The 66,216-nt window shown below is 34.9% G+C and overlaps 5 protein-coding genes across 8 annotated transcripts; 2 read left to right on the top strand and 3 right to left on the bottom strand.

Annotated features, from left to right (window-relative positions):
- Nucleotides 1-20,110: 20,110 nt before the first annotated feature.
- On the top strand, nucleotides 20,111-24,294 carry LOC132625087 (mannose-6-phosphate isomerase 1-like). Its single transcript, XM_060339860.1, has 5 exons — nucleotides 20,111-20,778; nucleotides 21,130-21,297; nucleotides 21,973-22,185; nucleotides 23,211-23,477; nucleotides 23,657-24,294. The coding sequence occupies exons 1-5, from the start codon at nucleotides 20,407-20,409 to the stop codon at nucleotides 23,963-23,965; spliced, it is 1,329 nt and encodes a 442-aa protein (XP_060195843.1). The 5' UTR covers nucleotides 20,111-20,406; the 3' UTR covers nucleotides 23,966-24,294.
- A 339-nt stretch (nucleotides 24,295-24,633) lies between these two features.
- LOC132625088 (uncharacterized) lies at nucleotides 24,634-30,423 on the bottom strand. Of its 2 annotated transcripts, none has more exons than XM_060339861.1 (8): nucleotides 29,729-30,423; nucleotides 28,649-28,693; nucleotides 28,347-28,476; nucleotides 26,772-26,853; nucleotides 26,640-26,688; nucleotides 26,249-26,346; nucleotides 25,157-25,295; nucleotides 24,634-25,025 (listed from the first exon to the last, which is right to left on the bottom strand). In XM_060339861.1, the coding sequence occupies exons 1-8, from the start codon at nucleotides 30,065-30,067 to the stop codon at nucleotides 24,864-24,866; spliced, it is 1,044 nt and encodes a 347-aa protein (XP_060195844.1). In that variant the 5' UTR covers nucleotides 30,068-30,423; the 3' UTR covers nucleotides 24,634-24,863. The 2 variants fall into 2 exon arrangements, with proteins under 2 accessions (XP_060195844.1, XP_060195845.1); XM_060339862.1 differs by lacking the exon at nucleotides 29,729-30,423 and adding an exon at nucleotides 29,522-29,722.
- A 14,666-nt stretch (nucleotides 30,424-45,089) lies between these two features.
- On the top strand, nucleotides 45,090-52,581 carry LOC132621256 (uncharacterized). Of its 3 annotated transcripts, XR_009575473.1 has the most exons (12): nucleotides 45,090-45,320; nucleotides 46,747-46,939; nucleotides 47,046-47,131; nucleotides 47,396-47,480; nucleotides 47,799-47,877; nucleotides 48,005-48,141; nucleotides 48,250-48,336; nucleotides 48,548-48,651; nucleotides 49,238-49,368; nucleotides 51,808-51,918; nucleotides 52,083-52,157; nucleotides 52,242-52,581. XR_009575473.1 is itself a non-coding variant. In XM_060335446.1 (11 exons), exons 1-10 carry the CDS (start codon nucleotides 45,262-45,264, stop codon nucleotides 51,915-51,917), a joined length of 1,071 nt encoding a protein of 356 aa, XP_060191429.1. In that variant the 5' UTR covers nucleotides 45,090-45,261; the 3' UTR covers nucleotide 51,918; nucleotides 52,083-52,581. The 3 variants fall into 3 exon arrangements, 2 of the variants coding, with proteins under 2 accessions (XP_060191429.1, XP_060191428.1); XM_060335446.1 differs by having other exon boundaries at nucleotides 52,083-52,581; XM_060335445.1 differs by lacking the exon at nucleotides 52,083-52,157 and having other exon boundaries at nucleotides 45,092-45,320.
- Nucleotides 52,582-53,419: 838 nt separating this feature from the next.
- Nucleotides 53,420-56,759, bottom strand: LOC132621257 (protein ABA DEFICIENT 4, chloroplastic-like). Its single transcript, XM_060335447.1, has 6 exons — nucleotides 56,359-56,759; nucleotides 55,216-55,447; nucleotides 54,651-54,751; nucleotides 54,243-54,371; nucleotides 54,071-54,159; nucleotides 53,420-53,687 (listed from the first exon to the last, which is right to left on the bottom strand). Exons 1-6 carry the CDS (start codon nucleotides 56,407-56,409, stop codon nucleotides 53,537-53,539), a joined length of 753 nt encoding a protein of 250 aa, XP_060191430.1. The 5' UTR covers nucleotides 56,410-56,759; the 3' UTR covers nucleotides 53,420-53,536.
- A 758-nt stretch (nucleotides 56,760-57,517) lies between these two features.
- LOC132623382 (caffeoylshikimate esterase-like) lies at nucleotides 57,518-63,437 on the bottom strand. The gene is made up of 8 exons (XM_060338129.1): nucleotides 63,004-63,437; nucleotides 60,956-60,985; nucleotides 60,038-60,161; nucleotides 59,797-59,943; nucleotides 59,342-59,472; nucleotides 59,120-59,257; nucleotides 58,744-58,842; nucleotides 57,518-57,952 (listed from the first exon to the last, which is right to left on the bottom strand). The coding sequence occupies exons 1-8, from the start codon at nucleotides 63,145-63,147 to the stop codon at nucleotides 57,737-57,739; spliced, it is 1,029 nt and encodes a 342-aa protein (XP_060194112.1). The 5' UTR covers nucleotides 63,148-63,437; the 3' UTR covers nucleotides 57,518-57,736.
- Between the last annotated feature and the right edge of the window lie 2,779 nt (nucleotides 63,438-66,216).

Below are 66,216 nucleotides of genomic sequence, written 5' to 3'. Positions count from 1 at the left end.
GTTCTTAACTAAAGTGCTGAGGAAAATGGGTTTTGGAGAATTTCTAATAGACATGGTCTATAGAATCATCTCCAACAATTGGTATTCGGTTCTTATTAATGGTCAGCCTTGTGGCTTTTTCAAATCAACAAGGGGTGTTAAGCAGGGAGACCCTCTATCTCCTACCTTATTCATACTTGCTTCGGAATGTTTATCTAGGGCGCTGAATGCGTTGCACTATAACTCAAGGTTTTCGGGATTTGGAATGCCTAAGTAGAGCCCCTATATAAATCACCTAGCATATGCAGATGACACCATCATCTTTACTTCTGCTGAGGAACAATCTCTACAAGTGGTAATGGAAACTTTAGCAGCATATGAGAAAGTGAGTGGGCAGAAGATCAATAAAGGAAAAAGTGCAGTATTTCTCCATCATAATGTTACCCAGGGGGTGGAAAGCTTGGTAAATAACACTACCAGAATTCCTAGAAAGGAGTTTCCTTTCACCTACTTGGGAGTACCAATATATTATGGAAGAAGAATGATAGCACATTACAAGGAAATTACTGATAAGATCTTTAATAGGCTTAAATCTTGGACAGGAAAATTGTTATCGATTGGCGGAAGGGTTACACTTATAAAACATGTACTACAGAGTATGCCTATACATTTGCTATCAGCTTGTGATCCTCCTTCTGGGGTATTGGCACAAATCCATAGAATGTTCGCTAATTTTTTTTGGAGTAATTCAGTTGGGAATTCTAGCAAGCATTGAGTTTCCTGGACTACTTTGTGTCATCCTCAAGAGGAAGGGGGGTTGGGTTTTAGAAGCTTACAAGATGTTTCCAAGGCACTCTTTTCAAAGTTATGGTGGAATTTCAGAACCAAACAATCATTGTGGAGGATGTACATGAGTAATAAGTATCTAAAAAAAGATCATGCAGTCACTGTCCACTGGAAGAGATGAACATACATATGGAAGAAAATGTTGCAATGTAGAGATGAGATAGAATCAGAAATCTGGTGGCAAACTAAGCAAGGAAATTCTTACTTTTGGCTTGATAACTGGACAGGATGGGGAGCACTATACAAACTTATTCCTGAAAACTTCAGAAGGGACAATACTGTGGTACTAATTAAAGAAGTGGTGACTGAAGGAAGATGGGAAGAAGACATGATAAGGGAGTTGCTACCAGAGAATCTAGCTGATCACATTATCCAGAAACTACAGCCACCTGGTCAAGAGGAGGAACTGGACAAACCTTACTGGAAACCTGATTCTAGAGGCAAATTCACTGTTGGGACAACTTTTAATTTAATTAGACAAAGGGTGGAACCTAATATACTATACAAGAAGATGTGGGTAAAAGGTTTGCCTATCAAAATCTCTTTCTTCTTGTGGAGATTATGGGGAGCAAAGGTACCACTGGATGATGTAGTGAAGAGATGGGGCTTTCAATTTCCTTCTAGGTGTTATTGTTGTGAGGAACCAGAAATAGAAACCATATCTCATGTGTTTCTTCAGTCACCAGTAGCACAATACACCTGGAAGTACTTCTGCAGACCTATAGGCATCAATATTCAAAACCTACATCTAAGTCAGGTTTTTAACTTATGGTGGGACACTCATGTTAATTATCATGTGAAGTACATCTTTCAGGTTGTTCCAGCTATTATTGTGTGGGAACTATGGAAGAGGAGAAATGCCATAAGACATGGAGGGAAAATGTCCAAGGTAAAGTTAATATATCAAATTATGCACAACATTATAATGTTCATGAAGGTAAGAAGAAGCAATTTCAAACAGGCAGCCTACAACTGGAATACACTGGTGCAGACTTTGCAATCTTATACCCCAAGAACTAAGGTGATTAGAGTTCTCTGGAAGCCCCCTGATACTGGTTGGGTGAAATGCAATACCGATGGGGCGTCTAGAGGAAATCCTGGAAGAGGATCATGGGAATTTTGTGTGAGAAATGAGACTGGAGACTTGATAGTTGCTAAGGCAAAGGAGATGGAAGAACCAACTTGTACTAATACTCAGGCAGAAGCTATGGCTATAGTACAAGCTCTGAGATATATGAAGGAAAGGCAGTATCAGCAGATTATAATTGAAACATACTCTCTTTTATTAAAGAATATCATACTCAAAGTTTGGGAAATTCCCTGGCACATAATTGAAATGGTGGAGGAAATCTGGAGATTAATGAATAATAAAACAGTTAGGGTGATACATATAATGAGAGAGGGTAATATGCTAGCAGATCACCTGGCTAATTTGGCACTAGATCATGGAGAAGTGGATTCAGAATCTTTCCAGGAGTTGGGAATTCAAGGGAGGAGATGTGTTGACACCCAATTTTGTCCCGCCTCTCCTCCGAAATACCTATTTACGCTTCTAATATTTTTGAAAAATTAAAATATATATATATATATATATATATATATTATATCTTACTATAATTACTAGCCTCTTATCAATACCCACGTTTTATTATTCTATTACAGTTACCTATTATTATTATTATTATTCACAATTTTATCATTTCGGCATTTTTGCCACCTTACGCACACGCATCGCATTTATATTTGCATAATTAAAAAATAGTGTTTATTTACTGTGGATTTTCAAAATATTATTTAACGGCTATTACAACGCCATTTTTTATCTGAGTACCAATAATTGCATATTTTATATTAAGTAATATCTTAACACAAGTTATTTAAATAGGTCTTTTATTTAAATGTAGTAGCCCAATCAACTCATATTATTTTCGGACCAATTCACAAAACCAGTCCACATTTTAATTTACCTGGTATCATTTTAATTTACCAGCCCAACTTAATTCACCCCAGCCCAAATAATTAACCAACATTTTCGGACCAGCCCATTCTTTTAATTTTGCCCAGTCCATTACCCACGTTACCTGACCCAGCCCACAAATTTTCGGATCCGGCCCATTCCCTTCCTAAATCCCTCCCCCCACTTTTTATTTTCTTTTTTCCTCGTCACCTACCCGCCGCACCCCCTTCCCTTTCTCCTTCACTTCCTCCTTTACCCTAAAACCTAGCCGCCGCACACCCCTCCCACTGATTCTCTCTCCCACACCTCCACCATGCACTGTCCCCTACCTCCATCACGCCTCCACGTTACCTCTGTCCTCCACTTCACCTTGTCGTTCCCCACTTCTCTCTTTCATCGTCATCGTCTCCCCCACGTTGCCTCTGCCGCTTCTGCCCCTTCCACCTTCCTTTGTTTCCCATGCCTCTGCGCTCCACTCCTTTTTGTCCCCACTCCTCTCAAACTCAAACCGAAAATCAGTCTATAAGTATTGGTTTCATCATCCATTAGGAGGAGGATTTTTTGGGATTCACAAAGTTTCCTAAGAACAAATTTTGTTTAGCTGCAGAAATCCCCTAAAGTTTTGAGCTTCTTTTAATCGCTTCAAATTCCCGTCTAAAATTATCAAATCTTCATCAGTTTTTTTTTTATATCGTTGGGATATTCATTCGAAAACAAAAGATTATTCTGATTCCTTTTTATTTCCCGCAACTGATTTGAGTCCGAGTAAATTTGAAACCAGAGTCTCAAGTGTTTCGAGGTGAATCGAAGACCCCTGTACCCACTTCGTTGCACCCGAAGAAGGTAATACACCTTTTATTTAGTTAATTTTTAGTTCTTTTTTATCTTTGCCTGTTGTCCTGCTAAGGTTTAGTTGGCTAGTTAATATTAGTAGTGCGAGTAGGATTAGGGTGCATTTAGGAATCGTTTGGTAGTTAAATTAAGTCAGTATGATCACACTTATGCTGTTTAGTTAAAATTACTGCTGAATGTCTATCCAAGATAAGTTTTTGTCTATTAGTAGTGGCTTAAATGTGATAAATAAGCATTTAGTTGCCTTTACTAGTTAATTTCCGAATTGATAATTGCTTAAGCCTGCTCAAATGTGCATCATTTTGTTTAGTTATGATTACTCAGGCCATGTTTAATTAGGATTAAGTATGTTGGGTGCTTTGCTAATTGAAATCTGATTCTTAATAACTTAGTATGTGAGTAAGTTTCACTAGTTATCTTATTGAATTAAAAGTAAATTATTGGAGTTTGAAATCAACTTGCTGATCTGATACAATGTTGACTTAATTTGATAACAATATGTGTCTTATTTGCTGACTCAGTCATGTCATTAGTAGCATGTTGAGTAGTTAGTTGTGTGTCCTGTTGACCATGTCAAAAGAGACATTGAATCACCTGTTTGTATTATTTGAGGCTGTTGTTTGGTACTTGGACAATGATAAAAGCCTATCTTGCATCCTAATGTGTCATCTGTCTTGATCAGTGTTTCTCCTGAGAATGTATATTTCTTGAGTGTATTTTCTCCTTTTGTTCCCTAATGCCCAGTTAAACCTCTTTTCTTTCCAGTTTCAGTTCTGTCCGCGAGAAAAAGATAGAAATGAGGTCAATTTAAAATTGTAAACATAGGCTAGCTAGTCAACTTAACTTGTGCACTAATTACTTGGTTGAATGGGTTCATGTCAAAGGTGTATGTTGAAGTTTGTCTGATATAATCCACCTGAATATCAGTCATGATTAATCACTGTTGACCTTGAGAATTCTGTGCATCTACTCCTCTGTACATGGTATGACCTCATTTTCATCATGATTTGGGGTACTTGGTTAATATATATGTCTTCCTTTTGCTTCACTGCATATATGCATTAAATGCTTTCGTATCTGTTTTGTATCCCCATGCCATGCCTTGACTTCACTAGCCTATTGAGCCCTCATGGTACCTGAAATGTTGTGCCTACTTCTTTGCTATTGTCTGTTGCATTGTATGAATTTCCATGCTATCCTGGGCTCCTATTTTTTTGATTTAGATTCCTTTCATATGCTCATTGGCCTAAGTATAATAATAATGTTGGTTTGTTTCAGTATGTTTATCTTCTCCTCTAATTCTTTATTTAAACATCAGTCTCATCTAGTCTCCAATCCCTCTATTGTTGACACTCAGCTAGGACTAGATTATCGCTTGCATGGTTTTGCCTCACTGCTACTGTTGTGGTTGCTGAATCTGAAGATTCTGTCTGCGTTTTAATTACTATCTCAACATAATCATTTATAATCTGGAAAGATTCAACTAGTTTACCATACATTATGGCTGTTTGTCGTTTATTCTGTTATTATTTTGACAAGAAAAACACTACACTTTAAAGAGAATTAGTTGCCTACTGGTTGGTTCCTTAAAGAATAGATATTACACCTGAGAGGCCTGCATTACTTATGGATAAAATGGCTGTTATGTTTGGTATGTGCCTGCTGCCCCTATATAATCTGAACAAAACATTCGACACCCTTAAGCTGCTTATATCTGGTTTCCTTGAGCGTGCTATATATCGGCATCTATTCATCTTCATGTGCTAAGTGTACTTGTATCGATTGTATATATGCGTGTACATAACTGGTATACTTTAGCCTATGCGTCTTTATAAATGTATACACCTGGGATACACCAAAATATACATAGTATATACATAATCCTCTGAACTGCTTTAAATCTACATTGTACATGTTCAGTCGTAGTTGTTTGATTTAATACTAATCCTTTTTTTTTGTTTTATGCATGATCATCGTATACGAGTCCGAGGGACTCGTTTTCCTCCACATTTGGTTGGGCTAAAAGCCCAACACAACTCAGCTCTCGAGTCAACTCTCTGCCCAACCCAATCTACAGCAAAAGAAAAAAAAAATAGAAAACACAAATGCTGGGCCAAAGGCCCAACAAGCAGGAACAGTGCGCAACAGTGTACAAATGGGCTGAGCCCAACTGCAGCTGTGGATCACAGTGGCCCAAAACGGGCAGGCCCATTTGATATTAGTTGGCCTTTTTTTTATATATTTTTATGCCTTTAACTTGTATTATGTGACTAACTTTATATTTTATTTTATTTTCTTAATTTAGGTGAACCTTAGCAAGTTTAGTGGATTAGTCTTAGTTATGGGTAGTTAACTTAAGAGAGAACTAACAATTAATTTCATAAATTATTCTCTTCTCTCCAAGCTTTTATTTGACATAATCAATTTGCAAAAATGACGTGACTATATATTTTAAGTAAAAGGAGTCACATTTTATCATAAAACGTTTCAAAACGCCACTAATACGCAATTATAAGTATAATTTATAGATAACCCTCCAAGTTCGAATCAATCATGCATTTAATTAAACATAGTCAACAAAAATAATTAAAAGAAAACTCACTGTCCTTTTGCTTTCTATTTAAAGAATAGTCTAGATTTTTCTACATAGTCATATTCATATCACACTATTTTATTCAAAGGTCCAATTTGCGAAATCTTCTCATATGTAAATTATCTTTTACAAGTTTTATTTTAAAATAGTATTAGTATTTAAAATTATATCAACATATTTTTAAGTATTACTCAGCATTTCAAACCTTCTTTGCTGAACGACATTTAAAATTTTCTTTCTATAAAAATTATCATATTTTCTATTCGTCTTATGCTAGCTAATATTTCTCATTTAAAACTTTAGTAATATCTATAAGCATTATTTTAAATAGCATTATTATATTTGTATCATTTTAAAACCTTAGTAATAATTTACAAGATTATTTCCATAAATATTATTTTCGCATTTAATCTAAATTAATTAACCTAAGTTTGGTCGGATAACCGTAAGTTAACGGATTCTAAAGGATGCCTAACCCCTTCCCTTTAGGATAATATAGAGCCCTTATCTAGAATCACACTGGTTAAGCAGACTATTAATTGAGGTTTAGTTTTAACTTTACCTTAGTTAACATTTAGGTGTCCTAATTCACCGTTAAATCAATTAGGTGGCGACTCCTTAAAACAAAATGAACAGGAATCACCAATATGTCATACTCCTAAATCAACCCGCAGGTTAAAATGGGGTGTGACAAGATGGATTAACAATGACAAGTTACAATGACCATACTTAAGGATCAGACCATGCAAGAGATGAATGGACACATTGAAGGAAGCAGGACAAGTCATTTGTCCCATGTTCAAATCCTGTTGTGGGAGGAGAAAATGGGAAACAATTTTTATCTAACATGGTTTCCTTTTTTTTTTTTTTTTTTTTTTTTTTTTTTTTGCAGCTACCTCATACATAAGCATTGAACAAGCAGGACCACAACATGGACAATCCAAAAAGCAGGAAACAAACAGATTCAAGGATACATGGAAAGTCAGCAATGGAAAAAATAGAGACTTCAATGAGATACCAACAGGAGTGAATCGCATTGAAACCAGCGAAAAACAACATGAAAAGAAGATGGAAATTCAACTGGAACAGGAGAATGCATTCCTCAGATCAAAGATAGCAGAAAATGAGAGGCTTCAGGAATTAAGCATGATGCCAGCTGGAGTTCTCGGCTGAAACAACAAGCTTTCGAGTGGATTCGGAGACTCGACAACGACAAATAGCCTCAGTTCGCTGTCACGGAGAAGTTGGCTGCTCCATTTTCCTGATTTATTTGGGCTAGGAGCTGCTATACTCTTTGGCCATTATTTGGGCCACGGACTGCTGTGCTCGCTGGCCATTTTCCTGCTACATCGAGACATATTTGCTGCTGCTTTCTTGCCATTTACCACTGCCCTTCAAGGGCAGAGCATTTTGAGACTGAAAGATGCCATCTTTGAGTCCAAATTGCTGCACTCTTGAGCTGCTACTTGGTTGTTACGTTCGCTATAAACAGCTGCTGAAGCTTCTGAAATATTGCAGCTGGAATTGTTTATACAAAGTAGGCTCAGAAACATGCAACAGAGAAGGAGGCAGTGCACTGCTGCTGCTGATGCTTTACATATAGGAAATGAGCTTGGCTTTGAATGAACTGGTTTTTTGACTTGCAGGTCTTTACATGATAGCACACACATGATCCACTTGATGACTCTACCTCATTGGGTGGTATTAGCATCTAGTGCTCATTCCCTAGAGGGAGGGTCAACATATGGAAAATGTTGTGCTATATTACCATGTTGGATCTGCTGGATGTGCTATATACATGCTGCAAAGGCAATCATGACCTATGACAATCATGACCTATGTATTGACTAGGTTCCAGTATGCTCACTTCACAAGACATTGGAGCACTTATAGTTGCTTTATTATTTGATTATTGGTTAGTTATCTGTAATATCAACTTAGGATATCTATAAATCCTAAGTTGATCATTAGGTTAATTCTTCATTTCATATTAGCCTTTGGCTACATTTGTAGACTTTTGGGATTTGTTTTTGAAAAAAAAAAAAAAGTTACCTGAAAAAAAAAATGCATTCACTATTTCACTTAAAAAAAAAAAAGAGTAATTCTTTTAAAGTAATCTCTACATATACATTACTGATAATTTCATAAAAAAGTTTTGTTGTACTCATTTACTATATCTATAATAGAAAGAAGTTTTGGTTTTCACATTGTTTGTCTTGAGTGTGGGATTTATATTAAGATAAAAAGAGTTAAAAAAGAAAAAGAACGAGTATAGGTTTGCATTTGGTATTTGCGGCATGTAACTAATGCGACTCTTCGGCTTGTATAATCTCGACATAGATAATAGGAGAAGTCATTTTGGTCTCTCCCCTCATAAAAAGAGTGGCCATGTTGTTCACAATTTCATTAGACTCTATATTGTTGTGGCATTTAAGAATTGCCCTTTGATTCAATCCATGTGATGATGCACATAGCTTTATCTACAACAAGTTTTTGCAGTTCTTACAAGTGAACAAAAAAGATGTACTTGGATTGCCTATACAAAAGTTTTTTTTTTCAATTGTAAAAGCGTTTCAGATTCATATACCAATTCCAGGACACCAAAGAGATAACAATAAAATACAATCAGATCTAATTTGAAGTAAGAAACCTGTTTGACCCTTAAGCATCTACGATATCTTTCTTACCAAATAGACCACCATATCATACAAGGTGGAATGTTGTTCCTTATCTTCTTTAAGTGCTTAAATTAGCAGTTGTTGGCGGTACCGATTTAATGCATATCTTATGTCAATATTGTATACACAAACAATATATAAACTGATCAATTCAGTGAAAATAACACTATCTCCCTATAAGCAAGTGAAGGCGGGGAAAGACCTGGACGACATGTAGGCCACTTCATCGTCTTCACAACTTCGTAGAGTCGAAATCTTGATAATATGAAAGATTGTGAAGGAATTCTCCCACCAACGTTATGGCTCAAGGGTTGTGGATTTCATCGGAGTTCTCAAAATATCATTCACTGCAGTCAAACACGTTTTTTTTACCTGTTATGGTGAAAGTGCACTTATTAGTGTTCAATATAACATGATTTTTCAGTTTCCCTTATGTTTTTACTTGCAAGTAACCTTTAGACTGAAAGTACACTTACTAATGTTCAATATAACATTTCAGTTTCCCTTTTGCTTTTACTTGCCAGTAACGTTGAGATATAAAATACACTTACTAATGTTCAATATAACATGATTATTCAGTTTTCCTTGTGTTTTTATTTGCCAGTATTGTTGCGGTATTCATATTGTGAGAATAAAGCTGCTGCCATTATTTTTGGGTGTGCATATTGAAAGTTATAGTTATCTATCAACTCATTTTATTGAATTTTTTTCTAATCAGTACACTGCCAAGTAATTTTTCCTCCTTTACTTTTAGAGGTGAAATTTTCATGATCTTTTCTTAATTTATGGAACCGGTTCAGAATTGAATTGGTAGCAAACTGTGATCCAGTTGTCCTCATTGCCTACGACTTCAGGAAATGGTGTTACTTACTCAACAGATGCAGGTCGGTAATTCTTTGAAAGTAGATCTTAACCCCATTTACTTTCTTTTGATATATTTGCAACATGTAACATCTTCCCCTCTCAGTTCAACAACTAATGTTTTTGTTCAATATAGGACAAGGGCCCGTTTATGTGGCACAGAAATCAGAAAATTAATCTATTTATATTTCCTGTAATTCTAGGTTCCGTTCCCACTTTTCGTTTACCTCTACGCCCGTTGCTTCGACTTATGCGTCCCTTCGGCTATGGCGACATAACAATTGATCAATACCATGACAATTTTCATGTTAGGTATTTATCGTTCAATGATCTGTAAAGTTTAATTAATTGTTTCTTTTTCCCTCCCCCTCTCCCTTTCCCTCTTCTTTCTCCCACTATCCTCAGTTATTCAACTTCATGCGGAGTCCATATTTTGTATTAATATCGGAGAGTGCTCAGACGGCCAACAACGATGATAAAAGTCCATGCTCAATTACAAGAAGGTCAGGTATGTGATGATTTTTTCCCTTTTCATTCTTTCGATTTTTTCCTGCAGTATACCTCTGTTTTGGCCGTGTAAACTGTTCCTACAATTTTACCCATGTAGTAAATCACGTGATGCATCCTTTTTGGAGTTTGTTGCTTGAGAAACTTTTTTTTTTTTTTGTCTGGTGATTTAGAAAGATTAAAAGTTGTGACAATTTAATTAAAGTAAGTGGAAGAAACCAATTTTCAAAAAAACCGCATGGCAAAATTGGGAGGACATGAAACGGAGATCTGCAAAGTAGTGGTGTTTTATTGCCATCGTCAGTTTTTTTTTTTTTTTTGCCTTCTTCTCAGTTTTTAATGTTTTTGCTTTATACTTTCTCTTTGGTCATCCTTGTGTTCTTTACTTTTTTTTTTTTTTTTTTTTTTTAACTTCACTGTAATTTCTATTTAGCTTTCGTTGAGTTTGCAATGTCGTGAACGAAACTTATGATATTTTAGTTGAGGGCCCCTTCACTTGAGATGAGATCGGATTAGGAGTGACTCTACTAAGGTTGTGCGATAGAAATAGTCAATAATGCGTGTATATCATCAACCATTTACTTCAACTGGGTTTATAGTGTTTTGGAAGATCCAATCTTAATACTTCTATATAATTGTGCATATAGTTGGCTTGCTTCCTGTTAGGTGTTTCGTCTGCAAGCATTTAGTTGATATAGATATTTGCATATTGTGTCAAGAAGTATCTGATTTAGGAGATTACTCGGTATTAATAATATATTGCCATGCTTTGATTTGGGAGTTCAAAGTGCACTTTATCAACCTGTTCAATTCTTATTTTCTTTTGACTATACAAATTTCATGGTATGATAGCATTGTTATATTTGTCCTGCTCCGTTTTTATTTCCCATTCTGCCCTTTTGTATTCTGATTCAAGGGCGACTTATGCATTTAGCTAAGTTTTCTTTTAACAACCAAGTGTGTTTCATGTCCCCTCTTAGGTCATTATAGATCATGCATATAAAATATTTTAACGTTCTTTTTTCTTCTTTTTTCCTCTCTTAAATCTTCATAATACTTTTTTTTTCTATAGGATTTCTATAATGGATAAAAATATTATAGATCATGCATATCAAATTTCTTCGAATAATTATCAAGGTAAACTTTGTATTAATAATTTGTTGTTATTGTTTAATTAGCCAATCTTACGAGCTTTCCAGGTTCTACAATTATTGCATTTTTTATCATTACTATTTCTCTAGCTTTCTTTCTTTTTATTTGATGTCCTCTCATGTTCGTTTTCCCTTTACATAAGGTGTAAGATACAGTTGATTGTCATGTTTGTGAACCAGAAAATCAATCTGGACTTTGCATCTCGCTAATCTCCATTTTCAATTTGAAATTCTAGGCCTATGTTCATTTGATTTGAGTTGGTATATTTCATCTTCCATTGTTAAAGTTAATGGCCATTTCAGAAGTGCTAGGTAGTAACCTGTTGTGAGGGCAACTCTTCAAAGAAGGCACTTTTCTACTATTGGATGGGCATAATTTCTTAAGAATTGAATTTGACTCTTACATCACATGTCTGACAAAATTTTCTCAGGCATGCTCCATTTCTTTAACCCTTAACTCATTGGAATAGTTCATTGTTGTAGCCAGATCAAGTCAATGACCATGAGGAGAACTCAAAAACAACCGAGAAGCCTAAAATTATAGTGGTCGCTAACATAAGGTAACGACGCAAGAAAGCTAAGTTGCAGCAATATTCCTTCTAAACTCTAGCTAATTAAGAGTACGAGTAGCTAATTATCTTTCTCATGAGAGATTTATTATGACATACTTACCGGTGCTTATGGACAATGACATGGAAGAGCAAGGGAAACTTGCTGCTAGAGGCTTCGGAATGAGTATAGTGCACGCCACAAAATTAAATATCTTATACTTCTCATGTACACAAAAATAGAAAAAGTGATGATTGATTATTTCATGAAATATCGAGAAGCCAATAATATCTAAGGAACAAATATTACAATCGGAAAATATGTAGAAGGTACAATTGATCAAAAAGTTAGAATTTTGCAATCATTAAGGTTTTTGATATATGTGACAATACCAAACTCCTAATTTATATTGAAAAATATTCTAATTATCTTTAGTTTCAAGAAGAATCTATCTTTTCATTATTTTTTACATTCGGGTATTAGAGAATGATCATTCATAAGCTTAATGAAGTCATTTTCGCGCGGGTAAATTACTTAGTTTACTTATAAACTCACACTTTCTGATCCTATGCATCTTAAAGCATGATTAAAAAAGAAATTCAGCTTATGATGATGTGTACGTAGTATCAATATCCAATTTCTACATTCTAGATGTACTCAGAAATATAGTAAATGTTAATAAAATTTAACAATTTGATAAAATATTCTCAATTTGCACCTTTTGTTATTGCGATGGTGAGAATAATATTTAGGCTGAGTCATATAACATATAAACAACATAAATCAATAATGGAGATATCTTCGAGTCTGGCAGTAATATGTCATTTTGAAGGTTAAGTTGAATGGAGCAGTTAGATTTAGAATGTCGAAAGTCAAGAACTCCGGTTGGTAAAATGCACTTGTCAACTTCTTTATTCTCTGTGAAACCTCACCAAACAAATTACTTAATTAGCAAAGCGAAAACAAAGTAACAAATTTTCAAAATTAGATGCTCTATCTATTTGCTCACGATATTGTTGGTCCAATGAAGACCATCAACTACTTTGACCCTTATGGTTTGTGGGATAGGGATAAAATATGGATTATTTTTCTCTATGTTTGTTTGAATTTATAGTTCCAAATTAGCAATTTTTGAATTATTTATTCCATAATTGTGACAGTATTTTTATACCACACTTAATATAAATAGGATAATAATTAGGATTACCGATTCCAGGATAAAACACTAAAATGGCAAAAGTGTCATTTTCCAAAAGAACTTCTCCCAATGTCCATTAAAAAAGCCAAATTAAAATTGAAAATAAAAGTTTACCCAATTTATTTAATGTAAAAACAAACACATGTTTTATATTATTTATTTTGTTTTTGGTTCAGCAAATCAAACATCTACTTATATATATATATATATATATATATATATATATATAATGTGTCATTCTTTAATTTCACGTGTCATAATCTTGATAGAACTTATTCACCAACCAAACAAGTACGTCAATAGTAGCACGTCATGTTTGCCTTCTTAATAGTAAGTAAGGCTGCTTGAATGCATTTAATTAGATGCATACTGTTTATTTCATTTACTTTGTACTACTAATATCATTAGACGGATATAAAAGAATGAAAAAACTATTACTCTACAAGAAATTAAAATATGTTAAACTACAATCACTTTAAATTCAGCGTTTATAACATAGGAATTCGTGAGTAAGATTATCAGTCCGATGGGATTAGAATTATTTCATGTTTGGTTGATGGGATAACTGCTTTGGTATCCCACCCAATTCCATTTACATGAGGATAAAAGGTGGGATAAGTTACCCATGTAGAGGGTGAGATAAGTTATCCCATCTTATCCTACTCAATTCCATCAAAATGGGATAACTTAAACGTCCTGCCAAATGACCCCTGAGGTAGCAATGGTTGGTGGTGATCGGGTAAGGAAAGATAAATGTAAATCAATACGTAGGCCCGAAACGTTTTTCATATGGATATACGTCGTATAATTTTAATTTGAATAAAGAAAATATCCAATTGATATAGAATACTTTTAATTTGAATAAAGACAATATCCAGCATGAAGCTTCTTAACTTATAGTGAATTTGTTATCTTTACGAAATCTTTTCACGGATGTCCACATCCCCAAAAAATGTACATCTATAGGCTTTATTTGGCCTAAGGGTAAATAATCAACGTAATTACAGAGAAAGAATAAGTTGTTGCAACCTAACTCTTATATTTATACCGCAATTCACAAATATTATAAGCATGGTACGTGATAAACATGCCTTAGATAGGATTAATTTTATACTAAAAAGTAGTTAGAAAAAAGGCGTTGTAATAGCTTAACTCATCCTCGTACGTGTAATATTAATTTAATACTTGATGGAATTCTTAAGAATCAAATCGGTAATGCTCCTTTAGAATGAATATTTTTGAGCAATCAAGAAGAATATGTTGCTAAAATAAAGATCGAATCCATTTAGACTGGCCAGAATCTCTTAGGAAAAAAAAAATGGATGAAGCAGATAAAAATGAAAAAAAATATGATCCTTTTCACATAGACCCAAAAGGAGATAATCATTTGAAAGAAAATGACAAGGGGAGAAAAGGAAACAAAAGTGATAAAGATAATTGTCAAGAATTTATTCTATACTTCATGTTCACACATTACATAATTTCCTAAGTGAATATATAGAGAGAATTAACACACATACCAAATCGTCCAGTCCACATTCCAGTTCTCCACGTTGGAATAAAATACAGTCTTATTCATGATCATGATTTGTGCAATTTTGCAGTACATATTGGTCGCACGAAAAAGAGACGGTCGAAATTAATCCACGTCATAACTCATAAGTTGTTTTGAATTTTAAAATATAATAAAATCGTTACTCAAAATTCATCTTGTGCATGTATGCCCAACGATGAGCGTGGGGAAACTCACATTATCTTCAATTCGAGTTGTTTATATAGCTCAATGTTTTAAAATTTTTATACTTACACTGGTTTCATATACTTTGCATCACATTTAAACAGTGACGATGCCACAAATTCTAACAAGGAAATCCGAAAAATACTATAATGTAACATTTATCACTTCTCAAGGGAAATAATAACGTATGAATAGTATTTTGCTCTATTAAGCAACATATGTTTTTCAATAAAGGGAAATCAATTGAACCCATCCAAATATATAGTTCTATCACTACATTATTTGTCTCTAACTAAATCACATATTTTTGATACATTTCATACCAACAACAAAGTACTAGAGATTGCAAATTTACAATAATATAAGATGCTCAATAGCAAATATCTAGTGAAATCAGTCGAAATCAACACAAGATATATTAAATACCACTGTTATAAAAAATAAAGCCAAACGTTACATTCTGAAAATCAATTAACATGGGTTCAATTTAATACATATAGTCTATTAAAGGGAAAAAGAGAAATTCAATCTTTCCAATTCAACTGTTGGTCTGGGAAACATCACATGGTATTTCGTAACGTCACTTTCAAGCCAATTCCATCAAAACGCCCACTTGAAACCAAAATCGTACTGCTCCTGCCGATACAATTTATGTGAACCTTTTATTTTTTGAAAGTTAATTTGACTAAAATTTAAAGTTAAATTGGATTATATTAATAAATTTAACTATATTAATTCAATATTTTAATATTAAAATTTATATATTTGAAAACTAAATGAAAAGTATCATAAGTTTCAACTTTTCTCATATTAATTCGCTGAAAAAATACTATGTTAAAATGTTAATTAAAATTCATGCAGTTTGAATCTCGAAAAACGAAAAGTGTCACATAAATTGGGTGAAGAAATACTATCCATCGACCAGCATTTGATGCAAACTTCTAACTGACGTTTTCTTTGGCATTTGTCCACTGCTTAAATGCCAGTAATTTGCCAACCATATTTTCTTATCGTTTTCTCTAGTTTAGCAAATTTAGCTTCTCAGATCTCAAGAGGCACATTCTTCTATGTCAACACAAGAAACATTTGACGTCACGTGATATCCTGTGACCATTTCTGTTTCCAGCCTGAAATTGAATTGTATCACCCAAGTCAAATGATAGAAAAAGTAAAGAAAAATTATCTGCACTCAAAATGTGCCTCTTTCCGTATAAATTTACCACTTGATAATGATTAAATCATATATGCTCTAACTTTAAATTTTAATTGCTAAAATCAAATTTCTTGATTTGAAATAAACATCAACTACGGTTGTGCGTCAAATAATTACCTAGAGTCCGTTGGTGAAAAACAATTTAAGTGTTGAAATTGATATAATCAATAGTTACGTGTTTTAATAGAAGTGTTGAAACGAATAATAAACTGCTGGAATTACAAGTACTCATAAGCACTTTTTAAAATGTCCGATATATCCTCAAATCTATTTTAAAAAATATAAATTTATTTATAAATATCATAAAAAGAATGAATTACAAAATAAAGTAAAGAAATAATTAAAAGTTATGTTTTAAGGAGAGTAGTTTGGAGAATACAAAAGATATTAGGGATAAAATTGTAAAAGCTTTGGTCAAATAAAAAATGCTTATAAGTCGGTTATGATCAACTTATAACTGATTTTGACTTATAAGCACTTTTAGTATTGACCAAACGCATAGATAAGGCAGAAAATACTTCTAAGCTAGTCTGATGAGCTTATAAATTTAGTCAAACGCCCGCCTAATCTAGCAGGCAAGTAAGAAGTTGGAATTTCATGAACTTGTAGTTGATGTTGTCCAATTAGTCATTCTTATTCCCTTGTTAATGGAGCGGTAATAAATTGAGAGTCCGTTAGATTAAAAGTGTCTGATAAGCATAATATGCTGAAAATCATATTTAACCGATTTTATAATAATACATAAATTGTTATATATAAGTTGCCTGCTATAAAAGCACTTTTATCTTTAATTACTTTTTCTTATGTGTATGACTAATACACATATTTTGTCGTGCACCTGCTTTAGAGCCCGTTTGAATTGGCTTATAAGTTGCCTATAAGCTGTTTTCAGCTTTTTTGAGTGTTTGACTGGCCAGCCTAAAGTCATTATGTACTTAAAATAAGCCCAAAAAATTAATTGGGCCCGTTTGACTTAGCTTATCTAAAGCAGCTTATAAGCTGTATAAGCTGAAAACAGCTTATAAGCTGCTTTTTTTAAGCCCATCCAAACAGGCTCTTAATGTCATATTATATCTAACATATAGAATGCATAAATCCTAGGAGAAAACGATAAGTTATTATATATATATATATATATATATATATATATATATATATATATATATATATATAGCAATGTTTTAAAAGATGGAGGCGCGAGGCGAGGTATTTTACGCAGTACGGGACGAGGTGTAAGCCTCGAGACACGGAACGTATGTTTCATGTATCTTCAATTTTATAATTTTATTACTAAAAAAAAAAAAGCAAAAGTAAAGTTTTCATTAAAATTACGCAAATAAATCACCAATAATATAAAAAAAAATTATTATAAATATTATTTGAGAAAGGTAACAACACAAAAAATGATAATAGCCTAGATAACTTTAAATTGAAATCTTCATTTACTTCATAATCAATCACCAGATCTATTAGTCCTTCCCGAGTTCAACTAATATTTGCACTGACTTTTATTTATATATTCAAATAAGGAGAAGGGAAAAAAGTGTAAGAGCAATGACAAAAAATGGATAAAGTTGCTTCAAGAAAATAATGTTATGAAATCTCTATCATATCAATTCAGGCAAAATCATCTATAAAAATATATTTATGACACTGTTATTTTCTATGAGAGTTGCTTTATTTAATTATATATTTTAGAAAAAATCACTGCAACATGAAAACATGATAACATAAAGTATAAATATCATTATACCAATAATAAAAATCATAATTTATAGCAAATATACTTTTAAAATAATAAAAATCAAATTTAACGTCCGGGGCTTACGCTTTTGCGCCCGGGACTTATGCCCCAAATTCTAGAGCGTACAACCTATGGATCTACGCCTTTCATTTACGTCCCAAAACGTTTTTGATATGCCCCGCTCAGGAAATCGCCCCGACGCCTCTAAAAACACTAATATATAGTAGTGATAATACAAAGGTTAACCTCCATTATTTAACTTTGCATAAATTGCTGATAATGTAAAGTTTTGTTTTCAGTATTCATAGTTTAATACTTTAATCGCTTCATTAATTATACAGTAAAAGTAAATTTATTTATAGTACCCCCTCCGTCCTAAATACTTGTCCCGCTTAATTTTACGAGGGTTAAATTATATGAATTTGACTTATAATTTAGAATGTAGTTTTTTATTATATGATATGAAAATAATTATACTAATAGTTTTTTATTATCTAAATTTTAATTTTAAAAATATTAATTAATCTAGTTTAATTTAGATTCGACAATTAGTCAAATTGAAATAAAAAAATTTGATAATTATTTTGGAACGGATGGTACTATAAAGTACAGTATTAAAAAATCAACTATCGCATGAATAATAAGTATGCCAAAGGATGTGGTGCAGTGGATGAGACTGTTCCTCCCTTGACCAGAAGTCTCGAGTTCGATACTTGTTATGAAAAGAGCCTTAATAGAGAGTGCTTATCTAAAAAATGAGCCCTATTGTGCGGATTCCGAACACTGGGGAGGAAAAAAAATCATTTTTTTTGCATGGATTTCCCTTCTTTTGGGGTGGTCTTTAAATTTTACCCCTCATATTTGTGGTCTTTAAGTTTTGCCCTTCTTTTGGATACCTGAGGTTCTGGGTTCAAACTCCCGCTCAGGCATAAAATAAAAAAATAATTTCGCAAGGCAGGGTTGGGGGAGTGTATACCGGATCCGGCATACAATCCTTAAGGAAAAACTAAAGTTATGCCGGAGGGGGTAGACTTTGCCTTGAGGCATATATTTTTATTTTTTTTACTTTTCAAGGTAAACTTTTAGTTATGTCTTAAGGAAAAGTTCCGCCTTATGGGGCATATTTTTAGAGCCCGTTTGGATTGGCTTATAAGTTGCTTATAAGCTGTTTTTAGCTTTTTTGAGTGTTTGGCTGGCCAGCTTAAAGTCATTTTGTGCTTAAAATAAGCTCAAAAAAATAATTGGGCCCATTTGACTTAGCTTATCTAAAGCAGCTTATAAGCTGAAAACAGCTTATAAGCCAAAAAAAAAAAAAAGTTAGACCACCCCCACTTATTTTTTTTAGCTTATAAGCTGTTTGCAGCTTATAGGCATAAGCCCATCCAAACAGGCTCTTAGTTATGCTTTAACTAAAAGTGTGCCGTATAAGACATAACTAAAAGGATGCCCCATAAAGCGAAATTTTTCCTTAGCATAACTAAAAGTTTGACTTACAAGATAAAGTTTATGCCTTTAAGGAAAAGTTATGCCTTATGGGACATACTTTTAGTTATGCCTTAATTAAAAGTCGGCCCCATAAGGCATAATTTCTTAAGGAAAAGTTTTGCCCCATAAGACATAACTAAACTATGCCTTGAAGAAAAGTTATGCCCCCTCCGGCAAAACTTTAGTTTTTCCTTAAGTACTTTATGCCGGATCCGACATACACTCCTCCCAGCCCTGCCTTGCGAATATTTTATTTTATTTTATGCCTGAGCAGGATTCGAACCCAGAACTTCAAGTATCTAAACGAAAGATAAAATTTAAAGACTACAAATATAAGAGGCAAAATTTAAAAACTATAAATATGAGGGGCAAAATTTAAAGACAATCCCAAAAGCAGAATTGCCCAAAAAAAATAGTAGTACAAAATTAATCAATGACTATATCCGCTATTCTGATATTTAAATTCGATAGAGATGAAATTAAAGCAGTTGATTTTTTTTTTTAATTACATTTTTTTATTTTGGACTCCACAAGAATTTATCGATATTTCCGATTAAATCTTCTTGTTACTAGATTTTCTATAGGAAAAATGATAGCAATAAATTGTTATTCCTTTCCTAGGCAGAATGTCAAACGAAATCGGGGAGCGCGTGTAAGGGTTGCTGAGTATTTGGAGCCGTACCCAAGAAAAGAAATAAAAAAACGAAAGGGCATCACCTGCTGCTGACCACATGCGACGATCCCCAACCGACCCCACCGTGCGTGACTCTTCAGCAATCGAAATTTCTCTTTTTCTGGATTCTACTCCTTATGAACAAACAGTACACAAGAAGACTGACCCAATTCTACGATAATAATCCCAATGCATTTTACTCACTAGCGTCGTCACTATTTTTGTCCAATCACTTTCCCTCCTCCCCACAACTCTTTCCCTTCAAAAACCAACCCTCGAATGGAAAGTAGAATCAACATTCAATTCCATACATTCTTTCCTTCTTCTTCAACTTCAACTTCCTCTTTTCTTTATATACTTCTACTTCTCTCTCTCTCTTTCCATGGAGGCTGAGCCTGTGCCAACAACAATGGAAGAGAGTTTTAAGGAGTTAGTCAGGTTAACCGGTTCTGTCAAGAACTACGATTGGGGCCGTCCCGCAAAGGAATCTTGTGTTGCACGACTATATAAACTCAATTCTGGTGCCAAAATTGATGAAAACCAGCCTTACGCAGAGTTTTGGATGGGAACTCACGATTCTGGCCCGTCATACGTTGTAGAAGAAAAAGGAAGAACAACTGAGAATAATGGATACTCTAATGGTGGTGGAATTAAAGACAAGTGTACTTTGAAAGATTGGATTGAAAAGTACCCTAGTGTTCTTGGTGAAACTGTTCTTACCAAGTGGGGTACCCAACTCCCCTTTCTCTTCAAGGTGGGTTGCTTTTATTTTGCTCATAGTTTTGATTTTTATTATGATGTCAATACAATAGTGCAAAAATAAATACTGGGTTGTCGGCAAATTATGATTCTTGATATTCTACTCAAGGTGATTAATTTGCTCAAAGTTTTGATTTTTATTATGCAGTAATGTAAAGTAACTACTGGGTTGTCGGCAGATTATGATTCTTGTGGTTAATTTGCTCAAAGTTTTGATTTTTATGATGCAGTTATGTAAAATAACAATTGGGTTGTCGGCGATTTATTAATTTTGATATTTGGACTAGATAAGGAACCGGTTTCTTGTTTTTTCTGCTATTGATGAATTCAAGGTTTTTTGTTTTAGGTACTCTCTGTTGCGAAAGCTTTGTCTATACAAGCCCATCCAGACAAGGATCTGGCAATTCTTCTGCATAAGGAGCAGCCACTTGTTTACAAGGATGACAATCATAAACCTGAGATGGCTTTGGCTTTGACTGAATTTGAGGCCTTGTGTGGCTTCATAAGTCTTGAGGTACTAGTTTGTGTTAGTTTTTTTTTTTTTTTTTTTTTGGGGGGGGGGGGGGGGGGGTGATTTACTGGATATATGTAGTCATTATTGGTCACTTGGCTGAGACTAGCTTCTTATGTGTGAATCTGATTATTTATCAGGCTCCAGCTTGTTGGGAAAATATTCATTCTAAGAGTGGTGGGGACTCTAAGCTGACTGTAGGGGGCTGTCTCACTTTATTAAAAAAATGATGTGAAATTTTTAAATATTGAAAGTTTGTTTTGTTTGCCTTTCCCGTTTGATTAATAATTAACTGGACCTTTTTTCTCCAACTACTGGAATAAAGTAATGAAAAAGAGTCCCGATTAGCTTCTTGTGTCCATCAATAAAAGACTAATTACTGGTTGCTCGAGTTAGAGCATGTGTATAATAGTAACATGTATATGTTTCATTATTCTCTTCCTGTTATATTATCTGTACTGCAACTTTTGGTGGGAGCGAGTGTATAAAGACCTAGAAGTGGGGGCTGGCCACTGGTGTATTAATGCTTCATCATGTGGCCGATTCTTTAACAAGCAAAACGTAGTTTTTTGCTTGTGATGATGGATTGGGCTTACACTTCCATGATTGTTTGATTTTTTTTTTTTTTTTTTTTTTTTTTTTTAAACGTTGGTTCTGAATTTGCTGACTTTTTTCCAGGATCTTAAAGTGATTGTTCAGACTGTGCCTGAGATTGTTGAAGTGGTTGGTAATGCGCCTGCAGAGCGAGTATTGGACTTGAACGAGGATGACGAAGAGGAGAAAGTTAAGTTAGTACTCAGAAATTTATTTACGGAGATGATGTTAGCTAGCAAGGATGTGATCACGGAAGTGATTGCTAAGCTGATTAGTCGTCTGAACATTAAAAATAAGGTAAAACTTAAGTGCTCCATTATAGAGCAAGTTGTCTAACACTAAATTCTTCTATTTTTAGGATAACTTACCTATCCTCAGAGTCAAAACATTTTTTTGTTTTTATCCCCAAAAAAGAATCTCATGCTTATTTTCTCTCATGACACTTATATGCTTAGATGATCCTTGAGAAAAGTTGGCTATCAAGTAGTATGTAATTGAGAGCATCTGCATCTCAAATGGTGCTTTTGAAAAGTTAAATGTGGGATATGTCTATTTCTTATTAACTGAACAGGTAGGAAGAGAAATGAAAAGATTAGCTTCAAAGAATGGAGGTTGAATAAAGTATTAATGGCTCACTCCTGGCCCCTCCATCATTTTTAATAATGGAGGTGTCTGAGCTAGCTTGTCCACCTCGACTATTCCTGCGAGTACCTGCTATCTTCCATCAGTATAAGTACCATACAACTTTCCCGATGTTTAGGCAAATGGGAAGAAATTAAGTACCGGTTTTTGTCTCCACTAGGATTTGAACTCTGGACTCTAATATCTTTCACCCATTTCATTAATCGTTAGGCCACATCCTTAGGTAAGGCACTTCTCCCGTTCCTTATTAAATCTAGGGGAAAGGGCCAAAAATGCCCATCAATTATGGAAAATAGAATAAATTTGCCACCCGTTTGAAGATGGTTCAAAATATGTCCTTACAGTTAGTGGACTGGCTCCGATTTGCCCCTCAACTATGGGAAATAGAATAAGAAGAAAAAAAAAACAGAAGTATATGCTTTAGGTGAACATATATCTATGTCTGCTGACAGAGCACGAAGAGTAATTGATCAAATTCGCGGACGTTCCTATGAGGAAACACTTATGATACTAGAACTCATTCCCTATCGAGCATGTTATCCCATTTTGAAATTGGTTTATTCTGCAGCAGTAAAATGCCTTCCGTTTGAATTTGGTCTCATGTAGTCCGTTGTCATTTTGTATGAAGTTGCTAGTTTCAATTTTTTTTTAATGAAGTTGCTGATACTGTGATGTTTTAGGCAAGACAGCTGACTGACAAAGAACAACTGGTCCTAAGACTTGATAAGCAGTATCCAGCTGATATTGGTGTTTTAGCTGCATTCTTGTTTAATTATGTGAAGCTCAAACCTGGTGAAGCTTTATATTTAGGGGCAAATGAACCCCATGCATATGTCTATGGTGAGTGTATTGAATGCATGGCGACCTCAGACAATGTGGTACGCGCTGGCCTAACCCCCAAACACCGGGATGTTAGAACTCTCTGTTCAATGCTCACCTACAGACAGGTACCATCAGCGTCAATATTGAAGGCAATCTTTCATTCTCCATGTTTTATTAACCTTTGTGATATAGTTGAGACTGAAATTCATTTAGAGGTGAATATCACCTGTCTCTTTGATTGAGACAAAGAAGTTCCTAAATAACAACACCCGGAAATGATCTGAATCAGTGTTTTCTGTTACAGGGTAACCCGGAAATTCTGCATGGTACGACAATAAATCCGTACACAGTGAGATACCTCCCTCCTTTTGATGAATTTGAGGTGGATCGTTGCATTCTTCCCCCACATTCAACTGTTGCCTTCCCTTCTGCTCCTGGTCCGTCCATGTTTGTGGTCATGGGAGGAGAGGGGACAATGACCACATCAGCGGAAGAGATTGTTGCTGAAGGTGATGTCCTATTTGCACCTGCAAATAGCAGGATTACCATTGCAACTTCCTCTGGTTTGCACTTGTATAGAGCAGGCGTAAACAGTAGATTTTTCGAGGAATGATAGTTGGAGCCCCTTATGCTTGCTACTAATAAAACAGTGTTTCCGTGTCACAATGGCTGTTCCACCTTGTATTATTAGCATGTGCAGGTATATAACCGAGTCAGTTAATGTAGTTTTGTAAGTAAATAACATCATTGAGAGGGTGGAAATTTTGTTGTACTTTTGTCTGATTTGTCTAATATCAACTTCAAGTAACAGAGATGGTGAGGATGAGAATAAGTGCAATCACATAAAAAAGAATTGTACTCAAGTATGTAAACTGGGCTAGGGCGTTAGTAACGACTTGTTGCCAAATTCCATCGTATTTCTTACATTCATTTTAACCTTAATTTTTGGTTGTGCAAAAATCCTTGCTGATATATTTTTGATGCGATTGTCTGATGGATTCTGCCCCCTCCTCTTTTTGGCATTTTCATTCATCTCTTCTGGATACAGAACAATAGTTGCACCGCAGTTGAATCACACTCGTAGCGAATGGCAACATTTTCATGAAAGTGAAAGCTCAAAAGAACCCCTAAATGGAATTCCCAAGCCATGTAAGCGAGTCTTTTTCATGGTGGGACATTTTGGAACCAAACCTTATATGAGGTGCAGGATATACAAGATTTAACAGCTGATGAATATCAGAGCCAAATCAAAAATCAAAAAAGTTGCTGGGTTCGATCATATTCTAATAAAAAATCTCATGTTACTAAACGTCTGAATCTTACTGTTTCTGTTTTCTTAATCCTTAGTTTGTTGACATGCATCTATATCCAACACATCTCCAAAAGCGATATAAATTACAAATTCAATCCTATTCTAAACCTCTCAATTCTCCATGTCTTCATTGAAGGCCAAAGCAGTGGTTCTCGACTGGTCAACAATATTCTGACATTAACACGGAGGAAATTTTCCTTCATAGTTGTGTCCCAGCTTTATTTAAGCCGTTTAACCATGATAGGATCGATTGTGCACCCTTTGTCCATGAGCAATCTATCATCATATCATGAGCAACCCCTTCAATACAGACTGTTGGGACGCCATAGAACCTTCCTGTTTCATTGAGTCCTTGCATGTCCTGAGAGAATCACATTCATATGTTACTTCTGGGAACACCAGGACTATTTAGCTCTCACAGAAAGTTTTTAAAATGCCTCAAAATTCAAAGCAATTCTTAACAAATACTTCCCATAATTGTCCAAAACTTACCACAATGAAATCATCCTTTGCACCCACTACGAGTACTTTAAATGCAGGATCCTCGAGTTGAGGGACTGGAAGAGATGCATTGAGCTTTCTTAGATCAAACAATGGCATCCTTGAGCTTTCAGTCATTAGCTGTTGGTAACTAAAAAGGAGAAAAGAAAAGAAAAGGCAAATGTTGCCATAAGATGATGTTGTATACATAGTTGCTTTAATCAAGGTATTATTTCAACACATAATGCTTGGAGCAAGATGCATAGGGAGATCACTTATTCTGTTTAATATAAAACTAAACTATCAAGATTGATATTCAAACAAGCATACTAACTTAATCTACGAACTCCATAGACCAAACGTTCACATAAAAAGTCAAACACTACTATTAACTCAGGAAATTCCCAGCAATGGATTGTTGAAAGGAGGAATCCTCAAGCTGACAAGGGAATAGTATATGTGTCCGTTACCAGGGCTTTAGAATTCGACCAGGAAAAGATTTAGTTCAAGCTAGAGATATTTGGTAAAGTGGCAGGAATAACTCAAATGGGTAGCATGTTCAAAAGCTAGCTTCTTTTGGTCATCTTTGATTGTCCAATAGTACACATATATTCTAAATCGTCCACACTAACAATCCATCCTTCCCCTTCAAAAGGGGATTTTACTAAATAACCAACTATGATACTCGGGCTAAGGGTCAAGTGGCAGGAATAACTCAAACGGGTAGCATGTTCAAAAGCTAGCTTCTTTTGGTCATCTTTGATTGTCCAATAGTACACATATATTCTAAATCGTCCACACTAACAATCCATCCTTCCCCTTCAAAAGGGGATTTTACTAAATAACCAAATATGATACTCGGGCTAAGGGTCAAGTGGCAGGAATAACTCAAACGGGTAGCATGTTCAAAAGCTAGCTTCTTTTGGTCATCTTTGATTGTCCAATAGTACACATAGACATCTTCAAAATCCTCAAAGAACTGGTAGGCAAACATAGAAATGTGTTTTTATACAAAATGCTTTCTTCTACTGTTAACTCATTTTCTTCTTTTATTTGATATCCAAATTAATAATGTAATAATCATCTAAGTTCTCATTGACTGACCGCATAACCAGCTGATCCTCCATTGCTGCTGAGAAAAATGTTTCTTTACAAAGAGGTAAAGATGTTTGAAAAGCTTTGGCTGCCAGGCTCCGAGTTACCTGCTCAAAATATAAAATTCACCAATTTGAAAATCACAAGAATGCAGACATTAACAAACCAAAAAATAAGAAAGAAGAAGAATGCAGACAATTTGTGTACTTAATGAGGACATATCCACATCCTGATATTACCCTTGACAGTATAGAGAGAAAATTTGAAGCAGGAAATAAGAAAGAGACGAAGTGGCTTCAAACGTACATTTGTAGGCCTATGTAAATCAAAGGCAATTACTGTGATATTTCATAGCTGAGATAAGTGTGTTAAAGTGTTTATTTAAACTAAACAGACAAACCTTGAAAGCAGCAATAGGCTTGGAGAAGAGATATCGCCAAACTAAACCACTGAATAAAATTAAAAGAAAACAAGTCATTGGGTGGAAAAAAAGTCGTATAGAAAACAAGTTTTATACAGTACAGGAAGTCACCTATTACCCGACGGGGGTACTGAGCAAACAAGCACAGCTCCAGCAAGACTGGGGAATAAGCTTTTCGTTTCTGAATTAGATCCTGTAGCACCAAAAAAGAGAAAAAACCCTTTAGAGGAAAAATAACCACTTTAAGGAACAACTGGATTTGTTCTCATTTATATGAGATGTCTGAGAAACAGCTTAAACGGTCAGTGAGCTTTATGATACAAGTTGAGTAAGCACCTAAAATGATATTTCATTGACCAGAAACCTCAGCCTAGAATCAGGGGCGGATCTAGGGCCCGCCGAGGGTGTTCACGGCAAAAAATTATACCATATATAAAAGGAATTTTTATTTTATTTATGTACATATATAGACTTTGAATCCCCTGAACACAAGAGAAGAGGTTGGTTCAGTGGTTTAGGGGGTTCAAAATTCACCTTGAGGTTCCAAGTTCAAATCCCAATCACTACATTTTTATTTTTCGAACCCCTCAGTGAAAATCCTAGATCCGCCACTACCTACAATGTCACACATTAACGAACCCACAAATTCTATCTCTTTTCCCATAGGTAAGTATAATGAGGTAAATTTATGTGGGGAGCCTTGGCGTAACTGGTAAAGTTGTTGCCATGTGACCAGGAGGTCACGGGTTCAAACCGCGGAAGCAGTCTCTTGCAGAAATGCAGGGTAAGGCTGCGTACAATAGACCCTTGTGGTTCGGCCCTTCCCTGGACCCCACACATAGCGGGAGCTTAGTGCATGGGGATGCCCTTTTTTAAAATTATGTGGGCACCAAGAAGGTGGCAGCACAAGACAGAGCTATGCAGCCCAATGTCTAACGAGAGTAAACCATAAAGCTAAAAGATATATGATGTCTTAATACAATGAGTGTCGCTCTACTAATCAACTACACCTCAACAACAAACAAGTTGGGCCAACTTTATGAATTCTCTGTTACCTTTCCACTCAACATAGGCCCAAGTGCTGCTTACAGAATGGACTAATGAACTGCATTACCCTAACATCATGCTTTCCTGAAGAAGTGGAATTCATACGACAAACTTGAAGCCGTTCAACTTTATGTGGTTCGGAAAATCTCTTCTGACTGAATTTAGTATGACGTCATTCAGTCTTAAATTACAAGTCAAACGAATTTCCACGGAGGGGTTACCTGGATTGCACTTAAACCAATCTCCTGATTAAAAGACATAAATAGCACCAGATCTGGTCCTTTTTTTTTTTTGTCAGATAGGTTAAGAAAGTGGGGGATCTGTATATGGATCGGGGTATCCAGACTGCTCCTGTTTTCATCTTATGTTTGCAAAAATTAAGAGTCTGCTAAAGACAAATAACATTCCGAGTAAGAAGTAGTTCACTTTGACCAAACAAGGCCTAACCACCAAATGTCTCAAACCACAGCTCCAAAGTAAACAAAGACTTATATTAGAACCAGACCCCCATTCTTAAGATCCTGCGTGGACCTTGTTGCTTTTGAAGAACTAGAATGTATAACAGATCTTTGAGCTAACAGGTAATCGTATAAATGTAGTATACCTCAATTTGGAAAACAATAAAGAAAACATGACCACCTTTTACTGCTTCACTTCTAATATTTGCAATGTAATACTGAACAATAAGCCCGCCAAATGAATGTCCAAGCAACACTGGTGGCAACTTGATCTCTTTGTGGATGAAGTCAGCAATATCTCCTGCATGTGTCTACTGAAAGCACCAAACCACAAAATTAGAAGGCACTGAAAACCATTTCAGTAATGCATTCAGAGAAACATCATTATGAATGTCAGTTTAGCTCAAGGTCATTAATCTAGTAATTTCCTACCTTCCAATTAACACTCAACTAGAATGTCTGAACTAAGAGAATGTAAAATACCTGGAGGGTACCAGCAACCGCGGCAGCAGGTGAATCACTTTCTCCCTGGCGATGTCATAAAGGTAGAAATATATTTAACTTTTGAATAATATCAGAAGAATAAAGTATATTTGCTATTTCACCATTTCGATAATAATGAAATATCAATGCCAAATAACTAGTGGAATCTATTTAAATCATAGCTCCAAAGTACTTTAAAGCCAGCAAGAATTTATATACGCAGTTATGAACTGGTTGAATCAAATATAGCCTTTCCCTTATCTTTTACTGAGATTAAACTTCTTTCAAACTTGTCAGAATGTTTTTTCTAAGATAAACATTATATGGATCAATAAATCAGAATCACAAATTGGTAGGGTCAACTAATTGATCATCAGTATCGAATTAAACCTTATATCAAAAATAAATTAAGCCTCTTGGTTAAACCTACAGTCTAAAAAGAAAGTTTAAGATATAATATTCACCATATTCTGGCTTTCACATGATGAAACTATTCTCTAACAGACCTAGTGCTGGCCAAAAAAAATAAATGAAAATCTTATCTTTCTTGAGCGAAAAATATCAAATTTAAAGTTTGAGACCTTTCTTTGATTCCCTTTGTCTTAATTTAGAAACTCAAGTCACACATTTTAGAAATTATCAATAGCTACCACCATGGTGCAGCGAATGGCCTGCTCCTCTCTTAACCAGAAGTCTCGAAAGCCCTGGATATAGAAAAATCCTTGGCAGGAAGCAGTGGCGGAGCCACACTATGCCGAGGGTGTTCATCCGAACCCCCTCGGCGGAAAAAAATACTGTGTTTTTATAAGGTTAAAATTATATTTTATGTATATATAGTAGATGTTGAACCCTTAGGTTTCTTCGTATGTTTACTTTTTTATATTTTGAACCCCTCGGCGGAAATCCTGACTGCGCCACTGGCAGGGAGCTTGAATAGGGCCTTAAGACGGAGCGAATCCGGATATAGTCGGACTCCAATGCGGGTACCGAACCATGGGTGGGAAACCAAAAAAAAAAAAAAGAAATTATGAATAGCTCAATTACCATGAGACTCAAGTATCAAGATTTAACATAGAGTACCTGGCCCAGCAAGCTGAGGGCGTAACAATCATATCCGTTTTGGGAAAAGAAAGGCAGCCAGTGTTCAGCCCAACACCAAGCTGCATGAAAGCTTCCATGAACAAATACTAATGGTGGGTTCTTAGTAAATTCATCATCTGGGTCACTGCATTGTAGTCCTTTTTGGAAGAGAACTTCCATGTTTAGACCAGAGGGAAGCTTGTGAAAAAGACGAGATTGTCCCTGCTTCAGTTCATAAGGAACCTTCATTTTGTAATCCCTCGTTAGGACAGCACGAGTTGTTGTTGTTCCTCTGGATTGAGGAACTTTGGGAAGAATCAACGTACAGAGCGCAGCCATTGTTTCTCACTAGAATCTTTAATCTGTTACCCCTTTTCCTCTGTCTCACTTTATCACTTGGAATTTTTTTGTTTCTTTTGTTTTATCTGTTTATCCCACCTTTTTTTTTTTTTCCCCCCCACAATTACACAAGAGCGTGCATCTCTCTCAAGTTACGATTTTGATTGATTATGTAATAATTCGTTAAAAGTTGATAACAAAAGTACTTTCGATCTTAAAATGATTGTCTGCAGAAGATTAGTTAATTACAGAGGTGATAATAATTCACAATAATTGCATAAGATAGCTGTAAGTTCTGCGTGGCCTCGAAACGGGTGAACATTGCACGCGATAGCCGTTTTTATCTGATTCTTTTAGGAGTATTTAATTTGTATTCAGCGTTAACAAACTTCAGGCGAAAACTTGCTCCCTCCTCCTCTTCTTCTTTTTTTAACGAGAAAAGGTGTAAATATACCCCTAAACTTTGCGATTTAGAGCAGATATGCCCTCGTTACAAAAGTGGTGCATATATACTCTTGCCGTTACAAAATTGGTGCAAATATAGCCCTGCAGTTATAAAATGGTGCAAATATACCCTTTTCACTAACGGAATTTTTTTAAAAAATCATTTAATTTATTTTTTAATTAAAAAAAAAGTCTACCTATATTTTCTTTAGTAGACATAATTTTCTAAAGCCGCATGGTAATTTTTTTTCTGATGTGTCGGGTCTGGTAAGTTTCAAAAAATATCTCCGTGACTTTAAAAAAATAAGTCTACCCATTTTATGGAAGGGTACAAAAACTTGCCCCATCTAGTCCATTTAAAGAGGTAATATCTCAGGATGAATAAATTTAGGCCAACTACTTAAAAACCAATAGAGCAACTTTGAGATTCTTGAATCAGTAGTCGATGTTTTTTTAGGTACAGAAATTTTAGGACATCTACATCAACATTTTCCAAGGGTAAAAGGCAGAGAGGAGATAGCCGAAAATTTGGGAGCAACACCTCCACTAGGGCTGCATATCGGTCGGTTCGGTTCGGTTCGGTTCGGGTTTCAAAATTATCGGTTTAACTTATTGGTTATCGGTTTGTAAATATATTAAACCGTTAAAGAACCGTTAAAATATCGGTTAATCGGTTTTTGTATGTTATCGGTTATCGGTTTAACCGTTAAGATTTCACACAACAAAAAAATGGCTTGACCACAATATGAACGGTGACTGGTTAAAATTGAGGTAATTGGCAGGTTTATCCCGCTTAATCATGATTTATAATTGACAATGGGTTTCAACCCACAAAAAGATCAAGAAATGGATGTAGTTCCATATATGACTTTTCTTCATTTGAAAACTAATACTGTTAAAAGAAGGTTATTTTGCCACCATCTTTCAAAAGGTTATATTAAAATCACTCCTAACCCATAAACAGAACATAAACAAGCAACAGTTGAGTTTAAATCTTAACATACATCATATGCAAACACAACCTGAGACTTCTATATATACAGAACATAAACAAGGCAGCAGAGCATCTTAAGTGTATAACCAACAAAACACAATACTATGTTTCAGCCTTAATACTATCAAGAAGGCAGGTTGTTAATCATCTTTACATTTCTCCATCATTCTACGGTCTGCATCTTTACGGGGGTTAGTAAACTACCTATGAACGCCAACCCTATTGACAGGACCATAATTAAGCTATAGATTAGAACTTAGAAAATAACCCATAGAACAGCTTCTAGTGGGCACTGGGCAGCAGCGACAAAGGCAAAACAGTGCACAACAACTTAGTTAAAGGGTAGAAGTGTAATTAATTAAATTGTTATCGGGTTATCGGGTAACCCGTTAACAAAAATGGTCAATCCGCGACCCGACCCAATAAGCCAATAACTCAAAAACACCACCCGGAACCCGAACCGGTAATCCATTAACCCAATAACCCAATAATCGGTTCGGGTTATTGATTTAACCGTTAACATGCACAGCCCTACTATATAGCGAAACATGTCCCCTGAAAATGAAATAGGAGAATTGTACACTTAATTGTACAAAATTTACAAAATTTTAACCTAGGACCCCAAACCCATTCTTCACCAATCTATACTTAATTGTACAAAATTTACCCAACCCACACCTATTTCATCAAAAGTTCAATCTCTAAAATGCAATTCTGCAATTTCTAAGAAAACATAGAAGCGTCAACCCATTTTCCTCAAATTTATCAAATACCCCTTTACTTCGAGGTGCATCAATCACATTGACTCAGTGCAACTTTGATGACTCGGCCAGTTTGATTCAGTGAAGTTTTAGTGCGAAATAGGGAAGGTGAAGAACTTGAACGGAAGAAAAACGTTCAAAATAGTCTCTTAATTATGCACTTAACAGTTTTGATCCTTTAAGTTTGGCACAATTTAATAAAAAATGGTTCCTTAACTATTAGGGTAGGTTAGAAATATTGCCTGAAGTATGCACTTAACAGTTTTGGTCCTTTAAGTTTGCCAAAAGTTAATACTTTTAGTCTCCGACAAAATATTCATCGAATTCTGTTTGTTAGATTTGACAAAAAACTATATGAAAAAAAAGGGAAATTAACGGGAACTCACATTTAGAGGTACTCAAAATTAAACTTATGCTTAAAAATGGCATAAGTTCTTTAATAGCGCGTGCATAACTTATGAATATATATGATACGTAACTTATATCCTCGGGACATTAGTTTGACTAAGAAGTCAAAAATTAAAAGCCAACCCATAGGAAGGCCAAAAATTAAAGACCAGCACAAAGTAGGGACAGAAGTGCAAATGAACCAACAAAATCAACTAGGAAGCAGTACTCTTTGGAGCAGGTAGAAAGGAAGGCCAGTTGATTAAAAAGCGACACCACATATATACAAGGACGTGTTACATGGCTTAATAGTTGCCTAGTATTTGCTCACACTAGGAAGTCAGAATTGATCCACCTACTTGATTGACCATATATACTGGGTTGACTCTAAAAATGTCCTCCATTTATCTATTGGACCAAAAATATCTTCAGTAGTATTCAAGACGGAGCTAAGTCAGCTGAGGAGGTTTATCTAAACGCTCTTTAGCGAAAAATTACATTGTATATATAAAGTTAATTTTTTTTTTATGTATATATAGTAGTTGTCGAACTCCTTTGACTTCTTTGTGTGATTACTTCTTTATATTTTTTAACCCCCTTAGTAGAAATTTTGACCCTGCCACTGCCAGTATCTTCTGGTTCAAATATTTTTCTTAATCATTAAGAAAGTTAAAAAATGCCCCTCACACTAATGACAGAAGGCATGTGGGGGTATATTTGGACCACGGGGGTTGGGGGTGGGTTGCAATATCTATACAAAAATATTATTTGAATCGGTTGAGTGACTTTGTAGATGAAATGACAATAGTTAGAATGATTTTTCTATTACAAAACAAAAAAAAAAAAGACTTTCTGAAATAATTACCTTTAGTTGAGTGACCATCTAAGAAATTAACTCATAGAAGTTGCCTTACAGAGATATACTCGTCTCTTAGCTCATCCAGTTATACATATAATACTTTTTTCTTTTTCCTATTTGATATTTTGGGATTCGTAATTGATAGCCCGATTAATTTAGACGCGCATCAGGTAGGGCCTCTAAAGAGGGTGAAAATTAAGCTATCAAATGCTTCAGTTTCAGAGCTCAAATTCTTCATAAGTCATTACACTAAACAATGGATTGTTTGATTTGAAGAAAAAATAATTATGCAAAATTTATAATAAAAGAATTAATCATGCAGACATTAATATAAGAACTGTAATTATACATTAATTTTTATCGGACGTTTGGTCAGTGATGTCCTTTAAGTATGTAATATAGAAAGTTCAAAGTTCTTTGTCCATTTGCATTTTTTTCCCCTCACACGGAACTTTCCTTGGAGACTAAGTTTTCAACAGCTCCCTTTCCACATCAATAGAAAACTTGTGATCCAGCTATAAATTAAAAATCTTAAATTCACCTCCATTGATATGCAAAGTGTCCGTTTATAGAATTTGTATAACACGAATCTCAATTAATCAAGCTAACAAATCTCAAATATGATATGATTGTTAAAAAAAAAAAAAAAAAAAAAGAGGCTCCTATAAGTTGTTAGACGTCATTTTCGTCGAGATCAATAGTATATTTCCTTTTCCCTTTTTGCCATAGAACAATTGAGAATGCTTTGTTCCCTGTTTCTCCTCAAATACTTGTATAGTTGTATGACATTCAACGACATTCAAAAAATTGATGTTATTTTTGTAATGAATGTGTACCTGTTTAATTGTTTGTATTAAATAAATGAATATAATGATATTTTCATCCTCATCTCTTATTCTTAGAACCAAGATCAAAAAATTCAAATTTGTAAAATTAAAAAAAGTTCAAATGGTTATTAGAACATTAATAATAATTTTGTAAGAAAGACAATATTATACTATTATTTTTTCTAGGTTTAGAAGCACTTAAATGCGGCTTCCTAAATATATATGTAGTTGAAATCTCTTTGACAAACAAATGTATGGAAGAATACTGGAATCATTATTTCAACAAAGCCATATAAAGTAGCATTTGAAAATGTTAACTTCATAGTTTTGATTGGATTTAACGCCTTCTTATCACGATTTTAGAATTTATTGCCTTCTGATCAGTGATTCTAGAATTTAACGCCTTCATATCAGTGATTCTAGGATTTAACTCCTTCTGATTAGTAATTCTAGAACTTAACGTCTTCTTAACAGTGTCTAGAATTTAATGTCTTCTGATGAGCGATTTTAAAATTTAACGCCTTCTGATCAGTGTCTAAGATTTCATGCCTTCTAATCAGTGTCTAGTATTTAACGCCTTTTGATATGTGATTCTAGAATTTAACGTCTTTCTGATTAATGACTCTAAAATTTAACGCTTTCTGATCACTAATTTTAAAATTTAATGCCTTTCTTGTAAGTGCTCCGCCTATTCATTTCTAAGATTCACGAACCACTTTGAAAACCCAAAAGACTTAAAAAGTATTTAGATTTGAGCGAACAAAGAACAAATCTAAGAGGATTAGTTACTCCTAGGTATTAGTGCTATACATATTTATTGTCATTGACTTTGTGATAGTATAATTAAGTCTCAAGCCTTTTAAACTGACAATATATTTATATTTACTTTAACATAGAGTATTCAAGATGATATTTTTTCCTCTTTAAAAACCAAAAGAATAGTAATGTCTCATTTTCTTCTTAATGTGATTGAGAAAAATAATTTTTGTGTATGTTATGTTTTCTTCAATTTTTTTTTTTTTAATGTTTGGGTGAAATGAACTGCTATTTCATGCAATTTTGATGGATTCAAGTAGATATATAACAACATTCACATTGAAAGGTATACTCAACTACCTACCCAGCTATACTATTAAGTTACTGTGGAGGGGTAAATATCGTTTCATTTTGAGTTAGAGGTCTCTTTTTGAGGGAAAAAAAAAATAGAAGCCACGAGGGCTAATTTTATTAACTCAAATTAAGTCTTCACGCATAAAAGGTACAGTTTTGAACTTTGGGAATAAAATTGTTTTTGATATAAAATGCTTTATTGCTAAAGTGGAACTTCTTCACTCAAATCCAAATTAATCTGATTTTAAAATTGATGTTGTACATCAAATGGAAAAAAAAGACGTGTAATTAGTGCTTAAAGTTTAAAATGAAATTGCATAGAAAATTTAAAACACACTTCTTTTTTCAAGTTTTATCATTTGATTTTCAAGATTCTCTAGTATGACTGATCCAGATTGGCATGGCATATGATCCATTTAAGAGGAAACACTTCATTTTAGGACATTTATGTATTATTGGGCTCAAACTCGTGATATTAGACTAAACAGTCACTTGTTTTAGTGGTTAAAAAAACTTTAAATTGTCACACTATTTGTACTAGGAAAAAAGAATTTCGCATTCCATGCAACCTGATTTCAACTTTATCAAAAACGTTTAATTGGGTTGCAAACTCGTGAATCCAAATTTTAAAATTTAATTTTAAGAAATTAAAATTTTATTTTTTAAAAAGTAACTAGTTAATTCTCAGTGTCACCTTATATGAAAATATTAGCACGTATAAACACAAGTGCATGAAAATATCACCACTGTAAACAAAGGTGCCCTCTCATTAGAATTATAAATATCTAATGACTTGGTATTGGTAATCGTTGATCTCTTTTGAGTGACATTGTTTAAATTAGCATTCCTCGTGAGTAATCCGATATAGAATCCAATGACAAAATACATTTCATTTTATTCTTTTATAAATACAATAACTTGCTTACCGCCTGACACACATTTGAAAAATAATCCTATATTATTGTATTTTTTTATGGGAAAGTCATTCATGCAAGGGATCAAAAAGCACTCAAATAAATTTAATTTTGTTAGTTCTTCTCTCTCTTTTTTCCCACAAGAAACCAATGTTAGTTTAGACTTTCAATTGCATTCCCTATAACTAATACGATAAAGAATCTATCGACAAAATACATTCCGCTTTTTTCTTTTTAGAAATATATTAACTCACTTACTTCTCGACATTAATTTAGAAAACAATCTTATATTATTGTATTTTTTATGGGGAAGTCATTCACGCAAAGTATCAAACACCACTCAAATTAATTTAATTTTATTAATTCTTCTTCTTCTTTTTTTTTTGTTCCCCAGAATAAATCAATTTTATTTTAAACTTTGAATCATATTCCTCATAAGTAATACAATATGCAATAGAATCTATTACCAGAATACATTCCGCTTTGTACTTTTCAGAAATATAATAGTAACTCGCTTGCCTCCCCACATAAATTTGGAAAACAATGTCATATTATTGTATTTTTACGGGGAAGTCATTCATGAAAAGTATCAAAAACCACTCAAATAAATTTAATTTATTAATTCTTCTATTTTCTTCTTATTTGTTTTTCATAAGAAACCAATTTTATTATGCATTTTTAAAATGTTTAATATTTTTTATTTGTTATTTCATGCTCACGTGCTCTGCACACTGAGGTGACATTGATGAAAACTAGAATCCCGTACCAAGTGGTCCATATTCTTATATTAAATGACATAAATACCCTTATTCTTTATCACAATTTCGATCTGCGCAATAAGAAGTTCAATTGTCATTAAATAAATTATCATGGCTAGTATACGAAAAAAATAACAAATGTGTTATGAAATATATTATGGATGTCCAATACACAAATATAATGCTTCTCCTCCACCATCTTAATGGTTCCTCCATTTTCCTCCACCATCTTAATGGTTCCTCCATTTTCTCATATATTGAATGCATATGTAGCACTATAAATAGAGGCATAAGTTTTCATATGAAATAAACTTGTAACACATTTTGGAAGAATAGTAAAAATCTCTCCTCTTTTGTCATTCTATTTCTATGGTTTTCATCCTTTAATATTGTGACTCTTTTAGCTTCATTTTATAACACGTTATCAGCACGAAGTTCTAACCAATTGAGATAGTAAAATGTTGCCAGTAGCATCCTTAAGTGTTGATAATACCGTGGCTTTATGCGAGGGTTCCAGGTAAGTAATACTCTTCAATATATTCGCTGAATACTTTTGTAAACTCTTCAAGATAAAACACACTTTAGTCATCGAATGTTGAATTTTTCACGTTGCCATGTCTAATAGCCAAAACATCTTTTATGTTGTTCCATGTTTATCACGAAAGCTTATATGCCATATTTGGAATCCAAATTTAATTCACGTATGAAACAATCTTATATATGGATGAGTATGCTGAAGTTATAAACATGGATATTTTGATCTATATATGGCTGGATTCCCATTTTAGGAGTGGCTAATCTATGTTTTGTTATACTGCTTGAACATGTCCAGCTAAAGTCATGCCCTAGCTCCCCTTATTTATATCTTTTGAATTCTTCAAGTTATATACCTTTGATTCTAACTATGAGCAGAAACAAATTTGCTAGCACTTCGGCAGAACTTGAATAAAGAGAAATCATTATTGCTCCTGAAAAGCAATACGTGATGAGGCATCAAAATTATGGTTGATGCAATTTTTGGTTACTGTCTATCAATATGTAAATTTATTCTATAATAATTTTGTAAATTTAATATATCACGGTGCTACATATTAGCTCCTAAAGTAACAATTGCTTTGAAGTCAGGTATACTCTGAAAGATATGTTAGAGAAAATTTCTCTACATCATATTTATGTCTCGATTTGCTCCAGAAGTAACAATATGTTAAAAGAGGTACTAAGTTATCATTATTTGATATGATTAAGCCACTTTCAGATATATTTCATTCCTGAAGAATGAAACTTCTAATAAATATTACAAATACGGATCTATTCCCTGAAGTGAATGTGATAGTATGTAGTAGAGCTTATAAATATGGACGTGCTCTTGGTTGTGAAGAAATCACGACTCAACTCCAGAAGAGGTAGAATAATTGAGAAGAAATATTTCGAATATTCTATGCTTTACTCCCGAAGTAGTAAACTCATAAATCTGCTCCCGAAGTAGCAAAACTTTGAACTCTACTCCCGAAGTAGTAAACTCATAAATCTGCTCCCGAAGTAGCAAAACTTTGAACTCTACTCCCGAAGTAGTAAACTCATAAATCTGCTCCCCAAGTAGTAGAATTCTGAAATTTACTCTTGAAGTAGTAAATAACTCCGAGATCTACTCCTGAAGTAGTAAGACCTTAAAATTTACTCTCGAAGTAGTAAACATTTAAAATTTAATCCTGAAGTGGTAAAACTTTAAACTTTACTCATGAAGCAGAAAGAATCGGTAAAATATTTGAGAAATATTCTGAAGCAATATCTTCTTGTGCTTGAGGAAAATAACGAGTTATTGATGAGTGTCGTATAGCAAGCACATTTGAATAATCAGGATTCATTTCCCGAAGTGAATGAAGAAATACCACAACCTATCTCCTGGAGAGATAAAATACAAGGAATATACATTTTATTGTGTGGTATGAAATTAAGGCATTGCAACACGTACCTGTCGTATGTAGAAACATCTTGAATAATTTTATTAAAGTATCATTTTAAAGAAAAAGGAAGCAGAGTAAAGTGCTTTCTACTATAACCACATTGATAAATTATGGTTAGTTGTTATTGATTTCCTTGAAGGAAATAAACATTGGTGTATCCCTTTCCTGAAGGGTGTGATTACTATGTGATTGCTGCTTTGATACAAAATATTCAGATGTTAATGGCTAGTCTTCTTGAAGGAGATATTTGAAATACTGAAATTAGAACTTAATGTTTACTTTTCGTAATTTACAATTTATAATGTCCATTTAATTACTGTTTCTTTCATGACACCAGTAGTGTCTAACCAATTTTTTTTCCCCATGATACTAGCAGTATCTACGCAATATTTGGTGATACAAAAATCAAGGACTCCAGAAGAGATAATTGTTTGTTTACGAGTATCATGACACCAACAGTGTTCAAATAATATCTGATTATGAAAAATAAATTAAAGTCTCTTGAAGAGGTTATACATGATTGCACCATTTATCCCAGATCGTAATTGTTATAAATCGTAGTAAACCTGAAGTTTACTAGCAATAAAATTGGTTATCACATTGGGACTACAAATGATTGAAAAATTGAATATTTTTAAGTTACTACGGGTAAGGAATATGTATATGAAACGTTACCAGAAGTTTATATGTATATGGATCACATGTCACAATAAACCAGAAGTTTATGACATAAAATCTCATGCAATATTAAACCACAAGTTTACTAAAATAAATAGCACTCGTCATGGTAAACTTAAGTTTTACGGATATAGATAATTTTATTAGTTGAAAATACCATTTTGGTTGTCCTGATTTAAATCTGATGTGCCAATTGAGTATTAAAAACATATTGAAGAACTAGAAGATTCTTCAAAAATTTCTTTGTGTTGCTTGTTCTCATGATAAGTTGATTACACCAGCTAATGTTGGGACTGAATCCCTAAAATTCTGAAAAATATAAAAGGTGAATGTGGGCCCCTTCACCTGCAATGTGATGTCTTAAATAGATGCATCTATGAGACAGTCACATGTATGTTTATTGTCAACTGGCAGTTTGACATTTACGAAGTTGCTTGCTCAAAATGATTGAGTTGGAAGCACAATTTTCAGAATACGTAATCAAGACAATCACCTTGATAATGCTGGTTTATATCTAAGTTGGTTTGGCATTAGATGCTTCCATAATACATCTAAACCATTGCTTATGAGAACAGAGTTTCAGATGTTGGTCTGAGATATGATATATTGCATACAACAGCATTTGTATGCTTCAGATCAATAAATTTTGATAAATTCTCCCCTCATATTTGGTTCAGGGTCAGGAACTAGATATTTCCATCTTTTAGCATTTGATGTGCGGTACATAATTAATGTATATACCATGATGCACACAGATGGATTTTTCCAAAGAAAATGAGGACATATGTCACTAAAATAAGGGGGAGAGAATAAGCAGCTAATAAATATGTTGTGAATTATCATCAGTATGATCCTCAGATAATTCAAGTCAAATGCTGGAAGCATTTGCTGACCCAACTATTTCATATTTCATCTGCAAAATGCTCCTGATGTCCCTGAAGGACAGAGTCTACAACATGCATGGAGCATGGTAGACCAATCGGTTCTAAATATAATAATCCTTGAAAAAGGGAGGAGCAAATTATCATAATAAGGAGGCAAAATGCTCTTGAAGAGCCGACGACATAACACTTCATGAAACCTTATGCGAGGTTCAGGTACCTGAAAATGATGAAGTGATGAGATCTCAGTAAGTTATGTCGAATTGCGAACCGATACAAAATGATATCTTGTCGACGATATCATTGATACAATATGGCACGCAATATTGTATAAGATTGTGAGGATCTGAGTACTACGTCTCTTAAAGCATGTTGATGTAGAAATAATTACCAAGTAAAATGATGCATCTTGATAAACGTAATGTTTATTGGACCAGCAGTCCAAACATCAGAAAATGTCACATTATTTATACTGATGGATGCTGTCACAGCCTATGTGGCTCACTTGATGAAATTTATATGAAAATTCCTGAAGGATATAAAATGCCTGAAGCATTTGGTTTAAAGTCTCGGGAAATGTATTCAATCAGATTACAAAGATCATTATATGGTTTAAAACAATCAGGGCGCATGTGGTATAATCGCCTAAGTGAGTACTTGATAAATGAAGGATATATAAATGATGTCATTTGTCCATGTGTTTTTATTGAGAAAGCAAAATCAGAGTTCGTTATAATCGCTGTTTATGTTGATGACATAAACCTAATTGGAACTCCAGAAGAGCTCCAAAAAGCGATTGAATATTTAAAGAAAGAATTTGAGATGAAAGATCTGGGAAAAGCAAAACTTTGTCTTGGTTTGCAGATTGAACATTTGACAGATGGGATCCTTATCCATCAATCTGCTTATACCGAAAAGGTTTTAAAAAGATTTTACATGGACAATGCGCATCCTTTAAGTACTCCAATGGTTGCTCGCTCACTTGAAGTGAGTAAAGATCCGTTCCAACCTCAAGGAGAAAATGAAGAGCTTCTTGGTCCTGAAGTACCATATCCTAGTGCAATTGGTGCACTTATGTATCTTGCTAACGCTACAAGACCTGACATAGCGTTCTCTGTTAATTTGCTAGCAAGATATAGCTCTTCTCCTACACGAAGACATTGGAACGGAGTTAAGCATATATTGCGATATCTGAAGGGAACTAGCGATATGGGTCTCTTTTATACTAACAAAGGCTATCTGTTTACATGCGGAGGTACTGCTATATCATGGCGATTCATAAAGTAGTCCATTGTTGCTACTTCTTCGAATCATGCTGAGATAATAGCTATTCATGAAGCAAGTAGAGAATGTGTGTGGTTGAGATCAGTGATACATTTCATCAGAGAAAGATGTGGCTTGAAGTGTGATACAAAAATACCCACAATATTATATGAAGATAATGCTGCTTGCATAGCTCAATTAAAAGGAGGATTTATAAAAGGAGATAGAACGAAACACATTTCACCAAAATTATTTTTCACTCATGATCTCCAGAAGAATGGTGATCTTGATGTGCAACAAATTCGTTCAAGTGACAATCCTGCAGATTTGTTCACCAAATCTTTGCCAACTTCAACTCTTGAGAAAATGATATTCAAGATTGGAATGCGAAGACTCCGACATCTGAATATTGGTCTTCGTCAGGGGGAGTGAAATACGTGTTGTACTCTTTTTTCCTTAACCAAGTTTTGTCCCATTGGGTTTTCTTGGTAAGGTTTTTAATGAGGCAACTCTCAAAGCGTATTACTAGATATGTGTACTCTTTTTCCTTCATTGAGGCTTTTTCCCACAGGATTTTTAACGATGCACATCATCTATGAACATTCAAGGGGGAGTGTTATGAAATATATTATGGATGTCCAATACACAAATATAATGCTTCTCCTCCACCATCTTAATGGTTCCTCCATTTTCCTCCACCATCTTAATGGTTCCTCCATTTTCCTCCACCATCTTAATGGTTCCTCCATTTTTTCATATATTGAATGCATATGTAGCACTATAAATAGAGGCATAAGTTTTCATATGAAATAAACTTGTAACACATTTTGGAAGAATAGTAAAAATCTCTCCTCTTTTGTCATTCTATTTCTATAGTTTTCATCCTTTAATATTGTGACTCTTTTAGCTTCATTTTATAACAAAATGTATTATATGGAGTAGTTTTTCCCCCCCTAGAAATTCAAAACAGAACAGTACAAAACCTATGTACTCCTCCACAACATAGAAATCTCAAAGTTTCTCCATTGGTCTTTAAGTAGTTGACCTAAATTTATTCATGCTGAGATATTACCTCTTTAAATGGACTAGATGGGGCAAGTTTTTGGACCCTTCCATAAAATGGGTAGACTTATTTTTTTAAAGTCACGGAGATATTTTTTGAAACTTACCAGACCCGACACACCAGAAAAAAAAATACCATGTGGCTTTAGAAAATTATGTCTATTAAAGAAAATATAGGTAGACTTTTTTTAATTAAAAAATAAATTAAATAAAATAAATTCCTTTAGTGAAAAGGGTATATTTGCACCATTTTGTAACTGCAGGGGTATATTTGCACCAATTTTGTAACGGCAGGGGTATATATGCACCACTTTTATAACGAGGGGCATATCTGCTCTAAATCGCAAAGTTTAGGGGTATATTTGTACCTTTTCCCTTTTTTAATTTATCGTTATTGTGACAAAGATTAATGTAGTTTTTGGCTGTATATTTAGGTGCCGTATGGCCATAGATATAAAAAACAAATTCACTTTTTTAAAATTTTTGAAGTTAAAGTTGGAGTTGGCTATAGTTTTTGAAATTGTAGTTTTTTGTGAAATGTAGTTGTAAAAATAGTGATTTTTTTTTGAAACACAAGTTTTTTGAGTTTTTGGTATTCCGGAATACAACTTCAAGTTGTATTCGGTATATTTATGGCCAAACGCCCAAAAGTGAAAAAAAAATCCAAAAAAAAGTGAATAATTTTTATGGCCAAATGGGACCTTAGAGCATGTTTGGATTGACTTATAAGTTGCTGAATTTTTGAGTGTTTTGCTGACCAGCTTAAAGTCATTTTGTGCTTAAAATAAGCCCAAAAAAATAATTGAGTCTATTTGGCTTAGCTTATCTAAAGCCGCTTATAAGCCAAAAAAAAAAGTTGGGCTACCCTAATTTTTCTTTTTAGCTTATAAGCTATTTGCAGCTTATAATCATTTTTTTTGCGCGGATTGCCCTTCTTTTGGGGTGGTCTTTAAATTTTGTCCCTCTTATTTGTGGTCTTTAAATTATGCCCCTCATATTGCTGGTCTTTAATTTTTGCCCTTCGCGTTGCAATCCTGAGCGTTCACGCAGAAATCATGAGATTCTGGGTTCGAACCCCCGCTCAAGCATAAATTAAAAAAAAATTGCAAGGTAAGATTTGGATCGGGTGTATGCAGGACCCAACATACACTTGTTAAGGAATTACTAAAGTTATGCTGGACCTGACATACTCATGCCTTATGGGCAGACTTGGCATAAGTATGCCGGATCCAGCATAACTTTGGTAGTTCCTTAACAAGTTTATGCCGGATCCGGCATACTTATGGGCAAATTTTTAATTAAGCCTTAATTAATAGTCTTTTTTTAGTTATGCCTTATGAGACAGACTTTTAGTTAAGACACAACTAAAAATATGCCTCATAAGACATAACTAAAAGTATGCCCATGAGGCGAAATTTTTCCTTAAGACATAACTAAAAATATGCCTTATAAGACAAAGTCTATGTCTTAAGGAAAAGTTATGCCTTATGGGGCATACGTTTAGTTATGCCTGTCCCATAAGACATAACTAGGAAAAAACTTTTAGTTAAGGCTTAACTAATAGTTTACTCATTAAAAGTTTGCCCATAAGTATACCGGATCCAGCATAAATTTGTGAAGGAATTATCAAAGTTATGCCGAACTCGGCATACTTATACCAAGTCTGCCCATAAGGCATAAGTACGCTGATCCGGCATAACTTTGGTAATTTCTTAACAATCAGACATATGAGTTGAAGTTAGGCTTGATAGTTCAAATTCAGAGTTCGAAGTTAGGAATTGCTAAACCTAACTTAGATCTAAATATTTGAAGTTCGAATTGTATAGGCAATATATCAAAACTTGATAACGTCTCGAAGAAGGCTTGATGGTTCCGACCTTTAGAATCGGATTTTCGAAATTCAGTCCTGGAAGGTTACACTGATTGTAAATCGGGTACATATTAAGAAGTTTGTAATATTCAGCTATGCCTTAACCAGTGGTCCTTCAAGAGGCTATCTGTGCAACTTGCCCCGCCAACGACAAAGTTCACATCAGAGATGGGCTTGGCCCAATTATCCAAGTCCAACAACATTGAGCCCAAATGTCCAATTGAGCAGATCGAGGCGCTAGCGAGATCAACATCGGCTTTCATGGACTCAACGAAGCAAATGAATTTTCTCCATTCTTTAATTCATCGATTCGCATTCACTTTCTTCTTCAGTTTGCATTTACCACTTAACTCAGTTTATTCTCAATCGCTTCATTGAAAGCTTAAACATAATAATAATAATAATAATAATTATTTGCAAAAATGATGTCTCCAAAGCCACTTCCAGAAAATCGAGGTTCATCTAACCCTGCTACTATGCGGTATCTTCAATATCCTTTGCAAAATACACCCATTTTTCTCTAGAATTAATACTAACTGATTGTTTTTCTAAGTCACTGCATTTTGCTTACTTTGATTTGGCATTTCCTAATACTGATTGATGCTTTATTCGTTTAAATTAATATCTGTGAGAAGTATTCCAAGTTTATGTAAATTTTACCTACTCCTAAGACTCAGGTAATTAACCCCCCTTATATATGCCTACTTTTGTTTTTGGGTTGTCGAGGGTTTACCAAAGAAATGTGCTGATTCAACGTGCAATTTACGCCTTGTATTAACTAGTTAATTATTTTTTTGAATTTTTTCACGTATTAATTTATATGTCTACGGAGGCAAACAAAATCTGGAAGCATGCATATTATAACCCTGTTTAGTGTAATTTTTATTTTTTATCTTAGAGTTATCTCCAAGTTATTTTCTAGCGTTTGGTTAGGCATAAAGATTGTAAATTTTAATACTAGTAGATGGTCGAGGTTTTGGGATGATGCATCTTTGTTTGGTAATAATAATTTTGTAGGAAAGAGCAGAAACAATGGTTACGTGTTGATAGTGGTAACCGAACTGTGAAATTTTGGTTAGGAGTGGAAATGACTTAGCCTATGACAGATGTATAATTTTCCTTAAGTACAAAATTTTGATAATTTTGGTAATCCAGCATTGCAAAATGATTTCACCAAGAAATGTTTTCTTTCATTTATGTCATACCAAAATAGGGCCATTGTTTTCATCAGCTGATTGAGTTTAAACATGCTAGAGAGTAAGTAAAAAATCTTGGAATACATCCTGCTAACAGCAGGTGGAGAATTTGGTGTTACGGTGGATCTAAAATTGTCTGAGCTGATGCTTCCACCAATATTATGTTTTCATAGATGCAACCTTTGTTTTCATAATGAACATACTGTCTTTTTATCCAGTCGTGGCTTTCCAAGATTTTTTTATGAAGGTGGTGTCGGGGCAACTTGTGCATACCTTAACTATTTATCGGATCCCACCAACACTGGTACTGATAATTCTACCACCAAAGCATATGTAAATAGGAAGAAATCACCTAGTGTTTTTGCCTCCGCTGGGATTTGGACCTAAGACCTCATGGTTCGCCTCATCGTGGCTTCCCAAGAGTTTTGCTAAGTTCATGAATGGTCAGAAGCGTTGATGGCTAATCTTGTTATACCATTAGTTTTGAGTTCTAAGATTTTAGTGAAGCAAGTTTTCCAACACTCCTATGTAAATAAGGCTATCAATTGTTGATCTTTAAATGGAAGTGGATGAAAAAGTGGATTTATCACCCTGATGAAATTTTTTTATCACTGGAAGTTTTAAGTCGTGTGTGAAGTATTGCTTGCTGTACTGTGAGGCCTGCTCCGTGTTTCCTCAGAAGCTATTACTGATATACTTGTCGCAATGTAGGCAAACACCCTTGCAGATAATCCATATTGCTGGGAACTTTATGAGAATATGGTCAGTTTACTCCATGTACCGTTATTTGTCTCAGACGGGGGCTTCAGTTGTTCTTTTTATGTTCTGCTGTCTTCTTCCATCATGCATCTGGTTTCTAGTAGCGCAAAAGCCTTGGAAGGGCAGGGCGCTTTCTAATACACAGGTCTAGTAAAGCTATCATTTTCTTCCTTTAATAACTGTCAAAAGGTAATGAAAGGTCATTTCATTATCACTTATGCTTTTTTGGCTGATAATCTTTTTTACAACAGGTAGTACCTTCAGTTGTAAATGGTGCTATAACAGCTCTTTTCTTCATCTTGTGGGGAAAGGGCCTTAAATCTTGTGGTCCTGTTCGGTAAGTTCAAGGATGAGCGATATTTTATGTCCCCTTTTTCCTGTCTTGGATTAGGTTTTTGCATTGTCCCCTTTTTCCTGTTCGGTAACTCTGGCACTAATCCTATTTGTGTACATTACATAATCACGTGGTAGGTTATTTTGGTAAAGCAACTCTTTGGCATATCATCATTATGTCTTAACCTTGTTGTCTGTCTAAATTTGCTTTCTCTTCTGTTAATTATCTAGTACCTCCACCCGCTATTAAAGATTCTTATCCAATCAGGGCCATATTAGGCGAGTATTCTGGTGCTGTTCTAGGAGTATTATCTGGGGTACTGTATGGAAGGAGGGGCCATGTTTGGAAAAAGGTGTACTTCTTGCTAAACTACTGTATTAATTTATTTGCTTTGAAATTAGAAAAAAGCCTCATACTTCCATGTGACTTAATTCTCAGATTATTGAAAGCATGAACTTGTTGAGATCATATCTTTCATACTGGACACAGTAGGAAACTTAAATTCTTCTTTTTATGATCTAGTAGCTATACGGTTATGTTCATAGCAGAAAATGAAATTAACCAATTGAGAATTCTCTTTCTTATTATAAAGAAAAGCAATTGGAAAACTTTCTACTTCACTCTGCATTTCTTGGGTGATAATTTGTTGCTATTTCCCCCTTATCATCAGGTTGGTGGACTCCTTGCAATGCTGGCATCTTTCTACTTTTTATCACAAGGATGGGCGATGGCTACATATTCTCCATTTCATATCCTTTCTATATTCAACCCTTCTTTCTAGAAAACTCATTTTATAGTAGCATTCCGTTCTTCAACTTCCTTCTCTGTTTCTCGCTATCAGACTCTTATGTAGTTACCAACTTAACAAACAATTACCATTTAGCAATGCCACTGATGATGAGACAGGGACCGTCACCGAACAGCTAGTAGGAATGAAGGAAATGCTAGTTCCCATTCTTGCTGGAATCTTGTCAGCACTTCGGAGGGTCATCGCAAGGCGGGTCTCACTTAAGGTTTGTGTAGTCCCATCAAGCTGTTTGATTCATTCCACTTTCTATCCTCTGGTACTTAAAGGAGGAAGTAAAAGCTAACCTTGAATATTTTTCATCTCACTTGCGTAGAATCAACTGAAGAGGCGACTCCATGCCATAACCCTTACTTCTGCGACGTGCTTTTTGTTTCCTGTTGCCATGTGGGACATGATTATAGTGAGTACAGTTTGATACCTTTGGTGGCTGTGCTGTGAAGAGTCTTCTGTTTTAATGTTTTCAACATAATTTAGGAACATTTGGTCCACCCTGCTCTAAGGGTGTTACGGAACCTAATTCTTTTCTTCTCTCTTTCCTCTTCTTCTTGTCTTCTTCTTCTGCTGCTTCTTTTCTTTTAAATTGCTTTCTCTCTTTGTGTGGAGATATTCAGGGATCTAACAATGTAGAGCTGCCGTTTTCTGCTTGGGCTTTTTCAAGCACCATCTTATTTGGGATGGTGTTGATATTTTACATTGATAGCATTGCAGAGGAGAGGTAACATTTTGTGATCTCTTTCTGATCCTTGTGAGACATTTTAGTTTACTAACCCTTTAACTGGTTGCTATTGCAAATACTGTAAAGGTCCTCATCTGACCTTATTAATATTTAGCGATTTTACCTGGTTTTCTGAAGATCTCTATTCGTGGAAGGAATATGATTTTTTTGTATTTTCTCCATAATTTTATCTTGGTGGTGTACGCCCATTATTGACAATTAACTGTCAGCATGGCTTCATAACTTCTTACTTTGCATGCATTTTTCCCTCTGTTCTGCCAGCATTTCATTTTTCCATCTTTACTTTTTATATCGTGGACTATTGCAAGGTAAGAACAACTATGGTCGAGTAAATGAGTTCCCACCCTGCTTGTAATTACTTTTATCGTCTTTGATGGAGCTTAAGTCAGAGACGCATATATTGCGGTCTTTGTTACGTCTTTGGGTATGTTAGATCATTTCATCAGAAGTGTTAGCTTTAGCTGTTCTGACTCCTTTGTATACTCTTTGATTTCATTTGATTTCTTCACTAGACCTGCAAGTCAACAGTCTCAGATGGAAATTCTACATTATTGCCCGTTTGTAGGTTGCATATGGTTTTCTCTTCTCCAAGGCACTTAATGGTTGCGGGAGGATGCATCATTGTCATGGAGATAGTATATAAAATGGACTTCTCGTTACTCGGTTTTCTTGTTTGTGCCGCCATCTTGGGAATTGGTATGATGCAATCTTTTCTTTTTCTTTTTTGGGGGATGGGGGTGGGTTCATCTTTTCCAATTTGTTCCTGCACAGCTGTTTCTGCATTTCTGATTGCTTTGCTAATCTAATCTGTCAAATGATGAATTGTTAGAACATAAATAAGTTCTGTAACCTCAGTTTAATCATCGGTATCTCCTAAACATGCTGAATAAATGGATAATGTTTCTGCTTATTTATCCAAAAACTGAAAAATGCCTTTGCACAAAAGAAGTTATTTGTTCTCCTTCATCGAAAAAAAGAAGAAAAAAAGAATAAGTTATTTGTTCTCTTACTGCCAGGAAGTTGAAAGGTTTGGAAATTGAAGTACTGTCAGCTGTGCTTAACAGTGATGTGAATTAGTAACTGTATAGCATCTAAATTTGTTATCCTAAAATAAAGAGTTAATTATGTCTTCTCGATCAGTATATCACCAGCTTCTGAATTCCTGCTATCTTTAAGTATGTGTTATTAATGCTTGAGAGAGTTATATTTCTTTCTACTTTTAAGAATCTAGAGGAAGGTCTGCGGTATGTGGGGCAAAAGCAGCACATTCATAGCCTATTAGGCTGCATTAATGTCACCTTGGTTCTCACTTTTGGCATTAACTTCCAACTTTGTTTTTTCTGTTTGTGTTTTCAAATTATTCTCAGTACTTTCAAAGGTGATTTAAAGTCTTTTAGCTTGGACATCAGTAAAAAATTTCTCTTTGAATGGCAACATGGCTATCACTCTGTCCCCACTAGGGCTGGTCTTTGTTATTAGTGATTGGAAAATAACTAACCATGAAAACTTCAGATGACTGCTGAAAAGTATTGTCATATCTTTTGCTTAAACTTGAGTTTGAAGAATTGGAATGGCAAGAGGTCTCTGATGTTGGATTTTTTGGAGATACATATTCACAATTAAGGTTGTTGGCTTCTGTTGTTATCTAGCTTGTATTATCTACTCTTGCCAACACCGTCTTGCCTCTTTTGGAGTGAATTAATGCAATTTCATTATAAAAGTTTGGCAGTATTACTACAAATAGAAGGATCTGAGAGATGGCTCGGATTATTAATATAGGAAGGGATGACGGGGATCTAGTGTATTATGGCGTAGGGTCACTTTTACTTATTACTCAAAATGCTGACTTGGTGTTCCAGTATTGACTAACTTAAATTTGGTGTTCTGTGGATGAAGAATCTAAAATTTGAATTCATGACTAGTCATCTTTCCCTTCAATGGGTATAAGGGGCTACATATCACTAACTCTGCCGACAATCTCAAGGTCAAACATATCTACCAACAGAATCGATGCTGGGGAAACTACGTGCAGTTGTAACTTTAAGATGAAGCAAAGGTGTTAGATATTCTTTAAACTAGAGGGCAGGTCCAAGTAACTCGCTCGATTTTATATGATAATGAAATATCACAGTAACTGGAAGAAAAAATAGTAATTTAACCAAAAAGTTAAACTAAGATACAGTTAAGAAGCATTGTTTTAAATTCAAGTTCTTAGTGACATCTCACGCAATCAAAAGAAAGATCCATGCAGACTATTGTAATGTTAGAGTTCACAAGCTGGACTGACTATAAGCACTTGCAAAGGCTTGTAAGTGGACACCCGAGAGTTCAGGATGGAGTTATTAACTGCATTTAATATGTCTATCCTAGAGTTGCTCTCCAACTCAGATGTGTGAGATATTCCATCCCAATATCGCTTCTCAAAAAGTGCATCGACTTGGCATTGAAATTGAGTTTGACCTCCTTATCAAAAAATAAAAGTTTGACCTAACTATGATAACAACAACAACAACCCAGTGAAATCCCACATCGTGGGGTCTGGGGAGGGTAGAGTGTACGCAGACCTTACTCCTACCTAACTATGATAACATGTTCATTATTTAATCTCTTCTAATTTGTTTCTCATTATGAATTACTTTACCTTATCAAAAACAACAACAACAACAACATACCCAGTGTAACACTGTAATCCCACAAAAGTGGGGTCTGGCGAGGGTAATGTGTATGCAGACCTTACCTCTACCTTGGGAGGTTAGAGAGGCTGTTTCCAGCTGTTACCTTATCAAAAAAAAAAAAATAATTGTTTGTCATAATGTATTTACTCAAAATCTTCTCTAGGGACTAGGGTGATAGTTTTTGCTCACAGGAATGAGTATGACATAGAGTCATTGGAGAAAAATTTGAAGAATTCAAGTGGATTAATCATTTTTTTTTTTTTATGTCGAGATGTTCAGTCAAACCTGCAATACTTTTTTTTGAGAAACTGGTACTGTAACCTGCAATACTTTTTGTTGCTTTTATAGTCACCATCAGTCATAAATTCTTTCGTCGAATCAACATATGGTATTGCATGATATTTACTTTACCTCATTCATTAATTGAGTAGTTAGTTGATCTCATTTCTTAATTTTGTAGGCATATATGAAGCTACGTCCTTGGATCGTTCTAGGAGAGATTCTTTCCAAGGCTCAAGCTCCAATGGCATCTTGGACGATCAACCTGAAATGTCTCCACTTCCTACTTGATGTGAGCAACCATTTCTCAAAGAATTTAGTTAATTTATTTTCGCCTTTGTTCAGCTATTGCCATATCTCTTCCTAAAAGATGGTCACAAGGATCTGGTTTTGGATAAGTTAATGTGGTCTGGATTCTTAGCCAATGAAGTTAAAGAAAATTTTCTTGACTTGCAGCACATGTTTGTTAAGCTACAGAATTTATAATCAAAAAGATGTTCTGATGGCTTCGCCTCGTTGAGTATCATAAGGGTAGTAAGCACTAGTGAGATTCAATTCTTGGTCACGAGAGTACTGGTGCTTCCTTATGAACTTTCATTGTTTTTGTTTGTCCAGGTGCAATATCATTCATACTTTTGACTCTGACAAGAGATGCAAATGAGGAGAACATGTTTTCTAGTATACTCCTCATTATGTCATGGTAATTGGCCTGAAACTATTTACAAAGTCAGTGCTTTCCATGTTACGCCCAAACATCGAGTGCCTGGAGTCGTGGAAAGCACCTCAGGAATATATATATAAAAATGTTCTGTGCCCGTTCCCATTGATGGTTGCCATGTTGCATCTACATTGAATTTGTGTTATGATTTGATTATTTGACCAACAGGGTTAGCGAAATATTTGTACAAACAGTATATGTACCTTCCCATATTTTATGGACTTCAATTTTTTTTCTTCTCCAGCAGTTTTTGATTATTTTGAATGAAAAAATGAGGACAACAAGGTAGTGAGCATGAGTATGAACCCAGGAGGAGACCCAAGCAATTCTTCAGCGGCCACAAAGAGCACTCTCTACTTTTATGATTATGAAGAGTTACTTCTATTCACGGATATTATATAACAATTTTCAACTTTCAGATCACTTGAATTAATTATAGGTAACAATTATAGCAAATATGAGTTAGTAACATGCAAAACACAGTAGATGTCCTGTTACCACAGGTAAAATTGCACCAATGCTGTAAAAGAGTTGTTTCTCAATGACATTTCACACTGCAGTGTATGTAGTTCAAATCTTTTCTGGAAATGCAGAAAAACTCTAGCTGATAAGTGACGCAACTCAGACTTTGGATCCCAGCAACTACAAATTATTGATGGCCAATCCATAAAGGTCCTCCTATGGCTCCTTCTCTGTCACACAGTTCTTCGTTATAACTTTTTTGTTGAGTGTTTAACCAAACTCATTTTCTTTTTACTTTCAGTTCTATGTTTTTCTTCTATCTGAATTTCTCCGCACAAATTTCAAGTAAGTTGAATCCATATAAATGCAGCAAACATTTTGCACTGATAAAACACAGAAATACTGTAATGAGTATTGCGTGAGAGAAGTTATAGATGCAAAATCATCGCCATTTCAGAAAATGAAGACGACATGGATAGGTAACCTTTACGAGATGTGAAGTTCTTATCTTGAATCCTATATGTTGTTGGATGAGAGAAGAAATGGTTTTCTCATAGGAGGGAGACTCGAGAAAGAAATTCTGATATTCCACCTTCTGAAAAAAAAATTTAGATTTGCTGAAAAGTAAGTCGATTTCAATTGCTTCAAGCAATTTTGGGTTCTAGACATACAATTACACTTTGTTCACAGTTACATTAGCCAAAATCAGGCAAAAATGGTTAAATTTCTCTTAGTGAGTTCTAGGCTCTGCTCTTTCTACACTACTTAGTACAGCTTTGGTGAGGAGATGAATAACAATTCCAATGGGGCAAAATAGCAAGCAAAAGGAAACAGAATGGCGCGTTTCAATATCATTTTGCAAACCGTCATGATAAACCTGCCTGTTTCAAATAAAAAGCAGCATTAGAATAGTTTAACAAGATACTGATCACACAAACACACTGTTTTGAAAATGAGCTGAGAAATGACCAAGACAATACGAGGAGACAACAACCCATTCCACAACTAATGTGGGATAACCAAATCCCCTTCGCTTCAGATTGTACACGTGGAGCCTGGATAATATAATATGATCAAGAATAAGGACAACTCTCTGATACCATATTAAAAAGGATGGACCTACCAACTCAACCCCAGACACTAGTTTATAAGGTAATGATTGCCCAATATAAGGAACAATGCCCATTTCCTCAACCAAGTCGGACAATCAAGTGTGAGACAGAAAGAGCGAGAGAGAGAGAGAGAGAGAGAGAGAGAGAGAGACCTTGCAGCAAAAAGATCTACAGCCAATAGGTGAATCCAAGCAGATGCTAATGTCATCTCATTGGAGAACATCTTTGCTATACCAGGCAGCTGAACAGAATGAAATCTCAACAATCCAAATCACAGAATCAGCACAAGATTTTAACTATCATTTGTTAAGCACAAGAACAAACCTCCGGAAGCCAGTATTTACTAGCAAACATCAGCCGAATTGTATCTGGTGTCCAAGAGAGGTACAACAAATATGCGTACAGAAGTCCGAGCACAACATACGGTATGGTGCTTCCCATCAATTTTCTGGTCTGCATTAATTATTTAATTATGCCCTATTACAATATATCTTGCAAAGGCCCAAAAATGTATCTTGCAAAAAGATGACAAATCAATGCAACTGCAATCATGCCCCATTAGTTCTACTTTCGTGCAGGACATAAGGAGTGAGAACTTCGCAAGTATAACTTTTTATGTTTTTCAATTTAAAAAATAGACAAGAGCTTTTAAGCTGATAATATAACCAGAGAGCTTACTCTCTAGAAAATGAAAAAAAATAGAATATTGCTTACAGAACTGAGATAACTTACAAGTTCAGCTTTAGGTGCTGCAACCATGAGGGTGTAAAATGGAAGAACGGCTGCTGTTCCTAGCGTAAAGACACTACTAGCTATTTGCGAACTAGGCAACCCTGTAAAAATAAGACATCAGTTGTTCCAAACGTCCAAATAGTGATATCAGAACATGCCTGAAATGTCCGATTCAATATCTGTGACATCCATAATATAAAAACGGAAAAAGGTTATGACAATTAATCCCATCAACCATACTCAGAAGCTACAAACCAAAAGCTATTACACCTTTGCCACGCTTCCTGATACGTAAAAAAGTAGGTTGGTTTTGTGTAGCTGATGTTATTTTCTTTATCATGTTTCAAAACTATTTCTATTAACAGATGTGTTGGTAGAAAGGTGTCATAAACTCCTAAAGCGCATCATTATGTGATGACTGTTAATTAAGATGAATAACCAACCAGATTTCAGACATCAAATAGCTGCTTCCCAAGAATTTTCTAAAAAAAGAGAGTAGCAAAACACGAATTGAGATCTAAAGATAAATGATAAAGACTAAAGAAGCAGGTGAGGAAAAGATTACATATAGCAGACACCCTGTGACTTCTTCTTTGTAGAAGATTTTGGAGTTTAGGCTGACATATTACTCTTGATCCTCCGAGGAAACTCCACCCATTGCCATGCTTGGTTCCTCGTTTCCGAACTTGTTGACTTAAAATGTCAGGGGTTATTCTTTTGAGTGCAGAGGATGCAGGTTCATTCCTCCTGATATTACTTAGGATATTTGATGTTAAAGCAGGTGCCCAGCGGTCTGTCTACAACAAGTAGTAAACATTGATTATCTAATAGTATAATCGTTTAGCACGGTTGGCATTTCATTGTAGCTTTTTTCTTTTTTTTCTTTTTCAACTTGCTGTCTGTAGTGAGTAGGAAAGCCTCATTTCTTTCTTTGTTTCCATCACCAAGTATAGATAAATTCTTCGGAAGATGTGTTGAGCCCCAAGTCTATGCACACACAAGAGTTGAACAGTACCAGATTGGTCAATTCACTTAGCCTCCAAACACTAGCACTTCATTCTTCAGAGGTTTTTTCTTCACAAACACCCCCATTCCCACCAGGGGTGGATGCAACTTTAAGTTACTGAGTTCATATGAGCCTAGTACTTTTGAGTTTTGACGTAGAACACAAATTCGTTAAAATTGCAACAAATAGTAGATATGAACCTATTATATCATGAACCCATAATTTTAAAAATAAAATATGTTCAATGGTGGAATCTTAAAGATTGAACCCGTAGTGCTTAAATCCTGGATGCACCTTTAATCCCCAACCCGTTTTCTCTTGCCCCCTAATACCAAAATTATCTTCAGATGATAGAAATGTTCATGTAATCTCTGGTTCTGATTGCTTATTAGCTCAAGACTATCTACCTGAAATCTTCACTAACATTTTAACTGCTCTCAAATGTGAAAAGTTCATTTTCATTGTAGTCATATTGCACTGGAGCAACTTCAGATCTAACCAAACAGTACTACTAGTAAATAGTGTGTCTCAGAATAACATATAGACCAGGTATTTACATTCAATTGGGGAAGCTTCCAATTAAGACACTTTGAGAGCAATACACACCAATTTACCTATCCAAATGAAGATTTTTTGTTTATAGAGAAGATATATTACAAGCTATCAAAACAGAGTAAGATATGGAAAGCAGAAAGGGCATACCTTAAGTGAGAATTGGGAGTGACAAAAGCATGTAGAAGAAGACAAGGCCATGGTTGCTGGGTATGGGAATTGAACAAGAAGAAGAAGAATTAAAACATAACGGCCACCTCATTCGATGTAGAAATACAAGTTAAAGATAATTCAAGTAATGAGACCTTAATTTTATTTAGCAGGGGGGGAAACAAGACTATCTTTTTGAAAAAGAGAGTGTGTGTTTGAATAAAGAAAGAAATGGGGTCTAAATTGGTCATGTCCAGTTCTCTGAAATCTACTCTTACATGGTGAAAAGTGGCAAGTTCAAATCTAACTGGATTTCACCAAATCCAAACACACAACTCCCTTTGACAGAAAGTTGTCCAACTCCTTCTGTCCCAATTAGTTGAAATTTCTAAAGTCAAACGAATTTCTTTTGACTAAAATTTCTTATAAGTCTTTTAAATAATTTAAATTATTAATTATTATAATTTATAATTTTTTATGTAATTTTAAAATACATAAATTTATTTCAAGAAATTTAAAGAATTTTCATGTCCGAATTCATTAAATTTGAACCGTAACACATAAATTGGGATAGAGTGCACATGCAGAAGTTGTTGTTTTGTCGGAGCAGTTGTCTGGTCGTACTAAAGGGTCATTCCTCTATTTCTATTGGCTTATTTTCTACTAAGAGGATATGAAAATGAAAGCAACACGAATACGACAGAAAGTATCCGCTTTTTAAAATGTAATTGCAAAATTTCAGAATTTGAATTTTTTAAACTGATTTGATCTTTCATATTAGTATTCAAATTAAGTCGCAGTAATTTTTTGTTTATTTCTTTTTCGGTTTAAAAATCAAGCCGGGGGGATTATTATTCCTTTGTCCGAACCAAACACATGAAAAGGGACTTTTTAGAACTAACTAATATTTTCTCCCTTTTACTTTTTTCAAAAATAATTAATCCATTAAATGTCCACTTATATGGCATGAGTTTTACAAGAGAAAAATAAAATAAACCAATAAAGAAGACAAATGTGGACCATTTACAAGGACACACTGTGGATTACATAATCCTGGATTTTCCATTCCATTCGTCAAACTTCTGACAAGCTTATCCTGCTTCTTTCTCTGGATTATCCTTTTCCCTAAGCTTGGTAAAATGTAGGGAAAATAAAATGATAAATAAAGCCAGAATGACTGCATTGCTTTCTGTTTCATGTACAACTCAAAACAAAGGACCTTGCCAAAGCTAAGGAGGAATAAGGAGGGTCATAGCCCTTAATCTTTAAATCACATAAAAGGCAATGCAAATCTTACAAGATAAATTAGCTATACTTGCTTTCAGCTCTCCCCCTTCCCCCCTCCTAAACATCGAAAACACGAAAAGGGCAGAAACGGCTAGGAGATGGTATGCTCATCCAGCCATGAAATAATATCACCAAAAACTCGAAGTATCATTTCATCCGGCTCACCCTCGAGCAAGGCATGATAAGCTTCCTCATAAAGGAACAATTTCTTGTCCGAACTAATAGACCTCTCATGCAGTGCTTTGCTGACTGATGGATCGGTTACTATATCATTCTTTCCGTGCAAGATTAACAATGGCAGAGAGACCTGTAAATAATACCATTATCAATATGTAGATTACATTTTGATATACAAAGATTACAAAGGAAAATTGCACGAAATTTGGAAATTTGATCATGCTTGTTTATTACCAAGACCCTGGCAGAAGGAGCAGTATAAATGAAGTTATAAAACACATATGTTTCAATTTTTACTATTAAAAGCACTGGCTTATTGTAGAAACATATACATTTTTATTGTGCAGTTGCAGAGTAACAGAGACTTCAAATTCACTGCTCCAATTCACCTTGACACAGGCACTAACAATCACCATTAGGAAAGAAAGTTTACAAAAGTTTACAATCAACTATGTAACCAAGAAACTCAACTAAGCTTTGATTCTCTATTAATAAGAGGCACAAAAAGGAGTTAAAATGAGGCATTTGACACCCTTTTGGGAAGGATTAGCACAAGTTAATGTTCCGGTGAGTACACTCTTGCTCTTTTTACTCATCCCTTCCCATCCGAAGTACTCTTTTTTTTCTCTTGCAGAAAGAGAAGTTCTGCAAGTTAATCACAGTTATGGACCGCTGTCGGCAATGAGTACAAGTGTTTCCTAAACTACAAGAGCAAAAGATGATACAACAGCTAGAATGAATTATAAAGTCGAAAAAACAGTTTCAATATCAAGAAACAATTGGAACCTCATAATATAGAAACACAGGACGACCATGGAGCAACTCCATAAATGCAAAAGATTCAGATATCAACTTTTAAGCAGTTAACAAAGTGATGAAATTTTACGCTAATTCAAATAAATGTTGAAACACCTGACAGACCTTTTCCAGTAGTCTCTCTATCTCTTTTGTGGCATTCAGTAACTCCAGGGCGGTCTGTAAACGGGGTTTATGTTTGTAAGAGATGATATTATAGGCCATCTGCACACAGAAGAAACAGATTGCATCTTATATGAGAGACTGGGCAAAGTACATACATGTTCAAGTAGGTGTGTTTGTGTGTGCATGTCATTATTATTTCCAATATTCCATACGATATTCCTACTAGAAGCTATTGAATATCACTTAATGAATAATGAGATAGGTAATGAGGCATTCAAGGCACAAGCACTATAAGCCTCTGACCATCACTTTCCTAATCTCCTAAAAACCTATCATCTTCTAAGCTGATTTATTACAGAAACAAAGAAATACGTACCATTTCTCTCTTCTTTTCATCTCTGACTGCCAACTCCCCCAAATCCTGCGTTGGAACTAGCTTCTGTGTTGGAAGAAACTTTGTGACGCCAATTAAAATTTGTATCACTAACCATGGTGGAACCATGTTATCTGCAATCTATATGACAAACCAGTAATCACTCTATATGAATCAGAGACCAGAAGCGTCAGTAAGAATTGAGAAACGTTTCCAGAGATATACTTTGCACATAGGTGCAACAAGAACAGCACCATTCCAAGCATTAGGTTGCTTCTGGTGCACCTTTAAAGCTATTGCTCCACCCATGGATTCCCCAAATAGGAAGCTTGGTAGATTGCGGAACTCTGGATTTTCTGCAACCACTATTAACTATTAACATTTTCTCCAGTAGAGTGTCAAGAAGAACAAGAAAAATGCTATGACATTCAATGCCAAGTCATCATGTTCAGGTTTTTCTTGCTTGATGCTAGTCAGATACCAACATTTGCACGGTCAGCTACTATCAGTATCAGCTGAGCTATCTGCTCTATCGACAAACAAGGAAATGAAAATGTACGTTCATATGATTTACCCCTTCACATGTAAATTAATTTGAATCCAATTTCTGCATATTATTAGTGTTGAACCTCTCAGAAAAATCCATTTAATGATGAAGTAGGTTATCAATTGAGTCATACCTTTAACTTTTGAGTAATGCTCAATGACATCGTCAACCAGCTTGTCAAAACTTGGTATATAACCATGAAGACCTTCCGAAAGACCAAATCCTGGGTAATCCATCGCAACTACTCCATAACCGAAAGATGCTAATTTCCTTGCGATGCCTACAGATAAGGACAGTTTTTACAATTAGTTTCCTTTTGAGGAAAGAAAAGATTAACTTGTCTAAGACTTCAAATGCTTTTGCAAGTGACAAACCTTCAGCTAAAAAAGTGCATGTATCCCCATAACCATGACAAAAGTAGATAACAGCTTTGGTATGTGTCTCTGGAAGCCAACTTTTGGAGAAGATTTCTAGCCCTCGAGAATTAACCTCATAAGACTGTGCCATGGAATGTCGAAAAATTATACAATGTAAATCTCATCAATATTATGGCTATAACATCCAAATGCCAATAACTTGTACGCTAAATTAGACTCTTCTCGCTTTGTCTTAGTACAAGCAAAGGGAAAAGCACTAATTCTCAAAGCATCGTTGAGGGACCAAGTCATCTTTCTCAAACTAACCCCTTTGTAACGTGCAAGAAATTTAATGAATATGATATATAAGAATATTTACATTACTGAAAATATGTAATAAATTTTGGAGCTTATAATATTATAACCAAGCATTTACATTCCTGATAATATGTAATAAATTGTGGAGCTTATAATATTATAACCAAGCATTTCACCTCCCAATACAAGTACGAAACTGTCTCATAATCAAAATAGAAGGTTGAAAGTTAAATAAGGAAATGAAGGTTGAAAGTTAAATAAGGAAACTAAGTCCCAATTTAATTCTTCTTATGGAATCCTATCATTCCTACGGTAAATCCCAATTCATCAAATAAGAAGAAAAGCAAATAGCATTTACTAAAACTGCAGAGCCAATACAAATTTGCATTAGCCCCACCTGTTTTTGATTCTATTTATTTATTTATTTATTTATTTTTGTGAGCTATTAAAATCATTAGTCATTTGAAAAGGAAAAGTAGGAAGAAGCCATAACTTGCTGCACTACAAAGTACAGAACAAGCTAACAACATTGACGGTTTAGCAAGGAAAATTAGGCAATACGGCATCAACATGTTTCCAACAACATTAGAAAAGAGGAAATATTGGCACAAGCTTTACCTCCTCCATCTTCAATCCAGCATGTGGCACCTGGTGCAAAGATAGAAGGAGCAATCATTAAAAAATCAGTAAGAAATACGTTACTTCCACGTAGGGTATCATGCCCATTTGGGCACATTTCTCCATTACAGTAGACAACAAAAGGTAAAATATGAATGCAAGTCTGAACTGTCAACACTTCCAAAAGCTGTAACAATCTTTCCGAAGACAACATAACAAGCTTACGGTAGCAGGTACGTTTGCAAAGTTGACGCGCATAAAACTTATTTCCATGTAGAATATCACGCCCGTTTGGGCACATCTCCATTACAGTAGACGACAAAGGTAAAATATTTATACAAGTCTCAACTGTCAACGCTTCCAAAAGCTATAACAATCTTTATGAAGACGACATAACAAGATTACAATAGAAGGAACATTTGCAAGATGACGTACATAAAACAATTTTAATCGGACAAATGCATACTTTACGAGAATATAGACAAATGTCCCTTCACCTTTTCAGGAACCGTATGATGATTGACGAGCAGAATTAATAGCTATCCAATCTGATGGATGGAAAAAGCCAATTTTGTTACCGGTCTTTTCAGTTACTTAAAGCGACAAATAAGTTTCCGCCTGGATTTAGGGAAAATGTGCCATTAATGTATTGACAACTAATTGACAAAAAGGGAATTATCAATCTTGAAATGCCCTTGAACTGCTAACAGTTGTCCAAAGTGAATTCACACGTGATAGTGAACTTGTTAAATCTCTTCCATCGAGATGATCTACTAGAAATAACTCCCCGCTGAATAAGCAAATCCACAAAAGTTATGGATACTGTTATTAGTACTCCAACTGCACTATTGTTAAATCCGCCAGCAGATTACATGAGGCGTGTGTGCAGTATGGAGCCTGAAAGCATTTTCGTCCAAATATGTTTTCCTTATTGTTCACTTATCTTGAATTCTGGAAAAAAAATTCTCCGCACATTATTTTCCAATAAAAGAGTGGAAATGACTTCACGTGCTTATTGGCGGAAGTAATTTTCCTTTACATATATCCTAGATCTTACTCCATGTCACTTACTTCGATTAACGGTTTTCCCTATCAACCTTTAATACTAGAAATTATGTCAAAACACTATTCTCATACCTTATCCAACACCTTGCAAAATTACCATATGTCACCAAAAACTTTGTTCCACCTTGGAAAATGATTTTAAAAGATTTTTCAGGGTAAAATAATTCACGGCATAAAACTCCATGCCAAACGCACCTTAAAGGTAGAATAAAGGGCAGCCCGGTGCACTAAGCTCCCACTATGCGCGGGGTCCGGGGAAGAGCCGGACCACAAGGGTCTATTGTACGCAGCCTTAACTTGCATTTCTACAAGAGCCTGTTTCCACGGCTCGAACCCGTGACCTCCTGGTCACATGGCAGCAAATACCAGTTACGCCAAGGCTCCACCTTAAAGGTAGAATGTTAAATAATATTTGCAGTCTATTGAGCAAGAACCATTTTATTTATTTAGTCCCACGCAAATACTTCAGTCCCTTAGCAGTTCTGCAGTTTGCACCATATACAAAACTATTGGGGTTTGCCCTGATTTTCTACCATAATTAGAATTAATTTTCTTGGTGGAAAAGGATTTCTCCATATTTATCCTTTCTTGGAGGAGAAGTATACATTGATGATTTTTCCTTCTCAAACAACCACACAATAGCATCCACAATGTAGTTATTAGAAGAGTCTTATTTACGGGGAGATTAGTTCTCCATAGTTTATATTTTCTATTATATTAGTTTCTCATATGTAGGTCAATTGACCAAACCATTTTGAAATATAATGCTTCTTTTAGTATAGTTCTCTTTGTTGTTTATCGTCATTCAAGATTTGTAATTGTTAGATTCCGCATGGCGCCTTATTATTTCGATCCCAACAAAAACCTCATGGAGAAAACATGAATATCAATCAGTTATATGCAGCAAAACTCAAACTTTGAAGCTAAAATTCTACATCTTTTTTCTCTTGTATTAACAATGACAAAGCAAGATCAAGACATACCTTGAATAAGATATGATCAATTGAAAGCTGAATATCCTTAAATGCCTCCCTAGCACGACGCCTGGCCTCCACGTTGTCCATATTTGCATCTAATATCTTCTGCAACTCCTCACTTATACCTGGAAATTTCACCTGATTCCCCATTACAAAGCTCTCTCACTCCCCACTCAAATGGCCCTTCTGCTCCCCCCCCAAAAAAAAAAAAAAGAATTGGCAGAAAGAAACTGAATAAACGGGGGAAGAATTTTTAATGCACATAGAATCTGATCAGTGGCCTTTATAAAGCTTTCATGGGTTCATGGCTAAGATATTACTACAATACAGTAGTCAATTCAACACAATGTATCATGTAACAAACTTCTGGAAGGTGTAAAATTTAGAAAAAAAAAGAGAAGTATTAGGATATACTACAACTTTGACGAGAATTATCCCCCCCCCCCCCCCGCCCCCCGCCTCCCCCCCCAAAAAAAAAAAAACTTTGACGAGAAAATGTTTGAAGGGTGTGGGATCAGATGTCTTTTCTTTATTTCTTGTTTACTTTTCAGCCCATGTGATTAGTAAACAGATTAAGAAAATTAAAAGTGATTGGTCGCACATCAGGTTGATATTTGATGTCCCTTTGATTAAAGAATCGTAGTATTAAAGTACTAAAAGAACATTACTCCAATTGGCATATATAATCTTAACAATTAAGCATGCGCGTTGTCACTATTCTAGTGTGTTTTGACCAATTCAGAGGTTGGCGAAGGATAGGGAGTCTAAGATCAGGCATGCCTGGGCTTAATATAGGATAGGATTCGCCCACTAATTGATGAATAGAATTTCTTTAACTTAATCAAAGATCTCAGAATTTAATTTTAACAATATAATATTTTTGATAGAGAGAGCTTCTCTTGAACAGGAATTAACCGAGACTCCAAAGAAAATAAAAGACTTCACCCGATAGGAATTAATTATTAATTAAATGATCCTATATAAAATATAACAAATCACTTATGTGTTATGTCAGAATCGCTCATGTATACAGAGGGTCGTATACATTTATTCATTTTTGTAAAGACCCTTTTAACTAATTTCCTCATTAATTGAGACTCCAAGATGAAAACGTATAAATATATATATATATATAGGAAAAGGATACCTTCTTTGACCAGATAAACCAAAATCTTGACTATTAGAAGAAATGAAAAAAAAAAAAAACTCTCATATAATTAGTAAAATTGTAATTGGCTTTTTCTAAAAATTAGCAATACAAGATTATCATAAAGAGGAATATATAGAATACAGAAATAAAAAATTTACTCACATCCAATAATAAAATTAAATTAAGAAATATATACTGTATTTCACTATTCTTACATATTTTAATCAAATATTAAAATATCGTAATTAATTTGAAATCCATAACAAAAGATTGCTTATCAACTCACGAAACTTCCAAAAGAAAAATTCCAATCAGAACCATAATTTTTTTTCCATTATTTAATACTATAATCATAGAACGTTGATATTTAATTATTTAATTAATGTTGATTCCTAAAATTATAGTAGTATTTATAATTAATTAATGAAGATTTTTTTTTCTTAGAAGGACCTTAATCCTAGGCAAGCATATTTAGAGCCTGTTTGGCCTAGAGATTTTGAGGCCAAAAATATTTTTTTGGAAAAAAATATATACTTTTTTTGGGATATTTGAGGTGCTTGGCCAATTAGTAAAGCTGCTTTTAAGCAGAAGCAGAAGCAATTTTTCTGCGGTTGGAGAGAAGCAATTTTTCTGCTTCTCGAAAAGAGCAAAAGCAAAAAATAATTTTTTGTCATGATCCAGCCCCGTGGGCCGTGACTAGTGCCCGAGCTGGACACCCATACACTCCCACTTACCAGAACCGGCATACAAATGGCAAATCCAGATTCGGCGTACACTGACTTATATAGATACAAAGATTAGATATCGTCTTAAGCGGTCACATATAACAAATATATCACACAGAAGCCAGCAAGGCTGTCGTAAAACATATCGCCCAAAACATATACATACATACAGGCCGTTAAGGCTGTCATAGCAAATGGAACCGCTTAGACGCAAGCCACACAGACATAACTGAACCATAACGACCCATGACCCACACACACATGTCTACAGGCCTCTAACAAAGACAACAGAATCATATGACGGGACAGGGCCCCGCCGTACCCCTGAATATATACATACATATATACAACGGAAGAGTCTGTACCAAAATGTAGGCTCCAGAACAAGGGAGCACTCCAGAGCAGCAGATTAGATGGCCTAAGCTGTCGGGTCACTCACGTGAACGTCTGTACCTGCGGGCATGAAACGCAGCCCCCGAAGAAAGAGGGGGTCAATACGAAATATGTACGGAGCATGTAAAGCATGGAACATAATAACTAGGATCATGACTGAAATAAGGAATATGGAAAATGAATACAAATCAGTATACCAAAATGCTTACTTTTGAAACACAAATGATGCATATCAAAATCATGCATAGGGCACAGGAACATGGTCGCCACTCCTGTCTTTGGCGCCATAACACATCATACATCCAGAAGATTTCATATCTCCGTAACATCTCCGTAACACATAACACATCATAACATATACACGGTACCCGACCCTTTAGCAAGGGACCCCGGAAACCGGACACATCATACTCCAGAACATATACACGGTACCCGGGAACCGGACACATCATACTCCGGAATTTATATATATGGAACCCGACCCTCAAGCAAGGGACTCGGTGAACCATACGCACGATACATACCGGCCCGGGACTCGGTGAAAGAGGTAATGACACATGCACGAGCAGAGTAGTGAGAAACTATATGCATATCAAATAAATTTTAAGACTCGATGGGTACGTACACAAATCGACACTTGAGAGTCATAAACATGTTTTAAGTCAATCCGAGTTAGTATGAAAAAGTTATGGACGTTTTAGTACAGAACCTTCTACGAACGTTTCAGAAGCCATTTTTGGAAAATCAAAGCAACAATCATGTTAGGTACCTTTCGAATATCGTTACGGATCAAATCAAATAGAGCTTTTGGAACCATATGTACGTATCAAAATATATCAAAGACTCAATGGAATAATCAAACGTACTATCATTTGAAAATCAAGACATTAGTCATATCAATTATCTCTTGAATGCCATTCGGAAACATATCAAATAGATCTTCGGACATCA

The sequence above is a fragment of the Lycium barbarum genome, chromosome 12 (assembly GCF_019175385.1).
Source record: "Lycium barbarum isolate Lr01 chromosome 12, ASM1917538v2, whole genome shotgun sequence".
Taxonomy (NCBI): Eukaryota; Viridiplantae; Streptophyta; class Magnoliopsida; order Solanales; family Solanaceae; genus Lycium; species Lycium barbarum.
The sequence above is the reverse complement of the archived record's forward strand: the minus strand, read 5'-3'. Positions and strand labels throughout refer to the sequence as shown.

Coding starts and splice junctions, on each gene's coding strand:
- LOC132625087 (XM_060339860.1), top strand. CDS start 20,407: ATGGAGGCTGAGCCTGTGCCAACAACAATGGAAGAGAGTTTTAAGGAG. Junction 20,779..21,129: donor AACTCCCCTTTCTCTTCAAG/GTGGGTTGCTTT, acceptor TTTTTGTTTTAG/GTACTCTCTGTTGCGAAAGC. Junction 23,478..23,656: donor CAATGCTCACCTACAGACAG/GTACCATCAGCG, acceptor TTTCTGTTACAG/GGTAACCCGGAAATTCTGCA.
- LOC132625088 (XM_060339861.1), bottom strand. CDS start 30,067: ATGGCTGCGCTCTGTACGTTGATTCTTCCCAAAGTTCCTCAATCCAGA. Junction 26,689..26,771: donor GTACCCCCGTCGGGTAATAG/GTGACTTCCTGT, acceptor AATTTTATTCAG/TGGTTTAGTTTGGCGATATC. Junction 25,026..25,156: donor CAAAGGATGATTTCATTGTG/GTAAGTTTTGGA, acceptor TGATTCTCTCAG/GACATGCAAGGACTCAATGA.
- LOC132621256 (XM_060335446.1), top strand. CDS start 45,262: ATGATGTCTCCAAAGCCACTTCCAGAAAATCGAGGTTCATCTAACCCT. Junction 47,132..47,395: donor AAATCTTGTGGTCCTGTTCG/GTAAGTTCAAGG, acceptor TTATCCAATCAG/GGCCATATTAGGCGAGTATT. Junction 48,142..48,249: donor CAAGGCGGGTCTCACTTAAG/GTTTGTGTAGTC, acceptor TCACTTGCGTAG/AATCAACTGAAGAGGCGACT.
- LOC132621257 (XM_060335447.1), bottom strand. CDS start 56,409: ATGGCCTTGTCTTCTTCTACATGCTTTTGTCACTCCCAATTCTCACTT. Junction 54,372..54,650: donor CAGCACCTAAAGCTGAACTT/GTAAGTTATCTC, acceptor TAATTAATGCAG/ACCAGAAAATTGATGGGAAG. Junction 54,160..54,242: donor GTAAATACTGGCTTCCGGAG/GTTTGTTCTTGT, acceptor CATTCTGTTCAG/CTGCCTGGTATAGCAAAGAT.
- LOC132623382 (XM_060338129.1), bottom strand. CDS start 63,147: ATGGGGAATCAGGTGAAATTTCCAGGTATAAGTGAGGAGTTGCAGAAG. Junction 59,258..59,341: donor TTGTTGCACCTATGTGCAAA/GTATATCTCTGG, acceptor TTTGTCATATAG/ATTGCAGATAACATGGTTCC. Junction 57,953..58,743: donor TAGAGAGACTACTGGAAAAG/GTCTGTCAGGTG, acceptor TATTATTTACAG/GTCTCTCTGCCATTGTTAAT.